Genomic DNA, 72,089 nt, shown 5'->3' on the forward strand with positions numbered 1-72,089 from the left:
ATCAAAAATTGCCTTATAGTGATAAATCTGTGCATGATTATTATGATAGGGTGGAAGTTTACCTTAAGGGAGAGGAGAATCTCATAAATCCATATGGTACTTATTAGCACCTTGGGTGGCCTTGGTGTTAAGTCTTTCTTGTTTAGAAGTTCCAGTAGAACCTTTGTGGTAGATTGGATATACAATACCTTGAGTATTCGTAAAGGGAGAATATATGGTTTGAGAATGGGTGATGGAGCTTTTAGCTAGGTTTCCTTCTATAATTGGTGAGCTTGTAGCTAGTCTAGTTACATAGACTTGGTCCTGTTAAATTATTAGCCCACAAATTTTATAGGAAGTAATGTGGAGTTTATAAGGCAAATGTAAGAGATCATGTATTATTTTGATGTGATATATGTTTGCTATGCTCTTTATATTGATGACCTATTTTCCTTCCCACTTTATATGCTCATAAACTTTCCTAACTTACTTGTAGATAGATTAGATTATTTAGTTTTTTAGGCATTATTTTTACCCCTGTAGATTATCAACCACTAAGCAAAGGAAGAATGTAACCTCTCCCAAAATCCACATGGCATTAGGACGGGTTAACTAAATCACCATGCTCACAAACTAAACTATACTCTAAAAATCTGTTTGAAAAGCTTGGGACCTAAAACTTGTTTTGCAGATCATCAAATCATTTGAAATCTAATACATAATAATCATTGGACAATAGAAGACTAATACTTGCATTCATCACAATTAAAGCATACCCTTAAAGAAAAGAAACAAAGTCTGAAAACATATCATGCATCATGGCATGCATCACATACATCGCGGCATGTGGTATAGAGCAATGGGCTCCTCTTCTTTGTACATGCATTGCGGTATGACACATGTAACATCCTAAGTTTTCTTATTAGTAATTCTTAGTATTTTCAAGGGTAATTTGGTCATTTTAGATGAATTGTTATTTAGCGAGGTTTATGGAGACTAATATGGTCTTTAGATCCTTGGACAACCTTTGAATAGGGCTAGGTCGAGGTTCAAGCGAGCCATGGTACAAAAGAAAGTTTAAAATTTTGTGGGGCTTTTTGTGTCATGTGCTGTGGCAGGTGTGACGACGCACCACGGTGCACAGGCAAAATCAGTACTTATCAAATTATGGAAAATAGAAGAGAGAAGAAGGAAAAATAAGAGAGCAATGGAGGAGAGATTTTGGTCTGCTAGGGCACGATCCTTAGGCTACTTTAAGGGCATTTGGAGCTTGATTCACCATCGGGTAAGTTGTACATTTCCTCTTCTCCCTCTTTTATGTGAAAATCTGAACATTTGGGGTAATGGGGGCTTTGATTTCAATTCCCTTGGGTTTATACCAAACCTATTGGTTTGTTTAAAATCTTGGGGAGTTAAATCAAGCTTCTAACCTTAAGTTTATGAGTTTTGTGGTGATTGAGAATTTTTAGTAAGGGTTTAGACGAACCTTAAGTATAATTTGAGGATTTTGAGACAATGTGGGACATTGATTAGTGAAGTTAGTGTGTTGGAATGTTTAATAGGATGATTAGAGCATGTGGGAATGGGTGGTATTGTTAAAAAAGGAATCTAAGTATTATGAACACTTAAAACCTAGTGAATTCAGAGTTATCTGGAGTGATAATTGATGATTATCACTTATTTGTGTAGATTGTGTGTTACTTGCACCATATCATTCATATAGAACATGTGGAGCTAATGTTGAGCCACGGTAACCCTTTTTGTGTGACAAAGGGTTAAGGTAACCACATAGTTTATTATATTTATTTAACTATTTTAACTGTGTAGAAGTAATTATAAATGATAAAGTTGTAGTTTTGAAGAGTTTTGTGCATAATGTGACATTGTGAATGATTTTAGCATGAAAAATTGATTTGTAAAAGGTTATCAATTTTAGTTGATATATATGTACTATGTATATAAGTTTGTGATGTGAAAAAGTGATGACAAGTAATGGAATTTGTGAAAGAATATGATCATGGGGGTGGGAGTTCACCCAAGATATGTGGGAATATGTGTGTGTGGAGATATGTGAGTAAAAAATCCATATGGTCGGGGACACCATAGGACATCCGGTGTAACATTATATGGGACTATTACCAAAGGACATTCGGGTTGTCTGGCAACTCCCTAGTACCCATTAGGGTGCGGTTAGGAGTCAACGATGCCTTTATTACAGGTATGTGAAGAAGGAAAAATCATAGTCCGTAGGCGGGTTAGACTACCTTTGGTCGGGTATCTCTACCATCGAAAGTGTGCTCAAGTCAATAAGTGGTTGAACCAAGAGAGCCTATGGTTTCATGTCAGGGAGTATTGGAGGTTCAGTGGTTAGATGATCATGATAGTGTAAAACTATGTGTTTTGTTAAGAAGAGATACATATATCTCATAATTATGGTAGGCTTGTTATTACTATGGTTTTGATGCTTTTTCATGATTATTTGTGGTAATAAACATTTGATGAGCTATATTGGTTACTGAGATGTTTATCTTATCCCATAGTTATATTTTACAAGTGAAGGCTCCGGTAGGGGCAAGGGAAAGGAAGGGGCATTTGAAGAGTGAAGAGCATCATTGTATAGCTCTTCACTTTTCTTTTCTTTTTGTATTGTAATGAATATTGTCACTAAATATTGCCAACTTAGGAACATGACATTATTTGAATATCACTTGTAGGAATTTGTGATAAGTGTGTATATCTTGGTCCAAGAATGGTGTTATGGATTAGGTGTATGCTTGGCCAAGTTGCTTACAAGTGATTCATATATATATGTGTGTGTGTGTGTGTGTGTGTGTGTGTGTGTGTGTATTAAGTGTTTTAAGTGTCCAAATGACCAATTGATTGATGTGTTGAATTTTGTCACCCGTTGTGTTTTTATCCAATTGGGGTTTGGTGCTCATTTTGAGCATGATTGCTTAATTGTGTGATGTGAATGGATTGTTATGTAGTGTGTGGTCCATTTGAGATGGTTAAAGTGTCTCTAGGACTAATGGCATTGTGTATTGTGAGTTGGACCCCATAGTATGTGTTTTATTGTGAAAATGAACCATTTTATATTCAGGTGTCCATCTTTTAAAAAGATGATTGTCTGAGTGTGACATAGTGCCATTAGCTAGAGGGTTCAAAGAGCTTCGTGTAGACACTTGAATTGCTTAAATTGGATGTCAAATGGCGAAATGGCACGCTTTAAAAGTTTGGAGAGATGCCATGATAGTAGGTACGTGCCGTGGCGCATTGGGCTATCGAGGGACTTGGCTTGCACCGCAGCAGGCGTGGCTTGTGCCACGACAAACGGACCAATATTTGCTGAAAAATGGCGTTTAAGCTAGATTTTGATGTAGATTGTTTCCTATGCTTCCGTGTTTGCGCCGCGGTGGATGGACCAGTATTTGCTGAAAAATGGCATTTAAACCAGATTTTGATGTAGTTTGTTTCCTATGCTTCCGTATTTGCTTTTAATTGATTTTTAACTATGGTTTTAGCTCAAACTATATTTTAAAAAGGGTTTTCTTGAAATCCTAATGTTTTAACTAATTATTTTCAAACCCTTGAGTTGTAGTAGCTTTGGTAAGGGGTTTTATTAAATCCTAATTACCACAACGATGTGCGAGTGTTGTCTTGGTAATGTCAAGGTGGACATTACAACACGCAATGCTTCGTGGTGGTCATGAAAGTAAATTCTACTGTTATATGACAGTTTGTAGGGTAAACTTCTAGTATACACCATTTTCATGTACGACATTCAATCGGAGTGGTTGAAGCACCCACTTGAAGCTTATTTCAGAAGCTAACTAATGAGATAGGTTTGGACATGATCTAATAGTCAGATCAAAATTTGGACACTTGGTGTAAAAAGCTACTTTTTTAAATATTTAGGTACACCAAAGTATTCAAATTAATCTTTTAGTCTCATTAGACTATTCTAGGCCTTGAACTAAGTTCAAAAAGACCTTATACATGTAATTGAACACGATTTATATCATATATACACAGAGATCAAAATTTAGCCATTCAACAGCCCATTTACACATCAAGTACTTTTTTGCAACTTAACACAAAATACTTATCTAGCTAAGTTCACCACAAAATTCATATTTTTTCACAAGTTTTCCACATTCACAATATGTTTACAACTAAATCTTAGCCCATGTTACTCATTTCACTACATAAGGGCTAAGATTTATAACATCACTATAAATCTCAACAATTCACAACTTTAAACATGCATGCAAGTCTTATAGCAACTTTTATATATATATAACATCCACGGAAGTTTAGGTTTATTACACAAAACTCAAGAAATGGCATAGCTTATCAATACTAAGCCAACTCTAATTCTTTCCCTTTGCCTAGCTTACTAACTTGACCTATAAAAATGTAACCACGAGGTGAGATAATAATCTCAGTAACAAAATAACTCTTTAATATCAATTATCACATGTAACTATAAGCAAGTACAACATAATATATATATAAACATAGCTAATAACATAAGATTCACTACATTAATATCATATTTCACCACTATTCACCACTTTCATAAGCCATTTTCACAATAGTTCACCACTAACAGCTTGATCACTACCATTCGAACCTACAAATAACCCCAACTTGAAACCATGGGCTCACCTTAAACTAAAGCACACTCAACCTTAAGCTTACTTTTTAGTGGTAGAATCACTTAGACAAAAGCATTCTATCTCACATCCAAACTATGATTTTCCTTATTACACACAATAGGGTGTCGTTAGCTCCAACACCACATCATAGATGTTAACATTTTCATACAGTAACACTCGTTTAGCAAATATGCTCATTCTAAAACATTTTCATGCAATAATACCTATACTCCATACTCCCAAACAATTACAATAGATAATTAAACAGAGAAAGTTATTTAGTTACCTTAACCCTTTTGTCGCAAGAAAGGTTACCTGTAGATTTCAATGACCATTAACACATCTCTACACATTTCCTTTCTCACTCTACACATGAGATAGGACAATCTACACACAATTGGCACTATTAGTCAATTAATCAAATTGACCAAAAAACACTTAATTATCAATTTAAACCACATCTAGCCATTCATTTGTTTTTACTTAATCACTTTAGGTCTATCACTACTCATTCACAATTATTTACCACCTCTATCACTCCTATTTCACCTTTATTTAATTTCCCTCCTTTGTACTATTAATTTAGGGCTAAATTAAGCCTATAGCTTTAAAGCTTTATCATTTAACCCTAAACCAGTCACAAAGCCTTAATTTAACTTCCGAGAACCTTTTCATTACTATAGGTAAGAAACTAACCCCCTTAAATTTCTTCCATTTAACTTCTCTATAACTTATACTAAGAGAAATTATATTAGAATCAAAGCTAAGGGCTATACAAGACTTACCTAATAAGCTACCAGTTAGAAACACCTTCCAAGCTCCCAAGAATTCTTGCTCTTGTTGATTCCTTCCTCTTCTCCCTTCCTTCTTGTGCTTTTTCTTTCTTTTCTCTTTTGAACTCCAAGCTAATTCACAACTGCTAAAGTCATTTTTTGTGCCATGTGCCATAGTGCAGGTAGCTTATGTTGCAACATGTGGCATAGTGAGGGAAATCCTCACTGCACACACATGCTCTATTTTGAGATGCAGTTCCTCCACTCGTATCTATTCATTAAACACCCCAAAGAATTAAATCATCAAGCAATCATCTAAAATTCTAATCATTTGCTAATTAATAATTCATCCCTGATTAGTAGCAAATTACAAGATTAAAAAATTATGATGTTACAAAGAAGCCGCCTATAAGTGATATTAGTTGTATAGCCTTTTCTTTTGGTTGTACCTAAATGAATGAATGTGTATGTATGTAAACATTGCTAATTTAGGACATGCATTCTTTTAATTGTACTTGCATGTATTTTGTGATGTTATTTTAGGGTATTTTGACCTAGACTGACTTTTATATCATGGAAATTGTTATGAGAAGCTGAAATATTTGTGCAAATATGAAGTTTGCTTTAATTATGTACTTGTTATTGGCTTTAGTGATATTAAGATGAATTTATGTAAGTACCCTATGATTAATGTTGATTCGATATTTGGATGGCTATATTATGTTTGAGATATTTGAGTGAGTATTTATCTATTCAATAAGTTGCTTTATGGTTCATATAAGTTGGTTTAAGTGGTTCTTAGACTATTGGCACTTAGTTTGTGGCTTTGGGCACCCATAGGTTTGTTTTGAAAAGGAAATGTGGCTTTTTGCACACGGGGTGTCCAATTGGTAAATGGTAGTGTGTTTTTATTGTGAAACTAGTGTCAATAGTTAGATGGATTAATTAGCTATGTGTAGACACTTGAATCACTCAGAGACATCAGACAGTGAAACAATGCTGTCTAAATTTTTGTTATCAAGTATTCTCATTATAGTAAGTATGCTGTCATGACCATATTTGCCTTGGCCAAGCATCACACTATGGCTATTAACCATGGCCAACTTGTTCCCTGGCCATAGTATACACCAATTGTGTCATTTGCCATAATGAATGAAGCAATATGGGCAGAATGCCCATTTTGCCCTTGTTATGCCATAGGTTGATTGTTTTATCAATTACCATGGTTTTGTTACTCATTTTGACATATCTTTGTCAATTTTGAGTTCAAATGCTTTTAAAAAGGATTTTATCTTAGGATCCCAATCTTTTAAATATTTTTCTTTCTTTTATTTTGTCTTAACCCTTTTATATTATGGTTGCCTACTTTAAGGATTTATCTAATCCTAATTACCATAATAGTGTTGTTTGGTGTGTTTTGGTAATGTCAAGGTAGACATTGTAATGTCAGCCTTGACATTACTAGAACACGCCATAAACATTATCATAATGACTAGGATTAAGAAAATCCTTATATTAGGTCACTATGATATACAAGGGTTTTAAAAGCTAAGTTTCAAAAGTTAGGATTCCAATAAACCCCTTTTAAAAGAAGTTTGAGCTCAAACAATAGTTTGAAACACACATAAGGGAGTAACGGAAGTATGGAAGAATAAATCAACACATACAACTATTAAAAGAGGGCAAATTAGACAAGTCTAATATGTACTATTTGCTGCGGCGCATGTATCATTTGCCATGATGGACAGCATAAAGGGAAGAGTCCTTTACTGTATTGTGCACCGTGGTACACCCCTGTTGTCATGACAACACTCTTAGACCAACTTCTAGAGTGTGCCATTTTGCCATTTGGTGACTGATTCGAGTGGTTCAAGTGTCCATAGATAGCTTATTGAGCCATCTATTTATTGGAATTAGTTTCACAACAAAATACTTTATCATTTAAAAGTTGGAAACCTGGGTGCAAAAAGATACTTTTCTAATTCCAAACATACCTAAAGGTGTCCAAACCACTAAATAAGTGCTTATAGCCCTAAGATCACTTGAACTAACTCAAACAAACCACAATATACCTAATTGAATCAACAAATGCACATACATATACTTCAAACACAACATGACCATCAAAACTTTGATTCCACATAAATAAAGGGGTATAGGCATAATTCAATATAACTATACTATAGCCATCCATACACATTTAATTACCACAATGACAACACTTGCACTAGTATTTCAACCAAGTTCATGTGATTAGACTAGTCCATGCTCAACAACTATGGGAGGTAGCTAGGCTAAAGATGTGTTCACTCATTTTTGGACCACAAATTTCCCTTTCCTCAAATATCTATGGTGTTGTTTGCCCAATCTATCACCAAGATAGTACTAAGGCTTTCAAGCAAGAAAAATTAAGCATTAAGGCCTCCACAGTGCCAGTGTATCATATGGATTTCAAACAATATACCCCTATGACAATAGGGTGAACTCCCACCCTCTCACAATGATCATGCTCATACAATACTAGTCATATATATTTAACTCATTAGGGATGATCATACAATGCTTACTAGCAATTTAAGCTTATATTTGATTTCATAATTATCTACCAATGAGTATAAATAAGTTCAAACATAGAAATAATACTATAGTTTAATACCACTTCATATAGATTTCCAAAACACCAAACATATATGTAATTTAAATGAAAATTTTTCACAACAGATTATATATATGTATGTATTTTCGCAAAACTCATAACCACCTAAATACACAAGTAAAGGGACTAGATTATTTGGTTTCCTCAACTGTTTTATCATAAAAAGGGTTATCATGACAATTTAGAAACTCCTTAAGATTCCACTAGTTGAACAAGGCTCGATCTAATCTATAAGATTAAACACAAATAGTTAATCTACACTTTTAATAAACACCCTGTTATCCTAAATTTGGGTATTCACACTTCCCAAATCCTATTTTAATCAACATCAACACTTTTAACACAATACGTTATCCCTATCTAATACTAAAAGACTTAGATAACCCAAAATCACAACCCACATTGTTCCCACAACTTAAATTTCTACTTTAGGTTCATCCAAACCTTAGCTCAAAACTCCAAATCACTATAAAATCATCAAACCTAGGTTTAGAAGTTCATTTAACTCCCTCAGGCTCTATATAGGCTAATAGGTTTAGTCAAAACCTAAGGGAGGATGAAATCAACATCTAACTATACTCAAAATCAACATCCTAAGAGGTCTCCCTCATCGTCTTTCTCATTTTCTCTTTTCTCCCTTTTTAAAATCAGATGCTGCTCATGTTTGATTTAACTCAAAAATTGGCCATGTGCTATGACAAATGGCATAGTAGGCCAATGTGCCCATTTTGGTCATCCACTCAACCTCGATTAACCCAAACTCTATCTTAGCCCACTTCTAAGGCTATCCAATGATCCACTAACCTCATTAGCTTGATATTCTCTTAATTTTTATCAATTTACCCTTTTAAATACTTGAAAATTCAAAATTTGAAATTGAGGATGTTACAAACATTACACTAACAACCAAGCTGAATGTGAGATATTATTGATCGAGCTAGAGATATTTTAAGAATTAAGGGCCCAAGAGATAGTAATTGAAGGGCATTCTTAGCTTGTCATGAAATAATTACTAGGTGAGTACAAATGCACTAGCCCAGTGTTAGTAATGCACAACACAATAGCTACCTAAATTTTAGAAAAATTTAAAGAGGTCACGCTCATGCATATTCCCTAAGCCTAAAATTGTAAGGCTAATGAGTTAGTATAAATAGCATTTGGGGGAAAAGTCTATCACCAGAACTCTTTAAGAAATTGAATTTGGTCAAAAGAAGGGAACATGCTTTCGTAGCTTAGCGAGTTATGATGGTAGAAAGTAAAACAGTCTCATAAGGGTTAGCCAAGAATTGGTGAGATGATGCCAAAAGATACTTGCATAATCCTAGCCATTGGTATCCTTATAGGACCATAATGCAAACTCAACATTTCATTCTTATAGGGACGAGTTATATAGAAAAAGCCCAGATGGGTTTTTATAAGATGGCTGGCATTCGCTAAATATATGGAAGTCTTAAGGCAAGTGCATAAAGGAGTATTTGAGGCTTATTGATTCGGGCCAAAAATGCAATAGGTCATGCAATAACTCATGTATTATTAGCCATCTATGATTAAGGACTATATTGAGTGCACTACAAGGTGCAAAAAATGCTAAGTAAATGGAGCGATTTGATAGGCAATGGCCTTAAACATGAATTCAATGGTGAAGCCATAGCTTTCCATAGTTAGGCTATAGACATAATTAGGAAAACATATCTAGCCTCTTCCAAAGGCCACTCAAATATCTTAGTGGTTATAGACTATTTTATAAAGTGGGTAGAGTCTACCCCTATGAAAGGAGTTAAGCAAGATGACATAATAGACATCATCCTATAAGATATTATGTTTTGATATGGGATCCCTTAGACAATTACAATAGACCAAGGGTGTAAGTTTTTCCCTAGTAAAAGGTCTCCCTCACTAATCTCCAATTAACTTAAATAAAGGATCACTAATTTTGTGGATTTTACAAAATAGGATCCTAAGTTTTCAAAACTTTCAAAACATCCTAATTCACATTTGAATATCGTAAATTAGAGCAAATTAGTTTTATAGAAGTATGGAATATAGTTTTGTAACAAAGCATTTGCATTTCAATTGAGAAAAACAATAATTCAGCACAATAACATAGTGGTGCACCATCGTACTTGTGTCATACATTGAGCACAAGCGCCATACACTATGTCACATTGCACATTATTGATAGCATTGTTGTTGTCATTTGACAGTAATAGTGGTGGACTTTTGACGCACCCCATTTCTTCATTCAATGTCTAATTGAGGCGACCTAAGTATCTATACAGAGTTTTCCCCTTGCTCTAGCAAATAGTACTAGCTTCACAATAAAACTATTTCTTAGTAAAAAATGGACACCCTTTTCTCAACTCACTCCTTTTCACAGTTTAAACATAACTTGGGTGTCCTAATTTCATTCCAAGTACCAAAAGCCCATATTTCACCATAGATCACACACTCAATAGACTATAATGGACTTGTGTAATACACCACATCTTACAAACAACATATTTAACACATTTTCAATGCTCAACCCCTTAATTGCAAAAATAAAAGAGGGAGCCACAGAGTCATAAATCATCATATCATTCAATAATAGTCACATTTTTATATACTTCCTACTTGCATTAGTATTTTGGCTCTAATCTAGATATCACAAGCAATACATATACATCTTAGGGCCCAAAATACATAATTTAGTTCAACATTTTTATAGTGCAAGTAAGTCAAAAATATGTACTTCCCTAATTGGCAATATCATGCAAAGTATACACATAATAATCAAAATGATATTGAGGCTTACAAATAAGATAGTAATCCTATACTTCAAACTGTTTCCGTTAGTCTTGTCCTAACAAGATAGCTCTTGTAATATTGAAAAGAGATGGATAAATATAACTACTCAGTAATTAATGTCTATCTAACTTATACTAATGCATGTCAATCAATTTAAATGCAAGAGGCAATCAATCATTTCACTCATGTTTCCACATTCAAATTCTAATTTCATAAGTTATAATATCATTTTCTCAAATTCATAATATTCATTTTCACAAATAGCAATATAGATTTCATAATTGTGATATTAAACTCATGTTATCACATGTTCTCAAAACAAGAGACACAATACAAATAATCATGCACCCTTCTATTACATATGAACAATCACACCTCTTTTATTTCTTCTTTATGCCTCTAACATGAAATTATGCATGTATGAGAAGCTTAACTCACTTGTGGGTCATGGTTTCCCCTAAATCTCACACTATAGGTTGTCATTCTCCTTAAACTAGCTTCCTCATCAAACAAGTGGAAACTAGAGTATGTTTTAGTCCCTTATTACACATTGAGACAGTCCCTTGTCGAACAAGTAAGATAATGAATATAAGTAAATCCTAAAAAATCATTGAGCTTTAATGGTAGCCTTACCATATGGATTTTAAACTCACTACTCCTCTTCCTAGGTCAACTCCTACCTCTCATGATCATGCAATGCATAAAATGTAATATTAGTTAGCGTGCAAAATACTTAGTTTACAGGCATGCTCAATATTATCATTGTACTCACATCATATATGATTATCACCTACACATGACAATAATAATTAAACTCTACATTTACACAATCATTGAACTCTATAATTCACACATTCATTGAGCTTCATATCACAAATGTTTGTTTTAAAAATTTTCCCTCTTTATTAGAGGGAGAATACAGTTTCATATGCTACCCTTGAATTTCAAATAATTTCACACATTTTAATTATATTGTATAAATTAATAAATCAATTAACACGCAAAAGCACAAGAAAGATTTCCCCCAGTTACCTTAGACCTTTAAGAGGTCAAATGTTTACCTCTCAAATACACACTTCCAAGGCTAATCCAAGCTTGAATGGTGACAATAAGTGATTAGTCTACAATTAATCATAGTAACCATAATTAATATCCTTTTTAGGATAATTTTTAATATCTAAATCAACATTTCTAACTCTCACAACTCAATATCCTCAAGTACATGAGTACATATAGGGTTTATTAGCTTTCTCTACTTCACATTAACTTTATTGAACTCCCACTTAAGCATTAATGGCATCACATTGCTCCAACAACCTATTTATGATGGATATTTGGGTATTTATTACCCCATAACTACTAAAACTTAAAATGCCCTAAATTTTAGGTTTAAATAACCTAAACAACTTTCATTAACTTTATTTAAGTTAATGGGTTCGGATCCATAGCCTCTATCGATTGAAATTCATCTTTCTCAAACATATCCTAATTCTTAAACTCAAGAAAATGCAAGAGGAAGAGAGGAAAAGATCTTAGGAGCCTTACCTTTAATGATTGGTAGCTTAGAATTTCTCCTAACTCTTCAAGTTTGCAAGCTCTAGTAAAGAAAATCCCAAGCCCTTCATTTTTCTCCTTCTCCTCCTCTTTCTTTCAGTTTGTTTTGTGTTTTTTTTATTTTTGTAGAAACATGACCATATGCCACAGTGCATGTACCATGCATTGTGGCATGTGATACTAAACTAAGATTGTTACTACCTTAACAAAATAATACTAAGCTATACTAATGTAGTGATAGTGAGAACCTAGGTCGATCTCTACGAGGAGGCTTAGTTAGAAAATTTATGTTTGAAATGTGCTACAAGTTAAAGGTGATTTGGGACAGATTTATGCTCAAAGATAATTAAGCAATTAAACCTAATTTTAAAGGAAATGGAATGGGTGTGTATAAACTTATTGAAAGTAGGAACTCTTATGTGGATTTAGTTACCTATTATTAAAACACATTTGTTACACACTTATCTATGTCAATTAGGACTATATATTGATGTTCTATTACCCAAAGTGCACACACATTGTATTAGATTTGGGAAATCACCTAAGTGTCTAGGTTTAGTATATTAAGGGTATCTTAGTCCAAAAAATGAACTTTTGAGAAAACGTACAAGAAAAATTTAAAAAGTGAATTTTATGTCCAGAAGATGAGTGGTCAAATTATATTTTTGAAATTCATTTTAGTTTGGGAGTAATTAAATAAAAAGTCAACACTTTCTTAAGTATTATAGTTTAAGCTAGTTTTCGATTTACCTTTGTGTAAAAATTTTTATATAATTTTTTTCAGCCTAGGACTTGGTTATTTTAATAAATTATTCTTTTTAATTATGAATTTAATTCTAGAATTTGATTAAATTTTGTTATGTCACATGTTATTTAATTGAATTATGTGATTTATATGATATAGATGGCATGTAACTTGTGCATCAATTAAGCAATTAAAGTCAACACTCCTTGAGGTCAAAGCTGAAGCTTGGAACATGTTTTTTTCTTTATTTTGGGAGATTAAATCAGCTTGAAAATGTAGATGACACATGGGATAAATTGGACACACATTGGAATCATCTACAAGCCAATAAAAAGATGCCACCTTGTAAGTATGACAAGGCTCCCATTTTTATTTTTATTTTCTTTTCTTATTTGTTAATTAGCTTTAGCAGTTAGGGAAACACTTAGGAATCATCCCATCCATCCTATTTTCATTATCTCCCACATTCTCTCTCTCTAGTTCATAATGTTCTTCATTTTCTTTCTATTATTTTTCATTTTCTCTCTATTGTTTTTCATTTTCTAGCACCATATTCCAACATTTCCAGCCACCAAACCTCTACAAAACATACACTATTCTTCTTATCTCCTCAAGCTCACCCCATTCATTCCATTTTCACAAGGTTTGAAGCTCATTTTCTTCATCCCAAGTGCTATGGATTTTGGCTATGATGCTTCTCTCCAAGGGTTCTTGAAGATGATGTAGATTGGCTAAGTTTCTTGGTGAAATCCTAGAGAGATGAAGATGGAGGATGAATCTTAAGCTTTAAATTGGCTAAGTTCTTTTGTTTTGTACTCTCTTCTCTTTTTACTAGATTCCTTAATCTAGGGTTTGATCATATTAGCTTGTAAATTCTAATTTGAATTTGATGTTGATGTAAAGAGAATATGGTTGTTTCATTTAATTTCTTCCTTGGCTAACATGACTGAATTCGACGACTATGTGTTAGGCACATAATATTGCATTTTTCATTTAGTGAATTACTTGTGTTAATATTGCATAATCTTGTGATATTAATGCTTGAATTGTTGAGTAGCTTGACATAACCTTGTGGTTACTTAATTTCACTATTTGATCATGGCACTTGAGGGATGATTTGAGTGATTCACTTGATTAATTTTTACATGAATTGGTTAATTAAACTAGGGACTTGATTTAAGACCTAGGGAAATTAGCTAATTAGGTTAATTGGCTTAGGATAATTTTTTCAGGTTAAGACAGCTTCAATCAAGAGGAAAAGGAAGCTTAGTTTAGCCTAATCATAAGAGGATAATGAGTCCAAAATTAAATAATCTCTAGGGTTCCACTCTTTTGAAAAAGGGAAGTCCATTTCACTCAATTTAGCTAGCATTTTAATTACTTGCCAATTAGCTAACTAGTTCAGTAATTAGGTAATCAACTTCTAACTTTTGGTGACTTATTGTGTTAGGTAACCTTTGATTAAGCTAGAACCATTCCTTGAGAGATGACCTAGGGTTAGCCTTATATTGTATTAGGGTTAGCTTTAACTTAATTTTGAGGGTAAAGCTACTAGATCCGATCACAAATCCATTACAACCTAGCTAGTGTGGTCTTTTCTCTCTTCTCTTTGGTTTTAGTCACTTAGTTATATTCACCAAGACTTAACCAGTCTCTTGATCAACCCTAATCCAAGATTATAGTCTTTGAGTATGCCAAAATCTAGCTAGCATTAAGTATAACTAAAGTGTTATGAATTTGAGTCAATTAGGTCAAGCATATATGAAGGAATCAATATGCTCAAGATTATGATTCATGAAAATATTCACATGCATTTAAGTTGGCAAGATTATGATAAGTAAGAAAATATGTTAAACTCATCAAGCTAACTAAGATTATGAATTAACTTGAAGAGGCTAAAATCATGAGCTAGACATAACAAAACTCAAGTTGCAACAAGCATATCTCAATCTTATAAATCATCACTTGAGATTATAAGTTTAAAGAGTCATACAAATTTGTAATTCTAGAGAGAGAAAGTAGACAGAGAAATTTAAAACTAGCTAGAAAATAATAAAAACTTAAGGTTTCCTCCTCCTCATAGTAGCTCATTCAAAAATCTAGCCGCGTTCAAGTGAAACTCAAATTGAAGCTCTAAAATCTTAGCCAATCCTCTCATGAATTTCACCTAAAGAAAGCAATCTTGGATCCTTATGAAAGCTATTAGGTCATGTAGAGGAAGAAAATAGGAAGGGAATGATGTAAATTTTATGGAATTTGGATGCTTAGATTGAAATATATGGAGGATAGAGAGTGAAAGTGTAGAGAAAGAAGTGAGAGAATTTAAAGAACTTGAAGATGAAAATCTTAAAATGTGAGTGAATAATCTGAAAAATTCATCTAAACCTAGTTAATAAATTTTATTAGACAACTAATATGATGGTCACCTAGTAAACAAATTGCCACAAAACTCAAAACAAGTCATTAGGTCAAGTGAGGTTAAGGGTAGTCTAGGTTACAAGTCAATTTGGGTGATAATTCCAATGTTGCTCTTTTAATCCCACATGTGTGTGGACATGTTAAGCACTTGTGTTCTACTTAAAATCCTTGGAATTCACACCCAAACAAGCTTAAATTGTCTTCCAAGCTTCTCAACTACATTGTAATCATCTTGAACTTTGATAAGTCAACTTGATCCCTTGTGTACAACTGTATGAAAACTTCATGTGTACCTCTTTTGCCTTAGTAATTCATCCCAAAGACTCTCATTTCAACTCTAAAATTTCATGCTCAATGCTCCCTCATGTGCCAAGCTAAGTCTTGAACTAAGTCTCTTCTATACAAAGTGTCACCTAAAATAATAACATGAAATTTGACTAAGTTATTTTACACATGTAATAAATATAAAAATATTCAAACCCTAATATCTTTTTACATGTGTTTTCAAAATTCATTTCAAACTTCACAAACACATATAAGAAAAATAATGTAGCCATGCATGCATGCAAATTATGTTAAACTAGCCAAATTGGCAAGCCAACCTAAAATATTGACTTGTTAACCCTAGGTCCAAATAGAACTTTGAAGACAAAATATTTCAATCTTAATGGACCTAATATTAATGCACACATCAAACTTCAAATTTACCCTTGAATTCCCAATAAAGTGTAAAATGACCAAAATACCCCTAATATGTATAAATTTTCACTAGGGCCCAAAACCTTAATTTAACACTAATAATGCACATTTAAGGGTTTCTTACCATAAAATGTAGTCCTAAATGCCTAAGAAAAATATATAAAAAGTATGATCTATAAGATACAGAGAGGGATCTTCATGCTTTGATGGCTCGTGTGCCATGTCCTACTATGCACGTGCCATAGCATGTGATACAACATCATTTCCCTTTGTTTTTCTCACCTTTTGATGTCCTGATTTTACTTTGGACTCAATCTTAAAGCTAAAATCACAATTCATAACATCTATTAGCTCTTTGTAATTACACACCATATTAATTTTCTTAATTAACCTCATTTACTTAACTATTAGGGGTTAAATTTTTCTAGATGTCATAAAGGAACCATATTTATCGAAAGCCTCTTCAGAGCTTTGCTGAAGCAAGTGGCATTAGATTATTAACTTCTATGCTACATTATGCACAATTAAATGGGTAGTTAAAGCATGTAACAAAGTAATCTTTGGGATCTTGAAGCAAATGATTGAAGATAACCTTAAAGAATGACATATATGACTTTTGGGGGCACTATAGACATATTGGACTTCAAAAAGAGAAGCCACTAGCATAAGCATGTATTCACTAACTTATAAGCATGAGCTCATGCTACATTTAGAAGTAGCCCTCCCCTTCTTACGAGTCTCCAAGGGTTTAGGGTTGAGCCTAAAGGAGTATAATAAAGCTATGGTGAATGAGTTAATTCAATTAGACAAGCTAAGACTACAAGCTTTAGATCATATGATTGCCCAGAATAAACAAGTTTCTAGGATCTATAATAAACAGATTAGAAAGAAAAAGTTTCAATTAGGCAAGCTTGTGTAGAAGCTTATCTTTATACCCAAAACTAGAAATTATGTGCTTGGCAAGTTCTCATCTAATTGGGAAGGACTATTTAAAATACATCAAGTAGTCAAAGGAGACACATATTGGTTAGCAAGTCTAAATAGGAAACCTCACACATGGGTCGTAAATGGAAAGTTCTTAAAGAAATATTGGTCATCATTAGAACTAGTACAATAAAAATATACTTAGGCCCTAAAAGAGACTTAAGTAGAGCATACACAGAATAATAGGAGAATAAAAATATGTATATATATATATATTGATATGTGTGTATGCAGTAAATATATATATATATATATAAAATAAAAGAAAAGGAGGCTGCTACAGTAAATCAAACTTGGCATCTTTTAAAGTCTCCTAAGTCCCCAGAGCCTGGTCAAGTTTGGCTTTCAAAGCCTTATGGTAGGCTTTGGCTTTTTCTAGCTCAACCACCTTTAAGATCTTTTCTTTTGACTTAGACTATAGCTTAGCTAACTCCTCCTTAGTCACAACCAATTTTGTCTCTTAAGGATCTTGCTAAGCCCACTCCAGTTCTCCTTAAACATCACCTAGTTGCTGCTTTAACTCATCCTCTTTAGCCCTAAGAGATTAGATGTGCTAAACTCGAGGAGTCAACTTAATGACCTTACTGCTAACCTCCTTCATCTAGGGAAATAGATTGGTGTACTCTTTTATAACATGCCAATGTTCTTGAATATTGGCAGTAAGGTCAGGTAATGTAGTCATACATTCTTGGACTTAGTGATAACAACTAGGGAGATAAGTGTAAAGGAGGTCCACTTAAGGCAATAGATCTAGCCCTTTAAGGGTCCCCAAGGCCTTGAAGACATCTTCAATATGATGGGCAAAGATTTGCTTCGAATCTTTCTTCAACCAAAGTCAGACAAGATACTTTGCATCCTTAATATTTGATGTTATAAGGGCTTAAGTTCCATGAAGTAAGCACTTTAGAGTTTGGTAAAGGAGGGGGAACTTCTGAGAGTAAGTCAACGAATAAGAAATGTAGAGAATATAAAAGAATGTAATGACTAAAGTAAAAGAGCATACATGGGAAGGGTCAGCCATAATGATGGCCTTACCTTTATCTAATAATGGCTAGGCCTCTTACCTTTGTAGCCTTTATTGTTTCATCAATTTATGGACTGATTAACTATGGATCTTCAATATTAGAAGGTTTAATGATCAACGAGGTAGAAGAGACCACTACCTCTATTTGAAACTCTATGACAAATGGAGCAATCTTTTGAACCACAAGTTAAGTAACCTTTGGGGCTACAAGCTAAGAACTTTCAAATATGAACTTAGTCATAATAGCCCTATCTTCCTCTAGAGTGGCAAAGACCCTAAAGGAACAAGGGGATCTACACCTTGAGGATTTGGGGAGCTTAAGCAAAGAAAGAACCAAAGATCTTACTCCTCATCATTAGGATCTTCAGATAGAACAAGAACCCAAGTATAGTAAGCATTTTGGTTAATAGTTATATGCTCCTAATTAAGGCCAATATGAGCGATGATTGAGCAAGGTACAGAAAGTGTAGTAAGAGGATGAGTACCATTTTTCCTCTTCTTCTCATCCCCTTACCTACTATTATCCTAAAGCTTCCTTTATAAGGACTTAGGGCTCTACTCTAGAGCCTTCTTAACCACTTTCTTTAGCTCTTCTTCAATAGGTTGCTTGGCAGTAACCTCCTTAGCCTACTCTTGTTCAGCCATGACCTTTAATAAAGAGTTGGTTGTGGCAGTTTTTGAAGGGGTTGGGCCATTAAGGTTTCTCCTCAAGGCATCTAGATCTACTTAGCCTTGCTCCCAGTCTCATTCTTACAAAAACAAGACATACAAATTAAGACAACCAATAAAACTTAGAAAAGAAATATATACAGGTGAGATTTAGTGGTGTGAGTCTTCAAGAGGTGATAGAAACACTAGAGCCATTACATATTGAAGTGAAGACAAGTATCCTTGGGAACTAACTCAGCTTTGCTCTTTAATTTAAGATCAGAGGCCATGGCTACCAAAATGGCCTTGTCAACCACTTCTAGCCTAAATCTTTAGGATAAGTTGTGGGGTATGCATTGGCTAAGCCAAAACTAACCGTTTACTAGTTAGGACTAGTAGTACTGATAGCCATGGGGAGCCATAGCCTTTAAGGAGTTATGACTAAAATGAAGATCCAATCCCTCAATTGGCCCTGAGGGTACTTGTACTCATAAGCTTAGAACTAATAAGGGTGGTGGAAATATGGGATGAGTGTCTTCAAGCTTTTATTTAGCAACTACTTTTGCTTGCAGAAGAACTCAAAGCAGTTGATGTTCCTTTTCAACTCTTGAGATGCCAAGTAAAGAGTGTAGGGGGTCTTGGTCTTTGAGAGAGATTTAGTTTGGTATAGGTAAGGGAAATAAGCCACGACCCTAAGCCTTAAGAACTAAATAGGCTTGTGGGAGTTCTGAAAAGGATCATGTTAAAAGGTCTCCCTCATCCTATCATGGAGTCGGCATAGATATATGGTGCTTAGAGCAATATGGACCCCATTGTGTGAATTCCTAGCCAGGAAGTGATATACCATTAGTTTTCCTCTACTTGGGGCAAAGATCCATGAGCTTAATAGCACCCATAAGAAGATGACATGCTCTTTATCTAAGACAGGGTTAATAGTAGATAAAGCTGCATATCACTTGATGTTGGCATTATATGAGCCATCTTTATGGAGCAGATTGTGAGTGGTAAGAGAGATCTCAAAGAACTCAAGATTCTTAGGGTCAATTACAAAAAGATTAGCTTGCCCATTAATAGCCCTAGGAACATAAAGATGTCTGGGAGCATGATTGCCTTAATACTTACCTCAAATAAGAATGTGTTATAGCCTGGGACCAGAAGTGAAGTATTACATCGAGCAACAAGATAGGAAATTTTATGGGAAAAAAGAGAGCTTGATTAGGTCATAAATACCCAATTTTTGCTAAAAACCCTTATAGAAACCCTTAAAATAGTCTACCTACACCTTCTATTGAGGTGGAGATGGTGGCTAGTTCTAGATCTTCTTACAAGGTGTGTCCTTGAAAGGAACAACTTTCTAGGCTAAGAGTAAGGGGCCACATATTCAATAAGAATGTTGATGAATGATCTAAGAAAAGTGACAATACCCAATGCCTATTGCGCTTCCTAGATTAAAGCTTACTGAAGAAGTACGGAAGAAGGGTAAATTGAAAAGGGATGAAATAAAATGAAAAGCTCACTAGAAACACATAGAAGCCGAGAATTTTTTCTTGTAGTACAGCTCCTCTTAAAAAAAAGCAAACCATTAGAAAAGAGTTCTATAGTAATGAAAAGAATGGTAAAAGAGGGTACTTACACGAATCAATCCATGTAAAGTGGGCTCAATAGGATTGTGAACTCTAACCTAATTATCTAGAAGATCCCTCTTCAGATTGCTAAGAGGGAAGTGGTGATTGGCGCTGGATGATGTCGTGGTGGTTGAAGAAGAAGACGGACTCAAAGAATGAAGGAGCAAGGCAAAAGGAACTAGACAATGAAAACTTGAAGGGCAAGTAAGTAGCAAGGAGTACCAAAGAGCAAAGTGATGATAATTCTAAAGAAAGGGGTTTATATTTACAAGGTGATGAAGAGATAAAGTGCCAAGGTACATAAATAACCAAATGTGCTATATGGCCTACAGACACCAGAACTTGCACATAGGGGTTTTGTTTGGTTCTAGAATGTCTACATTTAAATTAAAGCCTAAAATAGTGGGAAACAAAGAGTCAAGATCAATAAGTCATCTAATGAATTAGAGCCCAATCCATTTAAAATAGATCTTTCAAACTAAGTAAGAGTTAAGTAATGGAGGGAACATAACCCTTAAGACTTAGAGCAACTAAACTAGAAGAACTATTATCATGGCATGGGACCATTATTTGAATATGCCCTAAAGTTTCTGAGATCAAGCCTAGTAGGAATGGATGTCTTGGCATAAAGAATTTGGACTCCTAGTTTTGTAGACACAATGATCTTGAATAAGTATTATAAATAGAGCTCTAGAGAGAAAAAGAAAGGGTGGCAACAAACAATAGAAACAATTTAGACACTTTGTTACTCAATTTATCTTTTATATAGCTTTATACGCACTTGGAATTTAGTTTTTCTTTTTAGTTTTCTTGTAATTTTGTAACTCTTTAGCTTTTCACCATTAATCAAGGTACTTAGTTCCAATTACCTATTGCATCTTCACATCTAGGCAAATTGTGATAAGGGAGCCTGGGAACCCTTGTTTATATTGAGACTTTACATCTCTGGCATGTTGGGAATTTTCTTTTATACGTGAATTAAAATTATATATTTCATTCTTATTACATTAAATCAAAATTTACCAAATGGTTTTTGTAATTTTTGTAATATAATAGGATACTTATAGTATTAATTAGATTTTTAAAAAAATATATATCATGTCATTTTTTATTACTATTTAAGAATATTCTCTTCTTAAAGAACATAATTATCCTGCATCTTTAAAACTTTTTTACTTATTTTATATTGGTGTTCAATAAATTTGAAGACTCCAATTCATGCTAATTAAGAAAAATACATTAAAAAAAGGAAAATACAAAAACATTGTAGATTCAATTGTGGACTTTAGATTGGAAACAAGTATATATATATATATATATATGAACATGATCCATGCTTTTAACAGATGAAGTAATTAACTTGTCCTTTATAACAAGTTAATGACAAATCTAACCTAACTTATATGTAGATACAAATTAAGTTTGGCCTCTTTTCCTGAAAAAAAATATTAATATGAACTTCACACAAAATGCTGAATGTTTGCAAATTGATTTATATGCTTTCTTTTGGATTGCTGTACACTTCATTATCAAAGTGGAAATCTTGCACAACCAACATTTGCAATTGGCCACAAATTTATAAATTATTCAATTTTTTAATTAATTTTTTGTTTGAAAAAAAAATGAAATAACTTATCTGTCTAATAAGAATTAATAAATTCTGTCCAATTTCTCTTAACTACTCTCTTTTTTTAATAAACAAAGGCAAGCATATCATTCTAATGAAAGCAATGAGGCATGATCAAGCATTAACAAATTACATTTATTTATCTATTATTTTAAAAGCTCGAGACAATAGTGATTTCTATTTTTCAATTGTACCTTATTTCTATTAATTTTAAAAAAATATAAAAAAAATTAATCAGTAAATTCTAAAACTAAAACACAATATTAAACCTCAATTCAACATTTACAACTTCAACTAAACATGAAATGGAATCAGAAATCAATAACCTAACCAAATTATAAATTTTAAAATCCCTAAAAGAAGTAGAAGAAATTATAGAATTAAAACTACAAGTGAGGAAAAAAAATCTAAAAATCTCAAATTACAAGTCTATCTTCCTTGGAGCTCAATAAAAATTTAGCTACTCATGCTCCTCTCCATCACTTGGTTGAGTTCTTGAGCTTGAATGCCATTCATGGATTATGCAAGAAGAAGAAGTAGAATCTAGAAATTGTGGCAAAGCTAAATGAAATCAATACTGGAAGAAGAAGAATTAATGGACAAAATATGGAAATGGAGAAGATGTGTCTGGATGAGATGATCAATATTGCAATGATAAAGAATTAAATCTAGAAAATGGAAGAACAAGGGCTAGACAAACTAAAGAGATAAAGAAGAGAGAATTTTGGATTATTAACTGAAGATAAAAGTGAATTATGAGTGCAAAATGAAAATGAAAGGCTTAAGTATGTGTGGAAAATGTGAATGGTGATAACAACAAGGCAAATCTAGATCTAAAATGCTAGAAGATCTAGTTGGAAATGAGCTAGAAAATGAGCTAAATATGGCTGGAAAATGAGCTGAAGATGGTGCCTAAATAAGTTGGAATTATGGCAAGGAACATGTGACCAATGTATGGGAAATGTGACTCTCTTTTGCTTTTGATCAGCTACCACGTAAGCTCCCCTTTGGATCTAATTATGTCATACTTCCCATGACTCTTCTTCACTTGATGATGTGTCCCTCAATGCTTTCCATGCTCCTTTATATTTTATTTAATTAATCTTCCCACCTATATCTGGAAATCACACCAGTAGCCTCTCTATTTCTTCATCTTTGTTTATTTGCCACCTCTTTAATTCCTCCAAGCAAGTTGACTTGTCTTTGATCATTGATACCAAAATTGTCCTCACAAATCTGGAAATAAAAATGAAAATTAAAGGCTTAATTATGTGTGGAAAATGTGAATGGTGATAAAAACAAGGCAAATCTAAATCAAAAATGGCAGAAGATCCAGTTAGAAATGAGCTAGAAAATGAGCTAAATATGGTTGAAAAATGAGCTAAATATGGTGTCTAAATGAGTTGGAATTATGGCAAGGAACATGTGACCAATGTGCAGGAAATGTGACTCTCTTTCGTTCTTGATCATCTACCACATAAGCTCCCCTTTGGATCTAATTATGTCACACTTCCCATGCCTCTTCTTCACTTGATGATGTGTCCATCAATGCTTCCCATGCTCCTTTGTATTTTATTTAATTAATCTTCCCACCTAAATCTAGAAATCACACTAATAGCCCCTCTATTTCTTCATTATTTTTCACCTCTTTAATTCCTCCAAGCAAGTTGACTTGTCTTTGATCATTGATTCTAAAATTGCCCTTACAAATACAAAAATGAAAACACAAAGACTAAATAAATTTTAAAAAGGGAAATTAAATAAGAAGAGAGGAGAAATAATGCCCAAGATATCAAATTAGGTTTGGAAGTGACAAATCAACACCAATTAGTAAGATTAGGGTTCACATGTATATAAAAGATAGCTCAAAATCAAGAATGAAATCGTAATATGCACAATTTGACACCAAAACTAAGTGTTTTGATATGTAAAATATTTGACTGATCAATTCTTCCATACTTGGATTTTTCTCTTTAGGCAAAACTCTCTAAAACCCTAGAAGAAAAACAAAACAAAAGAAGCAAGCTTTTAAGAGTAAATCCAATTCTCAAAGCCAATGCATTCATATAAGAACTAAATCAATATTGCAATCTTTAGAGAAAACTTTAATACATTACAAGTCAACCATTTGCAAGAATGTAATCTCAAAGAGAAACCTCACCGGATTAGTATTTTTCACTCTATCACTTAGGGTTTAGCGGTACATATGTATCTTATTCAAGTTCCTTAGCAAATCATCCTACTATAGGCTTGTAATCTCCCTATCTCTCCACTACTAAGATGTAAGAGTTCTCAAGAATCATATAGACTTTCTCAAGGTTGTAATGTGTTTAATGTAAGAGCTCAGATTTATATGTGAAGGGATGAGGATTGGCTCAAGAAACTTATCTTGGCCATAATATGTGTAACATCCTGAATTTCTAATCCTATGTTAATAATTGATTACGAATGAATTAATGATTTAATGTGGGATTGGGGTTCTGAGTGGTGAAGTGTTATATTGACTCATTACGATATTAGATGAACAGATATGAGTAGAAGAGCAGAGTCCTAAAGCAGGGTATGTGAGCATATCAAGGATTTTTCTCATTATGCCACGGCAAGGGATAGATGTGCCACGGTGCCTGGTGTAGAAATTAGATTAATAAGGATGTGCTAGCTCATAAAAATAGAAAGGGAAAGCATAACAGGAGAGATCTGGCATGGAGAAGAGCAAAGGATGTGCTAAACCAAGTATAATTAGGAGCAAGGATGGTGTTTCCAACTTGTTACTTATTGGGTAAGTCACGTACTGCTTAACCTTCGATTCTAACCTATTTTCTCTTAGTTCTAACTAGTGACAAATTGAATTCAAGAGTTTTAAGGAATTGATTTCTTACCCTATAGTAATAGGAAGGTTCTTTAGAACTAAACTAGTGATTTATGACTGGTTTGGGTCGAAAAGATAAAGCTTTGCAGCTGTAGGCAAGAATTTCCCCAATCTAGAGAAAGAGTACTGAGAGAATTTAGCCAGAAAATTTTAAAGCTTTAGATGAGGGATAATCAGGAGTAATGTGTGTAATCAAGTGTGGAACATGGATTTGATAGCAAGTAGGTGCTTTATTGTGATAATGGGCACTTTTTGTCAATAGAAAAATTGACTTTGAATGCCAATTTTTATAGATCCTAGTGTGTGACGAGTAGATAAGATATATCTAAGCATTGGTTTGTGAAATGGTATTTGAAAGGTTATCAATTTCAATTGAAATATATCTATACGATATGATAATATTTGTTGTAGAAATGTGAAGAAAGTATTGATAATTGTGAAAGAGCATGATCATAGGGGGTGGGAGTTCACCCAAGATATATGGGGATGTGTGTGTGTGGAGATATGTGAGAGAAAAATCCATATAGTTGGACTATCACCATAGGACATCCAGTATAGCATTATACGAGCTAATACCATGGGTAATCCGGTACAGCATATTATGAGACTGTTATCATGGGACATCTAAGCAACCTGGCAACTCCTTAGTGCCCGATAGGGTGTAGTTATGAGTCAACGATGTCTCTATTAGAAGTGTGTGAAGAGGGAAACCATAGTTCATAGGTGAGTTAAATTACCTTTAGCTGGGTGTTTCTACCAAGAAAAGTGTACTCGGGTCGATAACTTGTTGATTCAGGAAAGCCTATAGTTTTATGTCGGGGAGCATTGGAGGTTTGGTGGCTAGATGATCATGCTAGTGTGTATTTTTATGGAATTGCTTTGAAAAGATGAATAATGTAATATTTTGATATATACGTGATATGACTTTAGTTTTGATACTTTGGCATGGTCATTTATGGTAATAGGTATCAAATGAACTATATAGGTTAATAAGATTTTTATCTCACACGTGATTATTTACATTTTTCAAGTTTTGGTACTAGTAGTTCAAAGGGAAAGGATATATGCTGAGTTGAGATCTCTTGCCTAAGTCTTTGTAAGAATTGGTGTAATGAATTTGTTGTAAGTAGTTGTAAATATGTATAAGTTGCCTTATGACTTGAGCATGTGCATATTATGGTGTTTGATGATTTTGAGTTCTCTAGCCCTTATATATGTGTGAATGGTGAAATGATTGGATGGGCTAGTAGATGAATGTATATATGTGTGTAAAGTGGATGGATAGTGATTTGGCCATGTGGGAGAATATAAAAATGAAAATGTGATTTTAGCTTAAAGTGTAAAATGGGCGATTTTCAGGCCATTTATGTGTTGGTATGTCATAGTATGCATGTGTATGGTTAATCAAGTGTGTATTGTCTATTTGGACTTGGTTAAGGCGTAAAAGATGCTAATGACAATTGGTTTCAAATTGAGGCACTTAAGTGGCAAAATTTTGGCAAAAAGTAGTCATAATGCACTTTGGTGTCTAATTTTTGATATAAATATTGAATTGAGTTCAAACTAGTGTGATTAGTTAGATTTTGAAACAAGTTTCGTGTGGGCGCTTGAACCATCCCAATCGGATATCATATGTGAAAATGCCTCGCATTTGAATTTTGTATCAGAAACTGTCATTTGATAGCAAATTTAAGTGTGTGCGCCGCGGTGCATGTACCCAAATGCCACAGCGCGTGGCACAGAGCAAGCGACTGTGGCCTCTGTTCTATATGCCGTAGAGCATATGGCATAAGCCACGGTGTACTGTGCTAAATTTCACTTTAATTTCTTATATGCATATGTTTCTTTTGGTAATCCATACTCGAATACTAGTTGCTTCCACTGTGTATGTGTTTTTGTGTGTTAGGTTTTATAACTCGAGTGATCTATAAAATGATTTAAAATCTTTTCTTTGGATCCCAAGGCTTTCAATGTTTTCAAACTAAATAATTTCAAAGTGATTAGATTAAATTTAGTAGAGCGTAGGATAATGTCGATAAAAGGGCATTACATTATTAGTAGTATCAGATTCTTGAGTTTTGAGATTTGCTCTTTTTGCTTGTTTGTGCATTCAATATAGACTCTAGCAGCTTATATATCATTCATTACACTTATTCTTTCCCATTTTCTTAACCTTTGTGTTCCTTTTATCTTTAGGAGGGGAGAAAATGAGAAAAAGATGTATGAGCTACACGTAGCACTCGAGTATGTAGGCATCTAATTGAGGATGAACTTGTGCCTGAGGTTCAATTGAATGTGCCTCAAAAAGCTTATAGAAGATATGGTTGTTAGAAGAGTTGAGAGATATGATGATCGATATCTAGCAAACTGTGAGAGATCTTGATATGTTATTACGAGGTGGAGATCAATCAAAAAGACAGAAGCTCAAGAGAGGCCAGTATCAGGAGAAGCTTATAGCAGACCTGAGCTGCCTCAAGCTTCGAGTAGTAGACAGCCTGTAGGAGTTGTGATAGATCCGTCTATTGACCAAGCTTGGAAGATATGTGTGAGGTTTGGTCCACCTACTTTTGATAGAAGTATGAGAGAAGGAGAAGTCGAGCAATGGATTGAACGTCTCAAGACAATATTCGAGGTGGTAACTTGTACTTTAGAGCAAAGAGTGACCCTAGCCACAGTTCAGTTGGTTGGAGTAGCTAAGAGATGGTGGGATTTAGTGAGGCCATTTAGTGGTGTGAAGTACTCTTAGGAAGAATTCAAGAGAGTATTCTTCGACTACAACTTCCCAACATCTTTTCATACTAAGAAAGAGGAAGAACTCCAAGCATTTAGGCAAGAGGACTTAGATAAAGAGAATTTATAAATAATTTCATTGATTTGTTAGCTTACTTCACGTATCTGCAATACCACAATGATACCAAGTAGAAGGCAGAACGGTTTCTAGAGAAGATGCATCTAGAGTACAAGTAGCAAATTGCTTTGTTTAACATCACCACTTATAAGGATATGTGTCGTAAGCTGAGAACAGATGTGAAAAGAGGCAAAGAAGTAGAAGTTGACAAGAAGAGGGATAGTATGGGAAAATTTATACCTTCTTTAGTACGTCGGGCAGTGTATCAAAGAAGCCCATTTATAGCTCAAGTAGTTCTAGAGCTTCAAGGAGGATAGGTTTTTCTAGAGGTTCTCAAACCCTATCAATTCAAAGAAGGTCTATGCAGAGGAGTACTGGGGTTAGAATTGGACCTCCATAACCTTTAAGGCAAGCCTTGAACACAACAGTTCCTACCTTTAGCACTGAAAGGTCACCTTGTTGTAGTATTTACAGTAGATTCCATATGGGAAGATGTTGGTCCTGTTTCAAGTATGGGAAGCCGAACCATATTGCTAAGTATTATCCTAAAGGTAGAGTTGAGATGATAGAGTAGTGGTCGACGATTCCAGGGTGAGTATTTATTGTGTGACTCAGGAAGAGACCAGAGCATCTCTAAACCTAATCAAAGGTATAATTTCTATCTACGGTAATAGAATTGAAGCATTATTTGACTCTGGAGCAACACATTCTTTCATCTCAGAAGAATATGCAGATAGACTAAAACTAGAGTTAAAAGAGTTACATGTGTTAATTAAAGTGACGACACCTTAATGATCCTCAAGTATTACTAGTAGAACATGTCAGAAAGTTGAGATTGTATTTGAGGATCATGTGTCTGTGATCGATCTAATTTGTATTCTCATAAAAGGGATTGGTGTGATAGTTGGCTTGGATTGGCTAGTAGCTAATAATGCTATGTTAGACTGTGCCAGGAAGCTAGTATCTTTGCTAGTGTTGTTGGCAAGAATTAGTTCTATTAAATAGCTCAGATGTCTATCAGTTGTGTAAGCTGAGAAGTTGATCAAGGGTGTGGTGTTTACATAGTGATTTATGCAGCTAGTAGTGTTTATAGTGGGGGTATTGAGAAGATTTGTGTAGTAAGTGATTTTCCTGAGGTATTTTTTGAGGAAATGTCTGGATTACCTTTGGAAAGAGAAGTTAAGTTTCAATAGATTTGGTTCCTAATACTGAACTAATTTCTAAAGCCCCTTACCAGATGTCACCCTCAGAGCTGAATGAGTTGAAGAAGCAGATTGAAGATTTTATTAATAAAGGTATCATCAGACAGAGCATATCACTTTGGGGTTTGCTAGTGTTGTTTGTGAGAAAAAAGGATGGTAGTTTGTGACTGTGCATCAACTACCAGCAGTTGAACAAGGAACAGTGAAGAATAGGTATCCCTTTCCCAGGATTAATGATCTGTTTGATCAGTTGGCTACAACCTCAATCTTTTCTAAGATTGACTTGAGGTCAGGATATCATCAGTTGAGGTTCTCTAAGAAAGATGTGCCTAAGATAGCCTTTCATATGCGTTATGGGTACCATGAGTTCCTTGTCATGCTGTTTGGTCTGACTAATGCACCTATGGTTTTTATGGATTACATGAACCATATCTTTAGACCATATTTAGACCAATTTGTTATGGTTTGCATTGATGACATTTTGGTTTATTCGAAAGATAAGGAACGACATGCCAAGCATCTTTGGATTGTCCTCTAAATTCTTAAGGAGAACAAGTTGTATGCTAAGCTCAGTAAGTGTGAGTTTTAGCTGAGGGAAGTCAGATTTTTAGGCCATGTGATATTAGCAGATGGGATTTCTATTGATCTGTATAGAGTAGATGCTATGTTGAAATGGGAGCGACCTAGTTCAGTTACGGAGATTCAGATTTTTCTGGGATTAGTTAGATATTACTAAAGGTTTATCCAAGATTTCTCTTAGATTGCTTCTCTATTGATGAAGTTAACCTGAAAAGATCAACCTTTTATTTGGGATGACAGGTGTGAGACTGTGTTTTAGAAGTTAAAAAAGAAAAGTTGACTATTGGACCTATGTTAATAATCTCGACTCCAAGACTGCCATATAAAGTGTACACGGATGCTTCCTTGAGAGGTTTAGGTTGTGTGTTGATGCAAGATGGGAGAGTAGTGGCATATACATCAAGATAACTCAGATCACATAAAGAGAATTAGCTAACTTATGATCTGGAACATGCAGCAATACTCATTGCACTAAAGATTTAGCATCATTACCTATATGGTTCTATGTTTAGCATGTTCAATGACCACAAAATCTTGAAGTATCTGATGGATCAGAAGGAGTTGAATATGAGGTAAAGAAGATTGATGGAATTGCTCAAGGACTACAACTTTAAGTTGAAATACCATTCAGGAAAAGCCAATGTAGTAGCTATTGTGTTAAGCAGAAAGAAGCTACACATAGCTAGTTTGATGGTCCGAGAACACAATTTGATGGAGTCTTTCATTGATTCTCAACAAGATGCACAATTGAAAGCTTTAGTTGGTACTTATACTATTATGATCAGTAGTAATTTTTGGAAGGAATTGAGAATGGCACAGTTGGAAGATGAGTATCTTCTTAAGATTCGAGAAGAGGTTGAGTCAAATCTAGCTACGAATTTTAGCCTTAATGATGATGGATTCATAGTATACCCGGATAGAATTTGTGTGCCTAGTGATGAAGATTTGAGAAAGGTGATTTTAAATAAAGCACACTATAGTAAATATACTATTCGGTTAGGAGTTACGAAGATGTACCAAGACATGAAGCATTACTGGTGATGGCCAGGAATGAAGAGATGTAACTGAGTTCGTAGCATGATGCTTGACTTGTCAAAAAGTGAAAATCAAGTATCAGAGGCTTGCTGGGATGTTACAGCCACCAGAGATACCTAAGTAGAAATGGGACAGCATTTCTATGGATTTCATCTCTAGATTACTAAGAACTCAGTTGAGGCACGATGCTATCTGGGTGATTGTTGATCGATTGATAAAGTCGGCCCACTTTCTAGCCATCAGGATTAATGATTCTCTAAAGCATTTGGCGAAAATCTATATCCGAGAGATTGTGCATTTGCATGGAGTACCTAAGGATATAGTCTCTGATCAATATTTGAGATTCACATCGAGGGTTTGGGGAGCATTGCAAAGAGCTATGGGTACTATTCTAAAGTTTAATACCTCTTACCATCCTCAAATTGATGGGCAAAATGAGTGAACCATTCAGACTCCAGAAGATATGTTGCGATCTTGTGTGCTAGAGTTATGTGGTAGTTAGGATAGCTACTTGCCATTAGTTGAATTTTCAATAACAATAGCTATCATTCCAACATTCAAATGGTCTCATATGAAGCTTTATATGGAAGAAAGTATAGATCACCCTTATGTTGGACTAAGCTAAGTGAAAGAAGCATAGTAGGACCTAACATTATGGACTAAACTACTCTAAAGATTGAGTTGATACAAAAGAAGCTATTAATAGCTCAAAGCAGGTAGAAAAGCTATGTTGATTGAAGAAGAAGACCGTTGGAGTTTTTGGTAGGTGATCACGTGTTTCTGTAAGTTACGCTAGCAACGGGAATTGGGAGATCAATTCAAGCTAAGAAATTGACTCCTAGATTTATGGGTCTGTATGAAGCTTTAGAGAGAATTGGGTTAGTTGCCTATCGGATTGCCTTGTCTCCACAATTGTCTGGGATTCATAGTGTATTCCACATGTCTCAAATCAAGAAGTACCAATTGGATCTTTCTCATGTGATTGAGCCTAAAGAGGTGGAATTGTGAGAGAATATAAACTACTGAATAGAACCGGAGTGAATAGTGGATGTAAAGGATAAGAAAATAAGGAATAAAATTATTCAACTAGTAAAAGTGTTTTGGAAAGGTATGACACCTGGTAATATGACCTAAGCGACAGAAGCTAAAATAAGGCAGCTATACCCTCAATTGTTCCCTTAGGTATGTATGTATGTTAAGTTTTCAATTTTGAGGACAAAATTCTTAAAAGGAGAGAAGAATTGTGACATCCAAAATTTTTATTCCTATGTTAATTATTGATTAAGAATAAATTAGTGATTTAATGTGGGATTGGGATTCTGAGTGGTGAATTATTATATTGACTCATTGGGATATTATATGAATATATATGAGTAGAAGAGTAGAGTCCTGAAGCAAAGCGTGTGAGCATAGCGAGGATTTCCCTTACTATGCCACGGCACCTGATGTAGAAATCAGATTAATAAGGACGTGCCAGCTCGTGAAAACATAAAGGGAGAGCATGAAAGGAGAGGTCTGGCATGGAGAAGAGAAAGGGATGTGCTAAGGCAAGTATAATCAGGAGCAAGGATGGTGTCTCTGACCTGTTACTTATTGAGTAAGTCACGTACTGCCTTAACCTCTAATTCTACCTTATTTTCTCTTAGTTTTAACTAGTGAGAAATTGAATTTGAGAGTTTTAAGGAATTAATTTCTTATCCTATAGTAATAGAAAGGTTCTTTAGAATTAAACTAGTGCTTTGTGACTGGTTTGGGTCAAAATGATAAAGCTTTGTAGTTGTAGGCAAGAATTGCCCCAATCTAGAAAGAGAGTAGTGAGAGAATTTTGGCAAAAAATTTTAAAGCTTGAGATGAGGGATAATCAGGGGTAATGTGTGTAATCGAGTATGGAATATGGATTTGATAGAGACTAGGTGCTTAATTGTGATCATGGGCACTTTTTGTCAATAGAGAAATTGAATTTGAATGCCAATTTTTGTAGATCCTAGTGTGTGACGAGTAGATAAGTGGGAAGAGTTTTGAATAAGGAAGTAAGACAAGTAAACCTTTGTAGTGAACAGAAGGGTTGAGGTAACCATATAGTTTATTATGTTTATTAACTATTATAACTGTGTAAAAGTAAACATAAAATGAGAAATAGTGGTTTATGAGTTTGTATGTATAATTTGTTTTGAAAATGGTTTTAGCATGAGTATTGGTTTGTGAAATGTTATTTGAAAGATTATCGATTTCAATTGAAATATATCTATATGATATGATAATATATGTTGAAGAAATGTGAAGAAAGTGGTGATAATTGTGAAAGAGCATGATCATAGGGGGTGGGAGTTCACCTAGGATAGGTAGGGATATGTTTGTGTGCAGATATATGAGAGAAAAATTCATATGCTCGAGCTAGCACCATGGGATATTCGGTGCAGCATTATATGGGCTGGTACCATAGGTAATTCAATACAGCATATTATGAGACTATTATCATGGGACATCTAAGTAGTTTGGCAAGTCCCTAGTGGCCAATAGGCTATGGTTAGGAGTCAACGATGCTTCTAACACAAGTATGTGAAGAGGGAAACCATAGTCTGTAGGCTGGTTACATTACCTTTGGCTGGGTGTTTCTACCATCGAAAGTGTGCTCGGGTCAACAAGTGGTTGATCCAGGAGAGCCTATAATTTCATGTCAGGGAGTATTAGAGGTTTTGTGGCTAGATGATTATGCTAGTGTGTATTTTTATGGAAATGCTTTGAAAAAAATGAATAATTTAATATTTTGATATATACGTGATATGACTTTAGTTTTGATGCTTTAGCATGGTTATTTATGATAATAGACATTAAATGAACTATATGGGTTACTGAGATTTTTATCCCACTAGTGGTTATTTACATTTTTCAAGTTCTAGTGCTAGTGGTTCAAATGAAAATGATATAGGTTGAGTTAAGATCTCTCGCCTAAGTTTTTGTAAGAATTAGTGCAATGAATTTGTTGTTAGTAGTTGTAAATATATAAAAGTTGCCTTAGGACTTGATCATGTGCAGATTATGGTATTTGATGTTTTTGAGTTCTCTAGCCATTAAATATGTGTGAATGGTGAAATGATTGGATGGACTATTAGATGAATGTATATATATATATGTGTGTGTGAATATGTAATGAGTAAAGTAGATTGATAGTGATTTGGCCATGTGAGAGAATATAGAAATGAAAATGTAATTTTGGCCTAAAGTGTGAAATGGACAATTTTTAGACCAATTATTTATAGGTATGTCATATTGTGTATGTGTATGGTCAATCTGGTGTGTATTGTCTATTTGGGCTTGGTCAAGGCCTAAAAAGTAGTTAATGACAATTGGTTTCAAATTAAGACACTTAAGTGGAAAAATTTTGGTGAAAAATGATCAAAATGCAATTTGGTGTTTAATTTTTGATAGAAATATCAAATTGAGTTGAAACCAGTGTTATTAGTTAGATTTTGAAACAAGCTTCGTGTGGGTGCTTGAACCATCCCAATTGGATATCATATATGAAAATGTCATGCATCTAAGTTTTCTATTAGAAACTACCATTTGATAGCAAATTTAAGTGTGTGCGCCGCGGTGCATGTACCTGCATGCAGAGATGTATGGCAAAGAATGAGCGACTGTGGCCTCTGTGTCACATGCCTCATCGCATGTGGCATGAGCCGCAGTGCACTGTGTAAAATTTCACTTTGATTTCTTGTATGCACATGTTTCTTTTGGTAATCCATACTCGAATACTAGTTGCTTCCGCTGTGTGTGTGTTTTATGTGTTGGGTTTTATAACCAAAGTGATTTATAAAATGATTTGAAATATTTTTTTAGGATCCCAAGGCTTTTGATGTTTTCAAACTAAATAATTTCAAAGTGATTAGATTAATTATAGTGGAGTGTGTGGTGATGTCGGTAAAAGGGCATTATAATGTGGGCATGCACAAGATTACTAAAAAATAAACCAAGTAGATAACATATAAGGATCATAGATGGGATGATGAAATGGCCAAAAATAAAGTGACTAGAGATGAAGTGGAAATCTACAAATAGGAAGAAATGAATCACATGACAAACCTAAGAAAACTTGCTTATTCAAACTAAAATGTTTCTTTTGCTTTTCTTTGATCCACTTTGGATCTTTTCTTCTCAAATATTTTTTTTCTTTCTTTCTTACAATCTTTTGAATTCTTTTCTTCACTTTTTTTCTTGTCTCTTGCTTGTTTCTTTCTTTCTTTTGTTTTTTATTTTCACTTTTTCACAACAACGAATAGCTTCCAATTCTTGGGTACAGCACAAAGAATGTTCCTAAACATAAAAAAATGGAATGGAATAGCCAATGTGAATGAATGAAATGGATCTAAATAGATGTTATCTACTAAGCTTAATTCAAAGTAGTTAATGCATATTAAAACATATGAAATAAAATCTACATGCAATCTATCAAGAAATAAGGGTCAAGTGTTTAAGAATGAATAAAACAAAGGAAGTCTCTATTTGATTAAGTAAAGGATAATCAAATAATCAAGGTTAGCTAAAGGCCTTGGGCACTTAAATGATGGCCATAATCACTTTCCTTACAATCAGTGCACAAGTATAGCCTCAAGTAAGAGACAAAACAAGTTCTAGAGGATTGGCAATACTAAGGAACAAAGAGCTCTTAATAGTTGAAGGGTCCTTCCATATGGTCTATTTCTTGCTTCTCTTAATCAATTACACTTGACCTTCTCACTTGAAAACAAATTTGAACTAAAAATAGAAACATCTCAAGAGTTTAAATTCAAATGCATAAACTTTTTATAAAACATTTTCCCCTATACTTAAACAATGCATTGTCCCTAATACATGCAAACATGATAGAAAGTAGTAAGCTCAAATATGGAATGCATGTAAAGGTGAAAAAAACAAGTGATGAATTAAAAAAAAATAAGACATAAAATAACAAAAGGACAACACACAAAAACAAACAAGTGAAAACCTAAAACAAAAGCCTAATCAAAGACAAAGAATTTTTCAAAATTTGTCTCTGTTTTGTTTTACCTACTGAATTGGGCTATATCTCTACCTACACTTGAACCTCAAAAAGATATTCTCAAACAAAAATACAAGCAAATTATAGTATACCATATGTGTGACTTGTGTCAACAAACAAATCCAAAAAAGTGCTCTACTTGTGTAATTTGTGAACAACCAAAGAAATTAAAGGGAATAAAAGGAGAGATACAACCTTTAAAGAACTCATAGAGGATCTTTAAACTTCATTTCAGCTAGAAAAGTAGAAGCTTTACCCTCATGGAACTTCTTGCACAAGTGGCCATTTGCCTTGAATTTAAATCCACTTTGAGGGTCTTTGAAAGTAAGAGTGCCATAATCATAGATCTCATTCACAATGTAAGGGCCTTCCCATTTGGATTAAATTTTTCTACTAATGAGCTTGAGCTTTGGCTTGAACTTTAGCACCTTATCTCCCTCCTAAAATTACTTCCTGTAACATTCTAAATTTCAATCCAAAGAACTAGTTGATAATCAGGGGTAAATTAACAATTAGTAGATTGATTGTAGTTTGGATGTTGATTTGATAATTTATGTTGTTTGGATGTTATGTTAATAGGATTGAAGGGTAGAATGGCAATCCAGAGCATTACATGTGAGCATAAGTGAGATTGACTTCACTATGCCATACACTGCGGTAAAAGCTACATGTGCCACGACATATGGTACAGAATTTTTACTTAAAGGTTAAGTCATATCATGAAAATAGAAGAGAAAAATGTGCATGAGAGGTGAGAAGGGTCTGATATACTAGGGCATCGAATATCCAAAGCTTGGGTGTTTACTTCGATTAGTAACTTGTCGGGTAAGTATCACGTAACCCTATACTTCATTTCTACCCCATTTTCTTTGAATTTAATCAATTAAGAAATCAATTCAAGAAGTTTTAAGGTGTTATAATCTAAAAGAAATGTTTAAAACAAGCTATCAAATATGAAACTAAGGTTTTGTAATTATTCTAGAGTTAAATGGTTAAGCTTTATGGATTTAGGCTTAATTAGCCTAAGGATTTAGGTTAAAAAGCATGAAATTGGTTAGTAAAATGAGTTAGGAGGTTGTTATGGTCATTTGCATAGTTTATAGGGCTAATGACTATAGATAGTAGACTTATGAATTCAAAAGGTGTTAATTGGACTAGTTTGTGTGTTAAAAAATTTGGTTTAGCTGAATCAATACTTGTATTAAATGTTGAGAATTAACTGAGGGATACTACATTGTGTAGATTGAGCACTTGTGACATTACTCATGAGAATCTATAGTGATTGGTAACCCTTAGTAATAAGGGTTAAAAGTAACTGGAGTAACCCTTTTACTTTTTTGTTTGTGAAATTATATTCAAGTATTGTTTATAAAACATATGCATTATGTTATGAATTGATAGACTAGCAGTATTATGAAAGTATATGTATGCGAGTGTGTGAGTAATGTATAAAATGAATTTAATGAGACATATGCATAGACATGCATATTGCATCTGTGAGAGTATACCTTAGATTATGGGAGGGGGACACAACCCTACTCAAAGTAAGTCTAGGAAGTCCTGATGATCCAAAGCATAGAGCTTGACTTTGTTAGGACGGACCTAGGAGAATCTTAATCATCTAGAGCATAGAGCTTGACTCCACCATGATAGACTTAGAAGACCACCCATACACAAAGAGGATACCTGGTCTAAGCAGTACTGTGGTGGGCCCTACTCTATATGATCGGAAGTCCTAGACTAAGTGTAGAGATTGCTCTGCTAGGTGAAACCAAGGATACATTAGCATGATCATGATGAGATTAATGAGAATGAATTCTTGTACATGCATATGATATTGTTTTTCCCAAAACATATGCTACTTTATCTTTTGTTTATGATTTTGCTTACTAATTGGTAATTAGGGTTACCTCTGAGTTATTAGGACTTATATCTCACTTCGTTACTTTTGTACTCAAATGAAGAGAGCACGAGAAGGCCAAGAAAGGAAGCGAGAGAAGAGTAGTCTTACTTAGTAATAGTATGACTACCATTTGTGTAAATAAATGTATGATAATTTATGATAGTAGAGTTGCCAACTAGGATACATAAGTGTATGCAAAAGGATATATGAATGTGTATATGAATTGTTTTGTGAAAATTGCTTGTATATATATATATATATATGATGTTGCATCTTGCTAAGGGTGCTCTAATAAAGGGTACGTGGGTAGGCCTAAATTCTATTCAAGCAAGTATATGACATTATGTAACTTGTTCCACTTATGTGAATGTATATTGAATATGAATTGGTATGTGAGAACCTGACACAAATGGTGAAGTGAAGCCCATTTGAAAGAGTTGAGTATATTGTGATTCTTGACCATATAGTAAGGCAGAGCCCCATATGTAAGATTTAGAGGATTGAAAGTGAAATAAGTCTGTTTGTATATATGTGTTGTATATGTTGTGCCTCATATAAGTCTACAATTGTGTAATGTGGCATTAAGAGGTCAATTTGGGTAAATGGTGTGTTTTATGTGATTACAAATATCTATCAGGTATATATAGTCCCTTTAGACTTGGTTTAAGGCTTGGAGTGGTCTAATGAGATAAGGAATAAGAATTGAGCACTTAAGGTATGAGTTTTGAAAGGAAGAGTGACTTTTTACACCCAAATGTCTAATTTTAGATCAGATCATCAGATTGAGTTCAAGCTTGTCTCATTAGATAGATTACATTGTAAGCTTCATGTGGGCCATTAAATTACTCTGAGTGGACATTAGATGTGGAAATGGTGGGCAATAAAAGTTTGTCATTTAAATTATATATGATAGTAGAATTTGCTGTCATATGCATCACAGCACATGGTGTGCCACATTATGCCCCACAAGACAGAAAAGAACAGAGTCATGGCTCTGTACCACATACCACGACATATGGTGGTGTGAGCTATGGCACATGGTACTTTTCCAAGGGAAAAATGTTGTGCCTTATTAAGTCATCTAATTGTGTTTGTCCTTCCTTTATCCCTCCTATTTAAACCTATATTTTACAAAGTAGGGATCCCACATTTTGAAAATGAACTGAGGGCTTTTACTCTGATATATTATGTGATTGTATTTGACGATTGTGTAGTTGTGAATGGTAAGGTCAGGAATGAGTAAGGAATTTACACTTCCTCAAAATACATTTGTCATAAATGAATTTTGCTCTTTCTTTATACAATTTAGAGCTCTTATATGCTTCTAATCACAACTCTAATTCTTGAAGTTGGAGCTTCCTAGTGGCAGCCACACCCTCCTCTCTAAATGCACAAGCTTTCACAGCCTAATAAGCTTTGTGCTCAATTTCAACTAGGAGGTGACATTGCTTATCATACACCAACCTAAATAGGGGCATCCCAATTAGTGTCTTGAATTCTGTTTGGTATGCCTAAAGAGCTTCATTACGTCTTGAGCTCTAATCCTTCCTACTTGGTTTCATAATCTTTTGAAGGATAGACTTGATCTCCTTGTTTGAACATTTAGCCAATCCATTGGTTTGAGGATAATATTTTATGTAAAACATCAAACTTTTAAAGCAAAGAGGAGATGATCTTGTTGCAAAAGTGTGTCCCTTGGTCTATTATAATTGCTCTTGGAATTCCTAACCTATAAAACACAAGAGATAAAAGAAAACTTTGCCAGTACAACTTTAGCATTAGTAGTCTTAGTGGGGATAGCCTTAACCCAACTAGATACAAAATCAATATAGAGTAAGATATATTTAAAACTATTGGAATTTGGAAAAAGACCTATGAAATCCATACCCTAAACATCAAAGATCTCACAAAAAAAAATGGGCATCTCTAGCATTTCATGTTTCTTTCCTAAACTACTAAAGTTTTAACACTTATGACATGCTTTGTAAAATTCATATGCATCTTTAAAAAGAGATGGCCAATATAAATCACAATCCAAAACTTTTTGTCCAGTTCTCCTAACCCCAAAATGACTACCACATTATTCCTTGCCCCTTAATTATTTTGATAGTTATAGGGCCTTTCTTGTTGATATACCACCCCCACATCTTGAGCATGCATGCAATTAAAATTACATGCATTATCGAATTGCATATGCCATAAATAGGAGCCACTAATGCCTTAGACAGAAGAAATTTAAGCTTGTAGAGGATTGAAAATAGACATCTTGAGAAAATCTAATTGGGAATAAATGTCTTCCAATTCAACATTAAGAATAGAGGATTAGCCAACATGATGAGCACCCTTTACATTGTCTCTTGAGCTATATTGTTGATTATTATTTGCAAGTTTCTCCAACAAGGCCCAAGCATCATCCGGTGGAAGATCTAACAAAGAGCCATTTGCAGTAACATCTATGGTCTCTCTATCATGGATTTGTAGCCCACATGAAAATAATCAATTAGGAACTCCTTACCCACATTAAGATATGGACAATTTACAAGCAACTCAATAAATCTCATCCAATATTCATAAAGAGATTCTTGAGGCATTTCTTGTATCCCTATGATTTGCTTCCTTAGTTGTGAATACTTGATAGCTGGAAAATATTTTTCAAGAAAGCAATTTTGCATCTCAACCTAAGAATTGATGATCCTTGTTGCAAGAGTATTGAACCATATGATTGCTTTGTCCTTAAGTGTAAAATAGAAGACTTTGAGCATCAAATTCTCTAATTTTTAAGTGGGTGGCTTCATTATTGAGTCTCTCAAGGATTTGAAGATGCCTATTAGGATCCTCACCTATAAGACCATGGAATTTAGGCAAAGCATAAATCAATGAAGGCTTTATTTCATATTCATTTTGTTCTTGTAAATTCTAAAAGTGTTAGTGGGTGCCACCATTTCTCTAATGCTTCTCCTAACAAGTATTTCATGGTTATTAGCATGAAAATGTTCAGCCATACTATCCAAAACTACCAAAATTATCAACAATGGTGTTTGGAAGTGAAGAAGATGCTAAGAAGAACTCAAGATATTGATCTCTAAATTGAATATAATTTTCCCTAAGTTATTTACAAGTTCTACAAGACATATACAAACCAAAACACATCATAAATAGCACTAGAAGCAAGAAAAATTAAAAATATGAAAATATGCAAAATTTTGAAAAACTGGCAGAAATCAAACATATTAGAGCAATATTTTTGTAGAGCTTTTTCAAAAGTGAAAAAGACAAAATTAGAAAAAAATCAAAACTTAAAAAATAAAGATAAAAAAATGAAATAAATGCAAGAATATTTTTAAACAAAATTTCCAAGTAGGAAAAAAGATATGCTCATCCAAATTCAGCCTTATCTGCCTCGAGTGTCACTGGGAGTTAATAGAGGACCTTATGTGCTTGTTTAGTGCACAACTCTCTGGTCCTAAATCAAATTGAGTTGAAATGTTTATCTAAAACTATTAACACAAAGAATGTTATACAGTTAAAAGTTTTAGGCTAAAATTCTACCAGTATTTTTTTGAAGTAGGGTTTTCAACACCAGAATTTCCAGCAAACCCTATATCACTAAAGCTAGAATTAAACTAACTTAGTGGCCGAATTAGCAAATGTGTTCAACAAAAAAGTTATTCCTAAGGTAACCAAGAACACAATAAACTAAGAATCTACTAAAAATGATGTGTGTAGAGAAAATTATGCCAGTCCAAAATTCATATACAAATTTTAGGCAAAGCAAATTCTCACAGCTTGCTAGCTGCTAACCTTAGTAGATTTGGCTTACACATCCAAAATTAGTGTTATAATGACAATATCTAGTAGCAAGCAGACCAAAGAGCTAATCAAATGCTTAGAAAACACAAGTTAGCCACCACAACATAAATTTCAAAATTAAGCTAAAATGTAAAACAAATTAAAATAGCAATTGAACAGTAATTTGTATAGCTAATTGATCCCCGGCAATAGCACCAATTGATAAAACCTAGTCACCTTAGATTATGAAATTTAAAATTAAAATGTAGAAGTGAATATCCTAGGTCATTTCCATAGGGAGAAAAGAATTCAAATTATTGTTCAAGTGATACAAGTTATGCTGAATTTTTAAATAACCAATCTAACTCTATAGTACAACAATAAATGTTTATAAATTCTTTTTTAATTGGAATGAAATGAATGGTGATTATGATGAGCCCAAGTCAGATTTCCTAACATTAATCATTCATTTCCAAAATTATATTAACACAAACCCTCTTGATTAACTTAATGTGAAACACTTAGAAGCATCTAAGTGTGGTGCACTATTAGACTTAATGGACACTAATGAATCTGTCAAGTGAATTTAGAATTAACACTATGTCCAGCCTTATTCTACACAAGTTTTAGACTAAAACTAATGGAAGAAAAACACCTTAAGCCAAGTTCATATAACCAATATAGATCTAAATCAAGTCTAAACATGAACTTGAAGAATAAGCAAGAACTCATGAAATAACCCTAGAACATCAAGTTAAATCATAAATTCTAGATCTAAACATAAACTCTAGAACTCATGAAATTTATGATTTAGCTTGATGTTCTAGGATTATTTCATCAGTTCTTGCTGATTCTTGTTCAAGTTCATGTGTAGACTTAAGTTAAATCCATATTGGTTATATGAATTTGGCTTAAGGTGTTTTTCTTCCACTAGTTTTGGGCTGAAACTTGTGTAGAACAAGGCTAGACATAGTGTTAATTCTAAATTCACTAGACCTAGATTCATTAGTGTCCATTAAGTCTAATGGTGCACCACACTTAGAGGTTTCTAAGTATCTCAAATTAGGTTAATCAAGAAGGTTTATGATGTTATAATTCTAAAAATCAATGATTAATGTTAAGAAATCTAACTTGGGCTCACCAAAATCATCATTCATTTTATCACATTCTAAATAGAAATTTCACAAACATTTATTACACATTATAGACTAGTTTGGTCACTTGAAAATTCAGATTAACTTGTGGCAATTGAACTAATAGTTGTATGCTTGCTCTCAAGAAAAATGACCTAAAATATTCATTTCTACATTCTACTTTTAAATTTGATAACCCAAGGTGACTAGGGTTCATCAATTGGTGCCATTTTCGAGGAGCAAGTAGCCATACAAATTGTTGTTTCAATTGCTGCTTTTAATTTTTGTTCATTTTTGTCAAGTCTGGAATTTGTGACTGTAGTGGCTAGCATGTGTAATTGAGCATTTGATCTCTTTGTTTATCTTGTTTGCTACTAGATTTAGCCATTAAATCATTGGTTCTAGACGTAGGTTCTAAATCTACCCAAAAAGCTCATTGGTTTGCAAGCTGTGGAAAATTTGCTCTACCCAAAATTTTTGCACGAATTTTTGGACTAGTATAGTTTTAGTGACACACATCATTGTTAGCTAATTATTAGTTTATTGTATTCCTGTTATCTTAGGAATATATTTTATGTTGAACACATTTGATAATTCAAAAATTAATCTAGTTGAATTCTTGCTTGACTGAAACAGGGTTTACTAGAATTTCCTGTGCTAAAGACCTGACTTTAAAACAATAATGGGCTAGATTGATGAAGAATTTTTGATTCAAATTTGGATTGTATAACCTTCTGTGTGTTAATAGTTTCAGGTAAAAATTTCAGCTCAATTTGATTTAGGACCAGAGAGTTGTGCACTGAACAAGTACACATGGTCCACTACTAACTCCCAGTGACACTCCAGGCAGACAAGGCTAACTTTGGATGGGCATATATCTCTTTCCCTGCTTGAAAATTTTATTTAAAAAAATTGCTGCATTTAATTAAGTGTTTTATATTTATTTTGTTAGTTTTTCATTTTTTTCTAATTTTGTTCTTTTCACTTTCAAAAAAAATTCTACAAAAACACTACTTCAATGTGTTTTATTTCTGCTAGTTTTTAAGAATTTTGCATATTTTCATATTTTTGATTTTTCTTGCTTCCAATGCTATTTCTACGGTGTTTTGAGCTTTATATGTCTTGTAGGACTTGCAAAGAACTTGGTGAAAATTATATTAAATTTAGAGTCAATACCTTGAGTTCTTAGCATCTTCTTCTCTTCCAAACACTATTGTTGATAATTCTATAATCTTGGACAGTATGGTTGATCATTTGCATGTTAATGCATACAAATTCTTAAGGCATTGCCACAAAAAATTAAAAGAATGAGAGAATGGTTCAACTAAGTCTAAAATGCAAGAATTAGATGTTTGTAATTTTTGATTTTAATGTGATGAAATGAATGAATGAGATGATTAGCTCAAGTTAGAATCCCTTATGATAATCCTTTAATTTTAGATTTGCAACCACACATGTAACAATAATCAGTATGGCTGATCATCATTTACATGTTAATGCATATAAATTCTTAAGGCAATTGCCACAACAAATTAAAAGAATGAGAGAATGGTTCAACTAAATCTAAAATGCAAGAATTAGATGTTTGTAATTTTTGATTTTAATGTGATGAAATGAATGAATGAGATAATTAGCTCAAGTTAGAATCCCTTATAATAATGCTTGAATTTCATATTTGCAACTACACATGTAATAATGATCAATATGGCTGATCATCATTTACATGTTAATGCATACAAATTCTTAGGCCAATTGCCACAATAAGTTAAAAGAATGAGAGAATGGTTCAACTAAATCTAAAATGCAAGAATTAGATGTTTGTAATTTATGATTTTAATACGGTGAAATGAATGAATGAGATGATTAGCTCAAGTTAGAATCCCTTGTGATAATTCTTGAATTCTAGAGTTGCAACCACATATGTAATAACAATTAGCTTATTGAATAACACTTTAAAACTTTTAAAGTGTTGTGAATCATGGAATCTAATAATCACAAATAATTTAAGCCAAGTGAATTGAAATTAATAATGTGATTCAGCTTTATTTATAGCCACTAAATTCAGACCAATTTAAGTGGTAGAAAAACCTCTCAAACTAGATTCACATAAAACTATATGGATCTAGCTTAAGACATAAAGAAAATCTGAACAAGAACGCTAAGAACATATGAACACATTCAAGAACATTTAAATGAATTCATAAATTCCAGAACTGAAAAACAATCATAAATCTCAATTCAACATTCACAACTTCAATCTAATAAGGAAATGGAATCAAAAATCACTAACATAATAGCCACTGAAATTCAAATCCATAAGAAGAGTAGAAGAAATGGTAAAATTGAAAATACAAGTAAGGGAAACAAATCTAGAAAACTCAAATTACAAGTTCATCTTTCTTGAAGCTTAATGAAGAATCAGCTACTCATGCTCCTCTAACATTTGGTTGAGTTCTTGAGCTTGAAAGGCTTCCATGGATGAATGAAGATGAAGAACAGAATCTGGGAAATGCTTGAATTTGGATGAAAATGTTATTGAAATGAGAGAAATACTGGATGAAATTCTGGATTAGCAAAGGAATGGAAGAGCTAAAACGTGTGAATCAATGCTGGAGATGAATGATTAAATTTGGAAAAATGAAGGGATGATGAAGAACGTGAGGTGTGGATGAAGAAGATGAGAAAAATGGATCTGGAAAAATGGAGGGAAAATACGGACGAAAATTGAGAGAAAATGAGAGAGGATTCAGATGATGAGAGAGAGTGGAATGTACATAATTAGGCTCTAATATGAAATCTAGCATAAATGTGTGAGAAATGTGAGTGAGGGTAATAGTTATAATGCTAAGTGGTGATAATTCTAAAGCTTAGATCTGAATCAAGTGAATTTCTAGCTGAAAAATTAATTAAAATTGGCTAAAGATCATGCTGAATCTGGCACCTCACGATCTAGATAAATGAGCATGGGAAATGTGACTCAAGGTGTCCAAAAAATGTGACTTCATTTAGCTCTTTAACTAGCTGCTACATACGCATGCATTATATTCAGATATGAGTCATGCACAAAAGCTTCATATTTGCCTCATGATGATGTCATTCTATCCTCTCTTAAAATCAAATTTGAATACACGTATATATGCTTCTTTGTTTCCCTTGATGATGTCATCCAATTTAGCCATGCTCTTGGTATATTTTTTATTTAATTCCCTCAAATTAATTTCTAAATAATCCTTTCAACTTCCATAATTTTGAAAATACAATGCCACATAAGCTCTCTCTTGCTCTTGATTTCTTCAATGAGATTGACTTAGTCTTTGCTCCTTGGTTCTAAATATACTTCCTCAAAAATTTGAGAATAAAAGATACAAAACTAAATAAATTCTAAAAATAAAATAAAATTAACAAAGGAAGAAAAGATAATTTAAGCCCAAGATCTTAAGTAGGGTTTAAAAGTGTCAAGATAACCATCAAATAGCACTATTAGGGTTTATAAATTTAATAGAGAAAAGACAACTCAAAACTGAGAATTAAACCTTAATTTGCATAATTTGATGCTAAAAACCAAGTATTTAATATGCAAAATATGTGATAGATCACCTACCACTTGCCACAAGGTAGCTTGTAGATGGTCACCCTTGCTACAAGCATGCATAAGGCTCAAAGACTTGCCACAAGCTTACATGAACCTTACTAACACTTGCCACAAGAATTTTATAGGTTACCAACACTTGCCACGGTCTTGTCTGAGGTTGCCTCTAATTGCCACAAGATGGCTTGTGGATACTTACACTTGAAACAAGCTTACATGAGGTTCGAAGACTTGCTACAAGCTTTTATGAGCCCTGCCAACACTTGCCATGAGCATTTCATAGGTTTCCATCACATGTTCATGCATTTCCAACACTTGTCACAGTCTTGCTCGAGGTTACCACCACTTTTCACAAGGCAGCTTGTCAATGCTCACTCTTGCCATAAGCTTGCATGAGGTTTAAACACTTTTCACGAGCTTCCATAGACCTTGCTAATACTTGTTATAAGCATTTCATAGGTTGCCAATGGATGGTCATGTGTTGCTAACACTTGTTACAGTCTTGCCCAAGGTTGCCACCACTTTTCACAAGCTAGATTTTGGATGCTTACTCTTGCCACAAGCTTGTGTGAGGTTTGAAAACTTGCCACAAGTATCCGAAAAACTTCCCAATACTTGCCACAAGCATTACTAAGGTTGCCAACATATGTTCGTATATTGCCAAAACTCAGGACGATCTTGCCCGAGCTTGCCACCCCTTACCACAAGATAACTTGTGGATGGTCACACTTGCCAAGAGCTTGCATAAGGTCTGAAAACTTGCCATGAGCTTCAATGGACCTTTTTAAAACTTGCCAGAAGAATTTCATAGGTTGCTAACACATGTTCGTGTGTTGCCAACACTTGCATCAGAATTGCCCGATGTTGCCACCAATTGCTATAGGGCGGCTTGTGGATGCTCATACTTGTAACAAGCTTGCATAAGATTCAAAGACTTGCCACAAGCTTCCATAAACCTTGCCAACACTGTACCAAGGTTGCAAACACATGTTCATGTGCTGCCAAAACTTGCACAATTTTGCCTGAGCTTGCTATCTATTACCACAAGATAGCTTCTGGATGGTCACATTTGCCAAGAGCTTGCATGAGGTTCAAAGACTTGCCACAAGCTTCCACAAACCTTGCCAATACTTGCCACAAGTATTTCATAGGTTGCCAATGTAAAATCTCACTCCACTAAACACAATTAACCAATATGACTCATAGTAATCAAAGGATTAACTCAAAGAGGGATTACCAAGGTTTAATTTAAAAGCAAGGAATCTCAAGTTTTTCATAAGCACAAAGGGTTTAAAACGATCAAGATCTCTTGTATCAGAGTAAAAATAAGTTACGGAAGCATGAGATACTTTAGAGGAGTGAAAGAAATCAAAAACAAGTGAAAAACAATTCTTTGAATATGTAGCAGAGCAATGCACCGTGGCTTGTCCATGCTATGCCACAATGTGTTACTCTCTATGCCACGCGCCATGGCTTAGGCGCCATCTGCTGCGGCATGTGATAAGAAATTAGTTGCTTATCCTCAAAATTAAAATAAAGATAGCCTTAATGCAATATTAGGCTAACTCTAGGTCATCTCCCATGGAATGGTTTTAAGTCTAATTGAAAGTTATCTAGTGAAATAAATCAACCAAAGTTTGTAGGAATTTAGTTACCTAGCTAATTATCTAAACCAATTACCTAATGTACAAGTAATTAAAATGCCAGTGAGAGTGCGTGAAATGAACTTCCCTTTTTATAATAATAGAACCCTAGAGATTAGTTGATTTTGGACTCATTATCTTCTCATGATTAGGCTAAGTTTAGCTTTCCTTTCCTCTTAGCTGAAGCTATCATAACTTAAGAAAATTATCCTAAGCCAATTAACCCAATTAGCTAACTTCCTTATGTCTTAGATTAAAGTCCCTATTTCAATTAACCAATTAGTGAAGAAATTAGCTAAGTGATTCACTCAAAATCTCCTCTCAACAGCCACAATCAAAACAACAATGTGAGTAACCACATGAGTATGTCAAGCTACTCAACAATATAAGCATTAACACCACAAGATTATGCAATATTAATACAAGTAATTCACTAATTGAAAAACATAAGATTAGGTGCCAAACAAAAAGTGGCAAAATTTAGTCATGGTTGTCTAAAGAATAAATTAAATGAAACAATCTCTCTTTACATCAACATCAAATTCAAATTAGAATTTACAAGCTAAGATGATTAAACCCTAAATTAAGGAATCTAACCATCTAGTAAAAAGAGAAGAGAATAGGAAACAAAAGAACTTAGCCAATTTGAAGCTCAAGACTCATCCTCTATCTTCATCTCTCTAGGATTCCACAAAGAAACTTAGCTAATATTTATCATCTTCAAGAACCCTAGTGATTGCTTATGAAGGCCAAACTCTATAGCTCTTAAATGATGGAAATAAGCTTCAATCCTTGTAAAAATGGAAGGGATGGAACAAAAATGAAGAGAGGAGAAGGTGGTATGAGTTTTGTGGAGGTTTGGTGGCTAAAAATGGAGGTTAGGGTGCTAGAAAATGAAGAACAAAAGAGAGAAAATGAAGAACACTATGAACAAGAGACAGAAAATGTGGAAGATGAATGAGATGAGTGTTGGATCTGAATTGAGGCTGAATGGACGTGCTCCTAAGTGTTTACCATCAGCTAAAGCTTAATTAAAAAAAGGAAAAGAAATTAAAATGGAAATGGGAGCCTTGTCACACTTGCAAGGTGGCGACCTCCTATTGGTTGATAGATAATTTCAATGTGTGTGTAATTTCTCATGTGTCATCCACATTATTTAAGCTAATTTAATATCCCAAAAATAGCATAAATCACGTTCAAATTCTAAGTCATTGACCTCAAGGAGTATTGACTTCAATTGCCCAATTGATGCACAAGTCATATGCCACCTATATCACACAAATCAAATAATTCAATTATATGGCATGTGATATAATAAAATCTAATTAATGTCCAGAATTAACTTTATAATTGGAATGTAGAATTTATTAAATTAACCAAGTTTTAGGCTGCACAAAATTATATAAAAATTTTCACACAAAGGCAAACTGAAAACTAGGTCAAACTAAGACACTTAAGAAAGTGTTGACTTTTTTATTTAATTACTTTCAAACTAAATTGAATTTTAAAAATATAATTTTACCACTCATCAAATGGATATAAAATTCAATTTTTTAATTTTTCTTGTACATTTTCTCAAAAGTTTAATTTTTGGACCAAAATACCCCTAGTACATTGAACCTATAAACTTAGGCAAAATTCCAAATTTAATGCAATGTGTGCACTTGAAGGTGATAAATCATTAATAAAAGGGCCCCCAATTGACAAATAAAAGTGGGTAACAAATGTGTTCCATCAGCATGTTGCATGTAAAAATCAGTAATTTCTACTATCATTTGACAGCAGAATTGGGGAAACTTCTGACGTGTCTTGATTCTTCGTCTGACGTCCGAATGATGTGATCTAGGTGTACAAAAAAAAATTTTACATGAACTATCTAATGGTAGGGATTTCACTTTTAAAACACATCACATTAGGAAGTTGGACACCTAAACACAATTTAACCCCTTTAACAACTTTCACACAAAATGGGTGTCCAAAACTCTCAACAAGTGCCGTAAGCCTTTTCTAACACCTGAACCCTATCAATTGAATCTAGGACTACTAGTACAACATGTCTCACGCACTTAAACAATAGTAGAACAAAATTTTATTCCTTGACCCTTTTTTTTTACCAAAAACAAAGGGGGAGGCAATTTTCCATTGCATTATACCCAAATCAATCAAAACATGTTCAAATCTTCATTTCTACACTTGCACTAGTATTTTATCCTTATAACATATATATCTCAACATACACAAATATTCAAGGTCCAAAATACAAATCAAATATTTGCAATAATAAAATAGTGCAAGTGTGATGGCATGTAACCTAAAATTGGCATTTATATACATACTATTACACAAAATAAATCTAAGCTAGAAGCATACGATAGGAATGTGCTAATTCCTAGCCTCTTAAGCCTTCTCCCTCTATGCACTAGAGCTAGAACCTAAAAAGTATTAAATGAAAGGGGTGAGTTAAACCACTCAATAACCAAGGTAAAACCTACTCTATGCAGTTATATATCAATTGTAAGCCAAGGACATGCATATGAAACCAAGCACTTTAAACACTCTCACATATCATAACTCATCATTTGTCATTTAATAACTTGTTTATCTCACATATACTAGGTATATTGTCACCATATTCTCAAATATGTGACATGATCCCTTATTCACATGACTTGCCACAACTCAACACATGTGACACGTCATATATTTATTTAGGTAATGATCAACTAACCTTATATCCTCCTTATTTTCTTAGACTAAAACCATAGTCTATAACATTGAATAAGGCTCTGTTCATGTGACTGAACTATCCAAGCTCACCAATCATGAGGTATGACTCGGCCAAAGATCACATGACTCACACTTAAACTATGGCTTCCCCCATTCTCAAATCACTAAGATGTCTTATACCTTAGGCTATTCTCCTCATAGAACTGGTAGAGATAACTAGGTTCTAGTCTCTTGACAAACTATAGGATAGTCCCTCAATAAACTATGGGATAGTTCCTCGACAAACTATAAGATAAGGCTATACCCCCATGCACCAGAGGGTAGCCTAAATACCATATAGATTTTTCTCTACTCCTAATCCCTAGGCGAACTCTCGTCCACTAATCATGCCGTAAACATACTTACTCATTTCCACATTTTCATTTATTATTTATCACATTCTCATATTAGGTTCATGATCATGCACTACCCAAGTGAGCATTCAGTAACATTTCATCACATTCTTCTCATTTTCAATTATAACACATCAATACACCCTTTTCAATCACAAAAATCATCTTCATCAAAACCATTACCAACCACTCATTTAAAGCACATCATAAACATACAACTCATATCAATTATCACTTTTGCAATTTGAAACTCATTTTGAAATCTCTTAAGCATGCTTAACACATATCAAAGTGATTTGATAAATATGAGGTTTTCATTGCATGATGCACTCATTCATAAGTCAACATTTACATTTTAAACACGTAATCAACATCCACATTACAATTAATACATAACTACCTAAAGTAGGGTTCCCTTGGTTACCTCAAACCTTTGAGAGATCAAAGGTTTACCCCTTAATATAAGAGTTTCCAAGCTTAAATTCCCAATCTAATAGGTGACTAAGAGCTAAAACTATAATCAACCAAGTTGAATTTCATCAACGTTACCAACTCAAACATTAAACTCTCAATCTCTACTTTTAAATTGCCCAATATTCACTCCATAAGAGTTTGAGCCTATCCCTTGATTTTATTAATTACCTTTAGTCTCCAATAACATTAATGAACCATTAAATTCCCATTAATGGCATCACAATCTTCCAACCACCTATAATAAATGCAAATTTTGGATATTAATAGTATCCAACAACTTAAGACACTAAAATTTATTATACCTAGGTTTAAATACTATAATCTACTCCCATTAACTCCATTTAAGTCAATAAATTCAGATCCATAACCTATATGGACCAAAAATCTACTTCTAATATCAAACCCTAACCCAAAAACTTATAAATGTGGAAGAGGTGGAGAGATTAATGAGTGTGGTACTTACATTAGGTGTTTGTAACCTCCAAAATACTCCTAACGTCATCCAGAAGTAAACCCTAGTAGAGCTTAGTGTCTCTCCATTTCCTCTTTCCTCTTCTCTCTTTTTCTGTCTCATTTTCACAACTGATATTCGCAGAAATCGCATTGTGCTTCACAGTTCCTATCCCCACGGGCCGCGGTATGTGGTATAGAGAAGACAACTCTTGCCTGAAAGCCCTATACGCTGTGGCACACAACTCACGTGCTGCGGCATATGGCACAGAGGCTTTTTAGCTTGCTTTTCTCTACTTTTTAGTCCCCAAGTGACTCAATTTCACTTTAAACCTAATTTATACATGAAATTCTAACTAAAAACACTTATTATTCTCCTTTGACCACATATCACGTCAACTTACTCAATTATCCTAAGTAAGCTTAGTAAATCAGGGAATTAAAAACTAAGATGTTACAGCTAAAACTTGAAATGGTGAGGTTACCACCACTTTTCACAGGGCAGCTTTTGGATGTTCACTCTTACTACAAGCTTGCATGAGGTTTAAATACTTTATACAAGCTTCCATGGACTTTACCAACAGTTGCTATAAGCATTGCATAAGTTGCCAATAAATGTTCATGGACTGCCAATACTTGCCACAGTCTTGCCCGATGTTGCCACCACTTTTTTCACAAGCCAAATTTTAGAAGCTCAGTCTTGCCACAAGCTTGTGTAAGGTTTGAAGACTTGCTACGAGCTTTCACAAACCTTACCAATACTTGCTACAAGCATTACCAAGATTTCTAACACATGTTCATGCATTGCCAAAACATTCATGGTCTTGCCTAAATGCACACTTATTGCTATAAGACAGCTCATAGATGGTCATAAATGCCAAGAGCTTGCATGAGGTTTGAAGACTTACCATAAGCTTCGACAAACCTTTTCAAAACTTGCCACAAGCATTTCATAAGTTGCTAATGCAAGTTCGTGCATTGCTAATACTTGCCACGGTCTTGCCTAAAGTTGCCACCACTTTTCACAAGGCAGTTATTGGATGCTCACTCTTACCACAAGCTTATGTGAGGTTTGAGTACTATTCACGTACTTCCACGGACCTTGCCAACACTTGCCACAGGCATTTTATAGGTTGCTAATAGATATTTGTGCATTGCTAAAAATTTTAGATGCTCACACTTGCCATAAGCTTGCATGAGGTTTGAACACTTTCCATAAAATTCCACAGACCTTACCAACACTTGCCACAAGCATTCTATAGGTTGCCAACAGATGTTCGTGTGTTGCCAATACTTGAATTGGTCTTTCTCAAGGTTGCCACCACTTTTCGCAAGGCATCTTTTGGATGTTCACTCTTGCACAAGCTTACGTGAAGTTTGAAAACTTGCTATGGGCTTTCATAAACCTTGCCAACACCTTCCATAAGTATTACCAAGGTTGCCAATACATGTTCATGCCTTCTCAAAACGTGCACGATCTTGCCTAAGCTTGCTACCACTTGCCATAGGGCAGCTTGAACTTGCATATATGCACAGACCTTGCCAACACTTTTGACAAGAATTTTATAGGTTGCCAACAGATATGTTCATGCATTGCCAATACTTGCCACAGTCTTGCCCGAGGTTGCCACCACTTTTCATAAGCTAACTTTTGGATGCTTACTCTTGCCATAAGCTTACATCTAGTTTAAAGACTTGTTATGGGCTTCCATAACCTTGCCAATACTTTTCACAAGTATTACTAACGTTGCTAACACATGTTCGTGCATTTCTAAAATATGCATGATCTTGCTTGAGGTTGCCACCACTTGTTATAGGGTAACTTATGGATGGTCACACCTACCACTAACTTGCATAAGGCTCGAAGACTTGCATAAGCTTGCACGGATCTTGCTAACACTTGTCACAATCTTGCTAGAGGTTACCACTACTTTTCACAGGCCAGCTTTTGGATGGTCACTCTTACCACGAGCTTACGTGAGGTTTAAAGACTTGCCACGAGCTTTCACAAACCTTGCCAACACTTGCCACAAGTATTACCATGGTTGCCAACACATGTTCATATGTTGTTAAAACATGCACCCCTGAGCTTGCCTTCCCTTGCCACAAGATAGCTTATAGATAGTCACATATGTTAATGGCCTGGATGAGGTTCAAAGATTTGCCATGAGCTTTCACGGACCTTACCAACACTTGCCACTAGCATTTCATAGGTTTATTGTACATATTCGTGCATTTCTAACACTAGCATTGGTCTTGCCCGAGGTTACCACCAATTGTCAAAAGGCGGCTAGTGGATGCTCACACTTGCAACAAGCTTGCATTAAGTTTAAGGACTTCCCACAAGCTTCTACAGACCTTGCCGATACCTACCACAAGCATTTCATTAATTGCCAACACATGTTTATGCATTTCTAACACTTGCTATGGTCTTATATGAAGTTGCCACCACTTTTCACAAGCTAACTTTTAGATGCTAAGTCTTGCCACAAGCTTGCATGATATTTGAAGACTTTTCACGAGCTTCCACAAACCTTGCTAGCACTTGCCACAAGCATTATCAAAGTTATCAACAAATGTTCATGCATTGCCAAAACTTGCACGGTCTTGCCTGAGCTTGCCACCCCTTGCCACAAGAGAGTTTGTAGATGGCCATAATTGCCAAGAGCTTGCATGAGGCTCAAAGACTTTCCACGAGCTTAGGAACTCAAATAGGATTAATCAAGCCTAAGGAAGTGGGAAGCTTCTAACTCAACCAGTGATAAATCTAAAGAATATTTGTGCTATTGAATTGAGGAGTATAGAGTTTTAAATGCTAGTCTATGTGCTTCTAAATTTTGTAACAACATGCATCTTGTTGTTTCTTCAAGAAATACTCAAGCTTATGATGAAAGCATGCCTCTCCTTATGCCTTGTTATAGCACACCTCTTGTGTCTAATAATCCTTAAGTGATTGATGATGAGGATGATTCAATTGAAAATATTTTGGTTAAGGATGAAAATAGAGCAAGAACATATCTAAATGCTCAAGTAAAAGAAGAAGAATTGAGCTCAAAATAAGATCAAAACATTATTGTAACAGCCACATCCTCCTATCCTTCCAAGGCAAATAATCTTGATTCAAGCAAGCCTAAGGAGAAAGAAGTATTGGGAAGAAGAGAGCCTCCTAAGGAGTATCAACTTAGGGATCTTATCCCTAAGGACATGCCATTTTCCAAGGCCTTGACTAGGTTTGTCAAGAAGGGAAGCCAAGAAGATGATAGGCAAGACATATTTAACATGTTGAAGAAAGTTAAAGTGAATATACCATTACTTAACATGATCAAAAGCATGCCCAAGTGTGCTAAATTTTTATAGAAGTTGTGCATAAATAAGAAGGAATTCAAGCCCTTATCCACTATGCAAATGAGTTATAGTATGAGTGCCATTTTCAAGCCATAACTTCCTATTAAGTGTAGAGATCTGAGAGCTTGCACCATTCCTTATTAAATTAGGAGTGTAGCTGTGCAAGAAGCTCTCATTGATCTTAGGCCAACTATTAATGTCATACCTACTAACATATACTCTTGACTCAATGTAGGAGGCCTCAAAGAGTGTAGAGTCATACTTTAACTTGCTGATCGAAGCACAAGGAGACATAAGGGCATTCTTGAAGACATATTGGTAAAAATGAAAGACTTAGTGTTTCCGATGGATTTCTATGTGCTATACATGCAAAGGGGAGGGCAAGGCACACTTATCTTAGGGAGACCATTCATGATGACTTCAAGTACCATTTTGAATATGAAAGAAGGTAAACTCACCATGGAGTTTTTAGATAAGAAAATTGAATTCAATATTTTTGATAGCATGAAAAACTGTTTTGTGACTTTAAGCCTTAATTTCATTGATATTATTGAGGATGTGTACTTGTCAATGAGGTTTCCATAATTCCTATTTGTAAGATTAATGATTTCTTGCTTGATTCTACATGTTCTTGCATCTACAAGTTTACTTGTGTGAATTGCAAAGATATTACTTCAATTCTATCTAGTTTTAAGGATTTTGATGATTTGTATTCACATGAGTATGAGAATATGATTGGCATGCATGATTCATCTCATATTGATCACATTGAAGCACATGACATTTCTACTTCCATTTATGATCATTCTATTGCTTCTTTGTGTAATTTAATTGCTTTGGATGAATTGCATAATTTGAATGATAATTAAGGAATTCATTATGCACTATTAATTGAGTCAAGTGATGTTAGTGCTTTGGTACATTATGATGGCTCTAGTTCATCTCTTTCATGTGACATGACACCACATCACTTGTCTTGTACTAACTTAATGAATTCTGGAATTTGTGATATTCCTTACTTTTGTGCACCTAATCCTTCTCCATGCTTGGAGGAGAGTTTTGTTAAAAATTGTGCCTTAGGGCTAATCATTGTACTATGCACATTTTTATTTAATGAATTTCTCTTTTGTTATCATAATAATTGCTTGTTCAATATGATAATTGTATCCCTGGATAAACTATGTGATTGTCCCAAATGTCCTTGATCAGTCATCTTCGAGGGATCATAGATGAGATAAGACTAATATGACTTTAATTAATTATAGAGATACAAATTAAAGTCATAGGCACTTGAAAGAGTACAAGGTGCTAGATCGACCCGCTATGAGAAAGCTATATGGTACAAATCATAAGCTTATCTTATATGTAACTATATCACTAAGCCCTTTGACTTGAGATCATCATATATTCCTACATAATGACCACTGAACTTTAACCTAGTTAAAAGTCACCTTTGATCGGGTGATCATAAATGCTATGATTGAGTTTAGTGATATTCATACAGAGGAATATAAGTGGTCAAGATGGAATTTATCTCACACATTAAGTGAGAGATATTACGGGGCCTCTCGATGAGTAAAACTGAGAAAATGTATTGCTATACTATAATGAAAAGGGTTTTTTATTGCTACTATCAGTTTACTCAAAGATCGAGAAAGTAACGGTCAGGTAAAAAGAGAATGACAATTCTATGTCTCATACTTGACTGAAATATCACGTGACAAAAGAGATGTGATATGGTTGTATGATAGGTTACATTAGATCATCGATCCCCATGTGAATTGGGTAGTTGCAATGTCATGTTAGAGGCCACTTGTAACTTGTGGGCTAATAATGTAATTAGCCTACTGCCAATTTCATATGGGCCTATAGGGTCACACACAAGAACAGCCTAACTTGAGCTATAATGTCCAAGTTTGTTGAATTTGAAATATATCTAGATTAAATGAATGTAATATAAGGTAAATGTATTATATATATATATATATTTAAATATTTATTTAATATATATATATATTTATATGAAATATAAATATAAAATATAATTATATATATATATATATATTAGACATATATATATATATGACATATGTATATGATATATAAAACTTTATATATATATATAATATTGTGTTTATATTTTTTTAAAATATGTGTGTGTGTGTGTATTCATGCATATATATACAATATAATATGTACATGTGATATATATTATATTATATTATATTATATTATTATATTGTGTTAGTTTTAAATTTAATTTTATATGATAGATTAAATTTAATAACTAACATAATATGAGAGAATATCATGTCAGTTTTATGATTTAAATTTGGAAGATAAATTGGAATTAGATATGATATCATGGATTAAATTTATGAGATAAATTTAATTAAATTTTTGTGGGCTTTTAAGTAGAAGACGAAAACCCTAATCTATATACTTTATATAGATAGAGACGTCCTTTATGAAGGAGGAAATAGTTAGAAAATTTCTGACAGCAAAAACACTTTGAGAGTCTTGAAACACCCTATAGAAAGAAAACAATGTTTCAAGAAGAATGGATACTGGGAGTGCTAGCACGCTACTCGAGTTAGAGAGCTGTTCGTGTGGATACCGATAGAGGGATCAGATCTATGTTGTCAACTCCTAAGATCCAAACTCTTAAAGAGAACGTGTGCCAAGTTTGAAGAATTAAAAGATAACTCTTCTATCCACCTTGACTTAAATGAGCTCGTTCGATCCATATCAGAATAAGAACTTTAAAATTTTTTGATCTTCTACTGCGCCTCTCTATCCAATAGTTTATTGTTACTAATTGGCCACTAGTGATAATAAGAAAATTGGTGTTCAATTTAGGAAATTCTAAGTACAATTAACCCAATTAATTAGATAGGAATTAAAATTGAAATTAGAAGCAAGGATTAGGTAGCTAAGTCGTCCAAGGGAAGTCCATATAATTGATTTTACTCAAATTTTTTTTACAAACACATTTCGCTCTATTCATTCCAATTTAGTTCATTAAAATAAATAAAATAAAAATAGCTTTTATTTTTTTAATAGTTTGAACAAACCCTTATCTTGCTGTTTTATTAATGTTTTTAACCATTAAAATTTAGAATATCAACTCCTTGAAAGATTCAATCTTAGTTGACTTTAAACTACATTAAAGTTAACTTTGTTAATTTAAGCCTACACGACTAAGGTTATCAACTAGATGTCCCATGATATTGGTCCAACCATATGAATTTTGTTTTCACACATATCTCCACACGCTCAGAGTGAACCCTCACCCCCTAACATGATCATGCCATTTTTCACATACATGGTATCATATACATTTTCCACACAATGAATTACATAGACATATATATATATATATATATATTCCATAATAACCTTTTTAACACCTTTGAAAGATATGAAAATCATGCCCTCCCTTAAATGAGAAAACATGCAAGTGATAAAACATATTAATATAAATCATAAATCATTGTCACATTTACTTATAAATAGTAAAACTAGTTAACAAACATAACAAATTATCTAGTTACCTCAACTTTTTTATACTTTAGAATGGTTACTTGTGGTGCAATTCAAACCCTTAGCTTCCTTTTGCTAAATTAATGTATAAATCATGTCAATCTACACAATTTAGCACTATAAGTCAATTATCAAATTGATCAAAAGTACTAATTATTACAATAAACCACAGCAAATCCCCTCAATCCTCCACACTCAACCATTATGCCCTATTCACACTCTATACATGCTACTTAACTCATGCACAACCTGAACTAACACTTATACCTTCTAAAACTTCATAATTTAAATTAAATAAAGCCTATAGCCTCAAAGCTTAGCTGTCAATTTCTAAATTAATCTAGGAGCAAAACTTTAATTTAACTCCTAAGAGTCTTTTTATTACCAAAAGGTAAGAAAACAATCTCTTAAAACTCCCTGATTCAATTACTCTATAATTCAAACTAAGAGAAATTAGTGTAGAATAAAAGCTTAGGGCAATACAAAACTTACTCGACAAGCGATAGGTTATAAATACATCCCAGGCTCTTAAAACCTCTTGCCCTAGCTCATCTCCTTCTCTTTTCCTCTCCTTCATGTCTCTCTTCCCTTTCTCTTCCTCTATTCCTGAGCTTGCCATACACATACTTATCACTTTTCTATTCCATGCATTATAGTGCACGCAGCATGAGTTGCGATATATGGTACAATGAGGAAAATCTCACTACGATGCACACTCTTCAACTTGGATCACACTTTTTTCACTCGATCCTATCCATTCAGCAACCCAAAAAGTCAAAACATCATTTTACCATCTAAAATCCTAATTATCTAATTAGTTTACTAAATTACTAATTTACCCTTAACTAGTAATTAGTTTCCCAGATTAAAATTTTATGATGTTACAAAAGTTGCCAAGATTGTTTGTTAGCAATGGCTTCTAACCCATGGAGGTTGAGATTTATTCGAGTGCTTCATACAATTTCATTCCATCAATAAGTGAAAAGGCAACGTGCTTCTATATATTTAATCATATATGCACAAATTGTATGCTGTTCGATCTTAGTTTAGATTATAAGGACCATAACATATGTTGGTCGATAACCTGATAGCATATATTGTAGTTTGGATTGAATCAATTGGGTGAAGAAGGCTTCCTGACAATTTGCAAAAATGCAACTAGACATAATATTCATAATAATTCAGATGTTGTAGCTATAAGGCTGTAGTACAAATTCAAAGTAATAAATAAGCAATCTGATGTAAAGATTTGCTCATCCATTACTTTTTTGATTTCATCGTCCAATATCCTAAAAAACTTAGGGGTATTACCACATCCCCTAGACTAATCTCATTGTGTGGGACCATTATTATTAATGGTAGCCTCATGGGTACCTTGAGGATGCTTTTGACATGTTTATCTATTATGACTGCATATCCTAGAACTCAAATTCAAGATCCTTAGATAAGCTAATTTCAATTTTCTCATCTATTATTCTTTGTTGATCACTATACTATTATGATATTTTAATTTTTAACAATATCCAAACTCCATTCAGGTTATGCATTACTTTGAACTATAGGTCCAGAGACGATTTGAACTCTAGACTTTTAAAAGGTATATTTTGAACTCTAAACAATTAAAGTTAAAGCAACTTCACCCCCACCATTAAATTTGAACAAGCATTCATTAGTTTGAGATATAATGTGCAATTTTCACCAAATTCTACTGTCCCTCTCTCTCCTACCCTCACCAATTTTCACCAATATTTTAGTAATTTAAAATATTGGTCCCTGTATTTAAAAAATAAAATTATAAATATTATAATTATTAATAAACTAATTTGTTTGAGGAAAATGATTTGATGAATATAGTTTAATTTATTTAAAAAAATTGATCCATAAAGCGTTTATTATGTGTTTTATTTTGTATATTAATTTATGTAAATATTATTATTTAAATAAAGTATTAAATTATAAATATGGAATTTGATATGAGGCCACTAAATTTTATGTTTAACATAGCAGTAGTTTTTTAAAGTGTTTCTTTTGTATTGGCCAAATAATTTTTTTTAAAAAATTAGTCATTTAGTCCATATAATTTTGTGTTGGCCTAATGATTCTTTTTATACTCCTTTCATTTAGAAATATAAGGTATTTTTAATGAAGTTAGATGTTCAAAAATATAAGACATTTTTAATCTTTCGAGGTGTAATCATTACCCTTTTTTCAAAAGTACCCCTATTGATAATGACTTTATATTTACTGTAGGGTGTTTAATAGCAATAAATATAAAAAAATAGGGTTAATTGAAAAGTAGGTAACTATTTTATTAGGAGGTAAGATTTAGGTAAAAATTTCTTATATTTTTGAACGAAGGGAGTAATTGCGAGCAAAGCATATTATATATAGTTAAAAATGATTGTAAATTAATAAGTTAAATTAATAAAAAATGGTAAAAATATTTTGAAATTTAAGGACTAATATTTTAAATCAATAAACTTTCAATTTTTATAAAAATTGTAAAAGTTAAATCTTTATAATTTTTTTAAATATAGGGATTCATATGTTATAAATTACTAAAAGTAAATGGATTAAGTCGCATCAAGTCAAAATTTAGGAATTGATTTAAAATTAAAAAAATTGGGTTATAAAGAGTTAAAGTTTAATAACTGAATTATAACTTAGTCAAAATTATAATGATAGAGTGATTAATTTTCCCATTATGTAATTTTTTTAAAAAATTGAGAGAGATAGAATAGTTAGATCATAAGGGTAAATTAATAAATGTAACCCTTTTAAAATAATTAAAAATAAAAAATAAGTATTTTAGAATGTTAACGGAAAATTCACAATAGTGTTAGAAATGGAATTAGAATGTCGGCTTTGAAAATAGATGAGAGTTCTCTATAATTTTAGCAAAATAGAATGGAGCTCATTGTATTTTACTCAATAATTTAATAACTAAAATTCCCACTCAAGTTTTTTTAAAAAAAAATCACACCTCTTCTTCATTTCAAAAGTACAAATTTAATTCATTTAAAATTTTAAATAAAAATATAAACTTTTTAGTAGCTGCAATAATTTTTTCACTCAATTAACTATTAATTTTATGATGAAAATTTATATCTATAAGACTTATTTATGTAGAATGATATCCATTTCGATATCATAGAAGTACTAAATACGAGGTGATCCTATAATTACAAGAAGGGAAGTGCACCCTTAAACTAGATAGGGGTCTATCTAGTATCCTATAAGGGGGGTCAAACCCTCCCAATGACATTACCGTAAGATGCAGGATAGTGAGTGTTACCCCACATATCAAGCGACCTTACTCACCCAACTTTTATTGAGTGATATCCCTGTTCGTATAACACTATAGACGAGCGAGGTGACTAATGCCAAACTCAATGACTAGGGCATAACCTAACCTTATATCTAGGTTATATGCTTTACCATCACCTATACACTAGTAGCATGATCAAGCCATGTCTAGCTACAGAGTTGAGGTATTACTGTAGATAGCATAAGCGCCAACAGGCATTTAAGAGTTCATGTTAGTACGTATAGAGGCCATTACTAGTGCCTCACTCCCGTAGTTATGCTTAGGCTGCAGAGTGATGTGAGCAGTGAATTCAAATTCAAACTTTGAACCTAACAACAACTCACTTAGATGTATCCCTTGTTGAGAGAGTTTTTATAACATCCCAAAAATTTTAATGACTCAAATTTATTTTTAAAATAAAATATCTATAATTAAATTAAAATTAAGAATAATTTGACAGAGATCTAGAGTTTGAATTTTTCTTAGCAAAAGTTTGGTTTTAGTTGATTTTTAACTATAAAAAAAATTACCAAAGTTGACCCGAGCTTTTGTGTCATAATAAGAAATGTTGGACCCTTTCTTGTAATTTTCTCCAAAGTGTTACATCAGCATTTTAAAGAGAAACTAGACGTAGAAACGAAATAGAACAAAGAGCAAAGGTAAAAAAACAAACGCACGAGAGAGAGAGAGAGAGAGAGAGAGAGGAAGAGAGGAGAAAGAGAGGGAGTTAGACTTGGATCTAAGAAGCTTTATGACCATTGTGAGCTCGGCTACACGATAGGTAAACTTTGTACTTCAATCCTCTTTCTTCCCTCTTGATTTTCTTCAATTTTTACAAGAGGTAATTTCTAAAATTTGATCCAAAAGGCTTTATTCTTGTAAGCTTTAGTTTCCTTAGTTCCATGGGAGGTTGTTTTGAATTTCTACATAATGCCGTATTATTTTGAGCAAGTAATTAGATGAAAAATGAAGTTTTAGGGCAAAAGTCAAACCCCAAGAGGTTGGGTTTTGCTCCTCAATGGTTTAAGTCTATTGATTTAGTTATAATTTTGCTATTTGAGCCCAATAAGATTTAAATTAAAGGTTTGGTTTTCATTATAAGGGTTAATGATGAAAGTTGGTGACATTAAGTGAAGGTTTTTAATTGATTAATTATATGTAATTTTGAATCTATTATTTATTTACTTGACCATGGCTTTCCTTGTAATAAGGAATATCGATTTCTCTGTTACTAAAACTGTGGTTGTCTCACCCCTTTCTTTATAATATTTACAAGTCCAGGGGAAGGATCCATTGGTGGATGAGGAAAAGAGCTAAGCTAGGGATTTGCTTGTGATTTGTAAAGAACTACAACCCCTTTCTTTTGAGCAAGTACATTGTAATGTATTTAGGATTAGGGTGCCAGTTGGATGTGACTATACATATATGTGCATATGTGTGGATTGTGTGCTTGTGTATGAATTTTTACTGCTTGTAGTCTTATGCTCAGGAAACTTGGTTATGGTATGTTGTTTTGATAGATTCATTTGATAGATCAAGTTTTCACTATAAGAAAATGTTTATTTTGGTGTATATATATATATATATATGAATATGTGTGATTCTACACGCAATTGCAAAGTGGTTGCATTGCGAATTGTATGCTAAGGAAAAACATACACTTTGGATAGAGAGAGTGGGTGTGTGGGCCCCACGGGAAGCTCTGAGCCAAGTGAAAATATTTAGCATGTGTATTTATATAAATACATAGTATTTGGATTGATTTTTGGCCAATCTTGTGTGATTTTTGAATTTTGGGGGCTTAAGGTCCATTTTGAAAAATGGCACCCAAGTGGTCAAAATTTGGTATAAGGAGTTTTTCTATCATTTAAATATTCTATTAGGTGTTTTTAGTCCTATTTGATGTGTCCAAAGTGTTTCCACAAGTTTGTGACCCTTAAGATGAAATTTGGACAAATTTGAAAATGATTTTTACCAAAAAGCTACACTTTTGCATCCAAGTGCTCAAATCTTAATCCGACCGTTGGATTTCTCTGAAATTTTGGTCATAAGTAAAAATTTTTATAAGCTTCATGTGGGCTTTAGAATCAAGTCGATCAGACACTGGATAGAGAAACAACGTACTCTAAAATTTGGTCTGAAGGAGCTATCATGACAGCAACAGTGTTAATATTGCAACATACATGAATTTTGATCCAACCGTTGCATCTTTTTGAAATTTGGTACACTTATAGTACCCTTTGAATGTGATGTGTGAGCTTTAAAATTACTTCAATCAGGACCAGATGATAGAATGACACCTCCCGAAAGTTGGCCTGGAAGGGCTGTCATGACAACAATTTAATGCTGTCATGATAGCATCTTGTTACCCCGCTTTCACCTAACTTGCTTCCGTACGCTATAGGTAAAACCTATAAATTTTTTTAAAAAAGGTTTTAAATTTTTATTTTGCAATCGTGTATCTGTGTAGTGATTTAAATGATTTGTTTCCTAAGTTGGTTTTAGGATCAACTTCTTAACCACACTTAATTTAATTAAATTGTGTGATTTTTAGATAACACTCGAGGCAAATGTTACATCTGGTATCAGTTTTAGGTTTATAATTCCTCTTTCCTACTTAGCACCTTAAATACACTACTCTTATGCTCTTTTCCTTCTGCTACTAACCTAGACTAATATTATTTTTCTTTCTTTGGCTTGTTCGTTTAGGAGGGGAGAAAGGTCTGTACGCCTGTGGTCTTACACCTTTCAGTTGTAATATGGCTCGAAGGAGAAGAGGTAGACCAAGGAATAAGGAACGACCTCTGCCTCCACCTCCTTTGCCTCTACTACTACCACAGGGGACAGATGCGGTCATGGATAGGTTACTTAAAGTGATGGTGAATATACAACAAAACCTTAGAGGTCATACTATTCCAGATCAGTATGTTGACCCAAGTACTGGGCAAGGAGCTTCTAATGCTATGGGAGCTCATGGATTGGTTGCTGGTAACTAGAAGGATGACATATCCAAACCTTGGAAGGAATTCTCTCGCTCCAGTATGACCACATAAGATGGTAGTATGCTTGATGGGAAAGCTGAGGAGTGGTTGGATCGAATGGAGCAGTTATTTACTATAGTAAGGTGTACATTTGAGCAGAGGGTTATCTTAGCTACGATGCAACTAGTTGGTGAAGCCAAGCATTGGTGGGATTCTCTTAAGCTCACGAATGAAAGATCTATGACTTGGGTCAAATTTAAGGAAAGATTTTATTATTTTCACTTTCCACTAACTTTCAGAGACAAGAAAGAGGCAAAGTTTCATGTGTTTTAGTAGGGGGACTTAGACAAGGAGACTTTTATAAGGAAATTCAATCAGCTATCTAAGTTCTCAACTTATCTAAATGCTTCTAATGATAGTAAATGGAAAACAAAGAGATTATTAGGGAAGATGAGATCAGAGTACCGCAAGCAATTATCTTTGCTAGGCAAGGCGACATATAATGAGATGTGTAATCATCTAAAGGTTGCTGCAAGCTAAAGCCGAGCACTTAGATAGAATGGGTATGCTTATTAAGCAATTACCATATACAATAGAAGTTTCTTTTACTTCTAGTTTAGTCGGTCGATCTAGTGCATTGTATAGGACTAAGATGACTTTTAATGGGTAGTCGACTTAGATAAATGTGATCAAATTGCTTATGCAAGGGATTAATTTAATCATTGGTATAGACTAACTGATAGCTTATGGTGCTATCTTAGATTGTGTGGCTAAGACAGTGACTTTGGTAGAAGAACTGAAGGTGATTGAGGAATACCTTGGTCATTCTTGTTTTCTTTCTTCTGTGTAAGCTAAAAGGTTGATTGAGCAAGGTTATGAAGCTTACATGGTAGTGCTAGCTACCTAAGGATTTGAGTTAGGTAAAGTAGATGAAATTAAGGTTGTTAGGGAGTTCTTGAAGATGTTTTCAGAGAATGTGTTAGGATTACCTCTAGAGCATGAGGTTGAATTCTCGATTGACCTAGTACCGGGGATACAGCCAATTTCAAAGGCTCCCTATAAAATGGCTCCTTCAGAGTTAGTTGAGTTGAAGAAGTAACTTGAGGAGTGATGAACCCTTTAGTCGCCTTGGGTTATCAAATTTTACTAGAATGTAGAAGTGAGTATTTTAGGTCATTTCCCTAGAGAGCAAAGCATATAAATCATTGTTCAAATGCTTACAAATTAATCTGAATTTTCAAGTGACTAAACTAACTCTATAATACAACAATAAATGTTTGTAAAATTCTGTTTTAGTTGGAATGAAATGAATGATGATTATGGTGAGCCCAAGTCAGATTTCCTAACATTAATCATTGATTTCCAGAATTATAACATCATAAATCTTCTTGATTAGCCTAAAATGAGACACTTAGAAACCTCTAAGTGTGGTGCACCATTAGACTCAATGGACACTAATGAATCTAGGTCAAGTGAACTTAGAAATTAACACTATATTCAGCCTTGTTCTACACAAGTTTCAGACCAAAACTAGTGGAAGAAAAACATCTTAAGTCAAATTCATATAACCAATATGGATCTAACTCAAGTCTACACAAGAACTTGAACAAGAATCAGCAAGAACTTATGAAATAACCTTAGAACATCAAGGTAAATCATAAATTCCAGAACTGAAAATAGCATGAAAATCTAAATTCAACATTCATATTCTCATCAAATCTGAATTAGAATCACAAAGTCTTCAACCAAAACAGGTTCAAAATTCGAAATCCTCAAAGAATCAAGACAAGAACATGAAATCAAGAAAATGAACAACAATTACAAATCTGGAAATCTCATAATGTCAAGTCATCTTTCTTGGAGCTCTAAATGATCAGCCTCTCATGCTCTTCCTCTTTGCTTGAATCAGACCTTGAGCTTGAGAAGCTTCAATGAATGAATGAAGATGAAGAAGTTGCAATCTGGAAATCTGGACAAGAGATGGACGAAAATGCAAGCTGGAATGGAGAAGAAAGTGGACAAAAATCTGAATAGAGAAGAATGATGATCTGGACCAAGTGTTGATGATGGAAGATGAAGAAATGAAATCTGAAAAATGGATGAACAGTGCTGGACGAAAATGAATGAAGAAGAAGAGAGAGAAATATGGCTGAAGTGAGAGAGTGGGATCTGAATTATGAGGCTCTCATCTGAAAATTCAGCTTATGTATGTGTGGAAAATGTGAGTGGTGATAAAACCAAAGTGGATGGTGATAAAAACAAGGAAGGTCTAGATCTGAAATGAGCTGGAAAAATGGACGAAAATAAGCTAAAATGGGAATAAAAATGAGGTGGAAAATATGGCAAGGGACATGTGAACATGTGTGGGAAATGTGACTCCTCCTTAAGCTCCCAATCAGCTACCACATGTCATCCAATTAGATCTGATCATGTCACACCTCCCATGCCCGTTTGTCACTTGATGATGTGTCCCTCAATGCTTTCCATGCTCCTTTGATTTTTTATTTAATTAATTCTCCCCAATTAAATCTGAATAATGGTGCTACATCATCCCTCAAATAATTCTAGAATTTGCGCCCAACAGCCCCTAAATTCTTCATCTTTATTTATTTGCTATCTCTTGAATTTCTCCAAGCATGTGGACTAGCCTTTGATCCTTGATTCCAAAATTGCCCTCACAAAATCTGAAATAAAAACACAAGACTAAATAAATTCTAAACAAAAAGAAATAAAAAGGAAAAGAAGAGAATTAATGCCCAAGATATCAATTTAGGATATGAAAGTGTCAAAACAATCATCAAATAGCACTACTAGGGTTCATAAAGTCAATCTAGAAATGACAACTCAAAACCAGATATTAAACCCTATTATACACAATTTGATGCCAAAAACCAAGTGTTTTAACATGTAAAATATGAGATAGATCAAGGAGCAATTAGATAAGGGATTTATTAGACCTAGTGTTTCTCCTTGGGGATCCCCTATCTTATTTGTGAAGAAGAAGGATGGTAGTTTGACATTATGCATCGATTAGAGGCAGTTGAATAAATTTATAGTGAAGAACAAGTACCTACTGCCTCGCATCAATGATCTCTTAGATTAGTTAGTTGGTGCCATAATTTTCTCTAAGATTGATTTACATTTAGGGTACCACCAGCTGAGGGTTAGTGAGAAGGATGTGGCAAAGACAACTTTTAGGACTCAATATGGCCATTATGAGTTTTTGGTTATGCCATTTGGGCAGACTAATATGCCTGCAGTTTTTATGGACTATATGAACTGCATCTTTCAACCTTTCTTGGATCAGTTTGTGGTGGTTTTTATTGACAATATACTGATATACTCTAATGATAAGGAGCAGCATGCCAAACACTTAAGGACTGTCCTAAAGTTTCTATGAGATCATAAGCTATATGCCAAGCTTAGTAAGTATGAGTTTTGGATGAGAGAGGTTAGATGCTTGGGACATATTGTGTCGGCAAATGGTATTGCAGTTGATTCGTATGATGTTGAAGTGGTATTGCAATGGGAGAGACCAAAATTGATTACAAAGATTCATAGTTTCCTGAGGTTAGCAGGTTACTACTGGCATTTTATCGAAGGTTTCTCTCAGATTTCTATGCCTTTGACTAGCCTCACAAGGAAGGATAGGCCATTTACTTGGGATGATCGGTGCGAGACAGCTTTTCTTAAGTTGAAAGAAAGGTTAACGACAGCTCCGGTGTTGGTAATTCTGGATCCTCAAAAGTCTCATGACATGTATATTGATGCCTCTTATAAGTGTCTTGGTTGTGTTCTAATGCAAGATAAGAGGGCAGTGGCATATGCATCTCAACAACTTAGGCCATATGAGGAGAATTATCCAACGCATGATCTCGAGTTAGCAGCGATGGTCTTTGCATTGAAGATTTGGCATCATTATCTTTATGGAACAGAGTTCAAGGTCTTGAGCAACCATAAAATTCTCAAGTACATGGTAGATCAAAAAGAGCTAAACATGAGACAGAGACATTGGATAGAGTTTCTTAAAGATTATAATTTTGAATTTAAGTATCATCCGGGAAAAGAAAATGTGGTAGCAGATGCTCTTAGTTGTAAGACTTTACATATCGCCTATTTAATAGTTCAAGAGCATAGATTGATAGAGTCTTTGGTTGAGACTTCTCTGGGTATGATTGAGTTATCCTTGAATGGTCTTAAGACTATGGTTATTTCCAATGAATTTTGGAAAGAGATACGAGATGCTCAGCTTCAAGATCTAATTTTGTTAAAAATAAGTCAAGACATCGAGAATGGTGAGACAATGGACTATTAGTTTAGTGATGATGGCTATGTGGTTTTTAAGGATAGGGTGTGTGTTCCCAACAATGAGCCTATTTGGAAGCAATTGTTGGATGAGGTGCATAGCAATAGCTACACCCTTTATCCCAGTGCTACTAAGATGTATCATGACATGCAATGTCACTAGTGGTGGCCAGGTATGAAAAAAGATGTCATAAAGTATGTTAGTAAGTATTTGACTTGTTAGAAGGTCAAGATAGAGCACCAGAAGCCATCGAGGTTGCCACAACCTTTGGAGATTCCCAAATGGAAATGGGATAGTATTTCAATGGATTTTATATTTAGTCTGTCAAGAACCCAGGCTCGTTTTAACTTTATCTAGGTAATTATAGATTGTTTGACTAAGTCAGCACATTTCTCACTAGTTAAGACCACCTATACAGTTGATAAGTATGCAAGATCTAAATTAAGGAGATTGTGCGATTACACGGGATACCAAGGGATATTGTTTCAAACCATAATCCTTGGTTTACATTGAATTTATGGCAAGCTATGCAAAGGTCTATGGGCACAGATCTAAAGTTTAGTACATCCTACCATCCACAGACGGATAGACAAATTAAGCAGATGATCCAGACATTAGAGGATATGTTGAGGTCGTGTGCCCTAAAGCTTCAGAGAAGCTAGGATAAGCATTTGCCTCTAGCGAAGTTTGCTTATAATAACAATTATCATGCTAGTATTCAGATGGCTTCTTATAAAGCATTGTATAGAAGATGGTGCAGATCGCCTCTTTGTCAGTATGAGCTAAGTGAGAGGACAATAATAGGACTGGATGTGGTAGATGAGACCATAAAAAAATTAAATTGATGTAACAAAAGTTTCTTATGATGCAAAGTAGACAGAAAAGTTATGCAGATAATCGTCGTAAGGACCTGTCTTTTGAGGTTAAGGATCATGTGTTTCTCAAGGTTTCCTCATTGATGGGCATTGGACGATCAATTCAAGCTAAGAAGTTGTCTCCTCTATATATAGGTCCTTTTGAGATTTTGAAGAAAGTTGGGCTGGTGGCTTATCAATTGGTATTGCCGCCTCAGTTAGCGGGTCTACACGACGTGTTTTATATGTCATAGCTGAAAAAGTACTAGTCAGACCCATCGCATATGATAGAATCTAAGGAGGTTGAAATGCAGGAGAATTTAACCTACCAGACTGAACCAGATCATATTGTGGATGCTAAGGATAAGCAGCTTAGAAATAAGACAATCCGGTTGGTAAAAGTGATTTGGAAAGGGACGGCTCTGGGAGATACAACCTGGGAGACTAAGGATCAAATGAGGAAGTAGTATCCACAGTTATTTCCCTAAGTATGTTTCTCTCTTTGATTCATGAATTAACTTGGATTTTGGGGACAAAATCCATTTTAAAGGAGGGGAGAATGTAACATCCCGAAAATTTTAAGACTTGAATTTATTTTAAAAATAAAATAAAATATTTATAATTAAATAAAATTAAGAATAATTTGATGAAGGTTCAGAGTTTGAATTTTTCTCAGTAAAAGTTTGGTTTTATTTGATTTTTAACTATAGGAAAAATTACTAAAGTTGACCCGAGCTTTTGTATTATAATAAGAACTGTTGGGCCCTTTCTTGTAATTTTTCCCAAAGTGTTAGATCAGCATTTTAAAGAGAAACTGGATGCAGAAATGAAATAGAACAAAGAAGAGCAAAGGAAAGAAATAAATGCATGAGAGAGAGAAAGAGAGGGAGAAGAGAGGAGAAAGAGAGGGAGTTAGGCTTGGATCTAAGAGGCTTTACAATCGTTGGGAGCTCGACTACACCATAGGTAAACTTTTTACTTCAATCTTCTTCCTTCCCTCTTGGTTTTCTTCAATTTTTGTAAAAGGAAATTTTTAGAATTTGATCCAAAAAAAGGCTTTATTCTTGTAAGCTTTAGTTTCCTTGGGTCCTTAGGAGGTTGTTTTGAGTTTCTACATAATGTCCTAATGTTTTGAGCAAGTAATTGGATGAAAAATGGAGTTTTAAGGCAAAAGTCAAACCCCAAGAGGTTAGGTTTTGCTCCTCAATGGTTTAAGTCTATTGATTTAGTTATAATTTTGCTATTTGAGCCTAATAAGATTTAAATTAAGGTTTGGTTTTCATTATAAGGGCTAATGGTGAAAGTTGGTGACACTAAGTAAAGGTTTTTAGTTGATTAAAAATTATATGAATTGAAAATTAGCCTAGTGATGGCTAATAAATGGTTTTGGTGGTTAAGTGATACTATGTGAATGTTAGTTTAATATATGGACCATTAAGATGGATTATGACTCATTGACCCAAGTTGTGTGGTGTGAGTTATAGTCTTCATTAATACTATTTGTCATGATAAGTGAAGTAGATCACCTATATGTTGGTAGAATTTATTCAGAAGTTAAGGAACAAGCTACGTCCTATTTTGTACAAAAGGAACCCTTTTGGTACCAAAGGGTTGAGGTAACAGAGGAATTTATATTTCTTATTGCTTTGTTTAGTTATTTTTGAGTAGATAATATTATCTAGCATGCATTACATGTTTTAAATAATTGAATGCAAATAAAATGTGTTTTAGAAGGGTTTATGGGGTATTGCTTTAATAATAATGCATCTATGTTTACTATTTATTTAATAATGATGTTACTCATGGAAATAAGATTATTAGCATGCATTGTGATCATAAAAAAAATGAGGAGTTGCACTTAAGGAAGTGCAAGTAGGTTTGGTACCTTAGATAGGCTAAGGAATC

Source organism: Prosopis cineraria, unplaced genomic scaffold (assembly GCF_029017545.1).
Source record: "Prosopis cineraria cultivar Desert tree isolate PC_DT_omini unplaced genomic scaffold, ASM2901754v1 PC3, whole genome shotgun sequence".
Lineage (NCBI taxonomy): Eukaryota > Viridiplantae > Streptophyta > Magnoliopsida > Fabales > Fabaceae > Prosopis > Prosopis cineraria.